The 68211-nt window shown below is 38.1% G+C and overlaps 4 protein-coding genes across 4 annotated transcripts; 2 read left to right on the top strand and 2 right to left on the bottom strand.

Annotated features, from left to right (window-relative positions):
* Positions 1-11162: 11162 nt before the first annotated feature.
* LOC139712349 (tubulin beta-4B chain-like) lies at positions 11163-17079 on the bottom strand. The gene is made up of 3 exons (XM_071624180.1): positions 17023-17079; positions 12696-13031; positions 11163-12123 (listed from the first exon to the last, which is right to left on the bottom strand). Exons 1-3 carry the CDS (start codon positions 17077-17079, stop codon positions 11173-11175), a joined length of 1344 nt encoding a protein of 447 aa, XP_071480281.1. The 3' UTR covers positions 11163-11172.
* Positions 17080-22178: 5099 nt separating this feature from the next.
* Positions 22179-30991, top strand: LOC139712344 (phospholipid scramblase 1-like). Its single transcript, XM_071624176.1, has 9 exons — positions 22179-22370; positions 23824-23962; positions 24567-24644; positions 25618-25694; positions 27809-27939; positions 28883-29003; positions 29578-29680; positions 29966-30024; positions 30950-30991. The coding sequence occupies exons 1-9, from the start codon at positions 22179-22181 to the stop codon at positions 30989-30991; spliced, it is 942 nt and encodes a 313-aa protein (XP_071480277.1).
* A 9396-nt stretch (positions 30992-40387) lies between these two features.
* LOC139712342 (phospholipid scramblase 3-like) lies at positions 40388-50645 on the top strand. The gene is made up of 6 exons (XM_071624175.1): positions 40388-40582; positions 41109-41247; positions 47888-47955; positions 48671-48773; positions 49255-49313; positions 50607-50645. The coding sequence occupies exons 1-6, from the start codon at positions 40388-40390 to the stop codon at positions 50643-50645; spliced, it is 603 nt and encodes a 200-aa protein (XP_071480276.1).
* A 2683-nt stretch (positions 50646-53328) lies between these two features.
* LOC139712341 (phospholipid scramblase 1-like) lies at positions 53329-67185 on the bottom strand. The gene is made up of 9 exons (XM_071624174.1): positions 67171-67185; positions 65543-65672; positions 64579-64656; positions 62937-63013; positions 62057-62187; positions 60885-61005; positions 59518-59608; positions 54042-54100; positions 53329-53364 (listed from the first exon to the last, which is right to left on the bottom strand). The coding sequence occupies exons 1-9, from the start codon at positions 67183-67185 to the stop codon at positions 53329-53331; spliced, it is 738 nt and encodes a 245-aa protein (XP_071480275.1).
* Positions 67186-68211: the final 1026 nt, after the last annotated feature.

Here is a 68211-nt window from a genome sequence, read left to right as displayed (position 1 = left end):
ACAAAAATACAAATATACACGAACACAATGTTTTGATGCTCGTAAGCTCCAGTGAGAGACACTTGAAAATCATTTTCGAAAGTAAAAATTTCTCTGCAGGCTTAACTTTCTCTGAGTACATTGATTAAATGAAAAGCTTGAAAAACACACACATTGCATAAAACAATTATATCGTTCTTACTCGTTAAAGCTCCCTGCTTGGGGAAGTACTTCATGAACCACTGTCTAATACGTCACACTTTTATCATGTTTGTACAACACTACAAAATGCTACATGATAAAACACTGTGTAAATCGCGTTCGTGTTTTTTTCTACATCACACATAGTAAAAGTACCGTATTGTTAGTTGAGGAAGCTTAGTAAAACTGACATAATAAATAACATCAAGTTCATCATCACAAGAACCAATACATTTCAGTACTATCATGCCCGATATCAGCTGTGAAAACAAACGTGACAAAAGAGGGCGACATTCCCCTTGCTTTTGTCGCAGTAGTATGATTATTTCATGCATTGTGAATGTATGGCAAGAGAAAGGGAATAAGACATAATTCAAAAAGAAAAAAGAAGGCTTACTAACGTCTTATTGGGATGGTCTGCGTCTTCGATATTTAAACAAACTGTATAGCGTCTTTTCCGCAGTAGGTGCCACGCAAAGTACGCAACTTTCTTCATTCTAGATTTGATACTTCGAAACATTTCTGTTCATTCATATTATGATATTATGAAAAGTTGACGCGTCTTTGTGAGGACCACCGAGGGGTGGTAAGTTTTAAAGCGAACCAGTGGATAATTAAGTTTGGTTTGAAAGGACAACTCACATGGTCAAACTAATAACGATTGTCGATTCGTGTTTGGTTCACATGATGAAGGAAACCTTATTGTCCTAAGTAGAATAGAAAACACAATTCTCAGAGATTATAGATTTTCTCTTTTCTCTCTGCTTAATCTGAACAGGTCAGGAGTTAAATCTGAAAGGCATAACTTTGTCTTGTTTTATTGATATCAAGAACGACCTCTACCGACGAATTTGATGGAGTGAATGCGGATTTAATATGGAAGAGTTTTACAGAACCATAAATAACTTACACTAATGTGTTCAAATGTTTACTCTTTTATCGACCAAGCAAGAAGCCGGCAAATGAATTTATAAAGACGCAATGCAATATGAATTATTTTATTGAAGAAAAAACTTACTGCGGAGATTTAAGCACACCTGCTGACTCCTGTGTTAATATAGTAATTATGCTATAAGATTATTTCGTCGTTAATCGTTGTTAATCGTTACTCGATATATATTATGCACAAGATTTAATAACCTGAATACTTGCATTTCTTGCACAATCTGTTACTTGTATAATTTGCAATACCTATGATAACAAAACAATTCTTTTTTAGCTTTTTATCATGAAAATCCGTAAATGGGAGTCAGTTTTACATTAGCTGTTAAAGACTTGAAACGCAGCTATGTGAGTAGACCGCTCAAGACAATTCTTTGCTGGATAATGTTCTTGAAGTCATAGCTTGTCTACTTGTTTATCCAATGCATGTTACAATATATAATTCAACGAGTGTAGAAAAATCCAAACGTTTTGTGGTCATAGACACTACTTGTTACCAATGTTACTTCCTGAATCAGCTGGACTCGGGCACAAAGCTCTGTCCTTTTCACCTATTTGACATGTTTAGCAGTCGAACTGGAATAGCTACCCCTCTTGGGTGATCGCATGACACCCAATGGTCTAGAGTGTATGATTACATCCCTGATGTTTTTTACGACCTGATGGAATTATTCCCGTTTTGGACGTGCACCGTCCTGAGGAAGTCGCGAGCACTCTCCGCTCTCTTCTTCTTCGACCATTCCCTCATTTTCTCCCTGTCAGCTGAGTCGTTGAGTTTCTTTTTCGGGCAGGCAAAGTTGATGATGGCTGCGATGATGACTCCTAGAGCAATGCCGCCAGCTGCAGCAAGGGCAGTGATGTTCATGGCGCTGAAGGGTTGGAAGTCAGTGACAACGGCGCTGCATTTATCGTTTCCGGTGGAAACAACCGTACTGTCGTCGTTGCAGCGATCTCCGCGATTGTCAAAGCGTACGATTCTGATGCAGCCCACATAGGACGTGTAGGGCTGCACGGAATTGAACGTGTGTTCCGTATCGTCCGTTTCGAGACACGCCGAGTCGATCTCGATCCCCAAGCCGGTTTCGAGCAACAGGTAGCTACGGAGCAGATCGTCATCGTCGACCGTGTCGTTGAGGTCTCCGACGACATCCCAATTGAACGTGACGCTCGTCGTGCCAATATCGGTGACATTGAGGTTTTCGATGCTAAGTGCGGACGATTGCGTCGCAAAGCTCAACATGACAAGAAGTAACACGCTGGGAAGGTGATGATCACGTGACATTAAATTGGCGTCCATCTTTAACATCTGGAAGTCTGATTTCCTGTGTAACAAAGAAAATGATAATGATAATGAATAACATTTATATAGCGCTTAATACTGATGTTTCTAAGCGCATCAAATCGGGGAAAAAATAATATACAATGTAAAAACAAAATACAACATTATGTACATATTATGATAACGACAGCAACAACAACAACAGCAAAATTAAGGTTGTGTAAACAGATGAGTTTTCAACAATGACTTAAACCTATCAACATTTTCAGCGTTACGAATATAAAAAGGGAGTTTATTCCAAAGAAGTGGGGAAATAACTGAAAAGGCCCTATCACCATAACGTGTACAGGTGCGGGGACCACGTGATAATTGGAGAGTGGAGGAAGAACGGAGAGAACGGGTTGAAGTGGAGGAGCGGAAGGAAATTAAATCTTTAAGATAAGATGGGGCAAGATTATTGCATATCTTGTAAACAATAAGGAGGATTTTAAAAGTGATACGTTGATGGATGGGGAGCCAGTGGAGGGATTGGAGAACTGGAGTAATGTGGTCAGATCTTTTTGTAAGGGTCACGAGCCTAGCAGCTGTATTTTAAATTCTTTGAAGTGGTGCAGTACTTGAAGCAGGGAGACCAACAAGAAGGGAATTGCAGTAGTCAAGATGAGAGGAAACAAATGCGTGAATGAGACGTTCCGTGGAAGAGTGATCCAATAATTTACGTATTTTACCAATTTTACAAATACCCCAAGCAGCTGAACGACATGAATTCCTAATATGTTGTTGAAAGTTCAGATGCTTATCTACAATAACTCCGAGATCTCTGACGGACTGAGAGATGGGGATAGTACTATCTTCAAGGGAAAATTCTGTTAGAGAGCTACCCCGCCTGAACTGAGAATGAACATATAAAAATTCCGATTTAACACAATTCAATTTCAAATAATTATCGTGAGACCATTGCTTGATATCATCAACGCATCTACTAAGTTTGCAGAGTGCTTCGACTTGGGTATTTGGTTGTATGATTATGTAGATTTGAGTATCGTCGGCATACATAACATGTAAAATATCGTTATGAGAGTTGATTACTGAAGACAGAGGGGCTGTGTATAGAAGAAATAGTAAAGGACCAACCACAGACCCCTGGGGGACACCATGTCTGAGAGGGAACGACTGGGAAAATGCACCGTTCACAGTAACCATCTGGTGGCGGTCGTGTAAGTAAGATGCAATCCATCTCAAGACTGTTCCCGTTAGACCAAAATTAGTCTCCAATCTGTTAAGGAGAATTTCATGATTGATAGTGTCAAACGCAGCAGAATAATCTAAAACCAGGAGAGCAACTTCATGGCCTTTGTCTACTGCTAAGAGGAGGTCATTGAGTACCTTCAATAAGGCGGTTTCGGTGGAGTGGAAGTGCCTGTAGGCAGACTGATTACTAGGAAACAACTGGTGTTCATCAAGATGAAAAAAAAAGAAAAAAAAAGAAGAAAATAGATGATCAACTTGATTCCTCAGGTGCTCAGTGCACTGTGCTGAATAACATTCCGGAGCGGTAGCAGGACGGAGTACCAGTGAAGCAATCATATAAATCGTATAACATCATCAAAATGCGTTTTGAATTGATTTCAATTGAAATAAAAGACTTTACCACAGTTATCTTGTGTAGACACGCATTGGGATGTAATCAAGTGTCGTTCTGACGTACCTTACTGGCCATAGCTCGATTTTCTAGCGATCTGGAAAATTCTAGGTTCTTGTATTTAATTGGTCATACGAAAATATTTCTTACTGTGCGCATGAAATAAGAAATCATTGTAAATTCTTGGAAATTGTAAATTCAGCGGGCGATGGAAATTCAACAATGATGGAACAATTTAGTCCCATAAAAAGATAACAATGAATAATATTAGTCGGCACTTGTCAAAGTTGTTATTACATTTCATTCTTGGCAGGAAAGAAAATGCACGATATCACGATAGATGAAACACCCAGTTCGGGGGAAAGTACCACTGAACGTTATGTTGCCATGGAATAAAATGGAGTGTGTTTCTTGCTAGTCGATCGTACTTGTGTTTCCGAACAAGACGCAACAGTTTATAAACAGCAAAGAGGATTTTCGTTCTAACAAGGTATTTCATTTGAGCAAAATGAGGCTCTATAACAAGTAATGGCTAAGTCGGTATTTCAGAGTCAGGAATACGTAAAATCCCTTTTTCTAAGTCTCTGATTCGCAACGCAGCAGGGTACTTTCCTCTCTTTCCTTTCCTTTTCTTTCTTTCACCATCTTTTTAAAACGATGATGGGCATCCTTTGCAAGGCTTCTTAAAGTCCAAGATAAATCACCTTTAACTATCACTTGGTGACAAGTGAACGAACATCTAAATAAGGCAAGGCACATGTGATTTTTGTAATCTCAAATTAAAGCTATTTGAACGACAGCCATAAAGATGAAGGCATCAATTCAAATACAATTAATGGTAAAGGAAACATGAATCTGTGAATCAGATGGTGAAAAAAGAGCGAGTGGAATGTTGATTACCACGAAGCTAGGTTAGATAGTACCAGAAAATTAGCGAAACAAATAGAAATGAAATCAATCAACCAACAGGAACGTTAGGTCGCTTAATTATCAAGAGGAACATCAATTAATGTGATATTTTGGCTAAGCTAGATGATTACAAATACGTCAACATAGGGTAGATGAATTTGAACAGTAACTAGAAATTGATGTGAAAAAAGTTATTGAAAATGCCAGGAACCTGTAAAAATAAAAACGAATATACTGCTTCGCTGTAGTGACTCTCATTTGCAAGCATTTTCAATTTCATGCATATAGAACTGACGTCACAATTAAAAGTAATCTGTTTGGTAATGGGAGTGAAAAGTACACTCTCCTCCAAATTCCTGTCATATCATTCAACTGTTTGTTGTGATCACGCCATCCGTTAGGTATCCAGTACCACATTATACTGATGTCATAATGCATCAAATGCTAGTATGCGTTATATGGGATTATGTAAATGTCAAATGAGCCGTTGATTCATTTAGCTGTTTAGCAGTGGGACCATCGACGGACCATCAATGTCTTTTGTTGATGATAGTGATTATGAAATGACTACCCATCATTATGTCATTTTTTTCCTATAAACCAAATGAGTCCTCATTTTCTCTCGCTCTCTCAAAGTGTAGTTTTCTTCCAGAGCCTACAGCGACCAAAGGGAGCGAGTTCTGCTTCCTTCTATGGGGGAAAAACACACCCTGGTAACGGACGGAGATCGAATGACACACAGGTCAAAGGGTGTACGTGCGTATATTCACACTTTTCGCATCTTGTAGCGGACCATCTTGATAACTACAGGTCTACAATTCCATATTTTGTAGATATCTTAAAGACACTGTATATCTACACACTTCCTGTCGATACTTAACAGTAGTATAGGCTGATATACTTACGAAGGACCGTACTACATTCAACCGTTCAAGAAGAAGACGACGACGAAGAATAAGAAGAAGAAGAAGGAAGAGGAGGAGGAGGAGGAGGAAGAGGAGGAGGAGGAGGAGGAGAAGGAGAAGAAGAAGAAGAAGAAGAAGGAGAAGAAGAAGAAATGAAAGAGGGGGATGAGGAGGAGAAAAAAAAAATCAGTCAGAACAAATTAGTTCCCTGTTTTCCGTATCGGCTGAATTTGTAGCTACCATTCTATCCACCCTTCTCGCCCCTCGTCTCTAGGTGTCTAGCTCATAACAAAAGCTTCAATGCGGTGTATAACAATAGAGCTTACAAGCTCTCGATGAAAAGGCGTAGGGGAGGACTTTGTATCAGAATTGTAATTAACACTCAGCCTGGGGTAAACAGTAAGAGGTAGGAGGCAAAAAGAGGGTAAAGTTCGCACATCAGACAATTTCACCTGTGACACATCACATCGACGCTTGGTAACTCTTCCGCCTTTATTGTGGCGGGCTAAGTTTGTCTTCATGAATGCGCCTTGGGTCACCTTAATTCTTTAGTTTGCTTGTCTGACAAAGCTATTTTCGTATGATGTCAAGTTTACAGCTATCTTATTGTTATGGCGCAGAACTATCAATCTAAGCTGAACATCAGCTGTTATTGTCATAATTATTTATCTAATTCCATATTGATTAAAACATGAAATATCAAATATCACATGCTTAATGCATTGTAGACATCATGTATAAAAATTGATAAAATTAACAAACATTTCCTGATACAAATTCCCTCCAATAAACGCTTTTGTTTTTTTCTTTGTCACTAACAGATGTAAGATGTAATGCAGATTTCTAGGGTAAGCATGTGTACAACCACGCTAGATATAGCATATCCACTTGTTTCAAATTCATTCTTTTCACAGCCAACCGATATTTGTACAGTTTTTTTTTTACCATTTCTTGGAGAAATGTATATTGATGTGATATAACATAACATAACGAGCAAATTTCTCTCGGGTATCATATATTCTCACATTCTCCTATTCATATTCTTCCTTTTTAAATCCATTGATTTAAGCAAAATCATGTATGTTATCTTGCTTCTATCACTGTAATTATGAATGACAAATTTGAACTGGCCTATTTTCTTTTCAACTCTAACTCGAGCAATCATGAAGTGAGCTGTGTGAAACGTGAAAAAATAATAGCCTGATTAAGCTTAGATGGAAATATGCCATTGCTCAAATAAGTACTAGCAATGAAGGGCAAACAATACAATAGTATTAATTGTTTGACTTCTTATAGTGCCACGATAGATAAGGGGCTAAATACCTGTTTTGTAATATAGCTTCTGATCTTTCACGGATTAACTCTATACTATACATAACTATGGTATACTAATACTAAAAGATCAAAGCAGAACCAAAACGAAGCGCGACCAGATAGCATATTTCGGCTCTATTGTCAATATAGATAACAATAGTGACAATTCATGAGATAACAACGTCAAACTAACTTACTTTCATGTGGTGGGACACTCCATAAAACGGTCTCTCTACCCCATGCAAAGTTGTCGACCTCAAAATAAGTTTCTGCAAATTGATGTGACTAGGCCAAGCTCTTCCATCCACGACTTACAGAAATGACGCCGACAATGTCATGCATGCAGTGCTGCATGGAAGACAATTCAGTTGGGTTCGCTAAACTTCCGGGTTTATCATGAACGCACTTGTAGATTCTCTAAGTCAAGTACGTAAAATTGACGAATGGTGTATTGTATTCCACTTGTCCTATATATACTCTGGGAGAGATTCAAGAAATGTATTGTATTGTGTGGCAGCCAAGTCGTCGTAGGCAGCAGGTTGTTGTGGCGATGTAGACCGAGTATTGCCGGTGGTAGATGTGACCGTCGCCAGACATTACCTGAGCTATAGTCAAAGCGATCAACTCACAAGCGCCGTGTCAGCCTGCACTTGATGAAGTAGCCATGAAACCCGTTTTATAGACACTCTTTATACTGCAAACAACAATGAACGTCCCATTATATCACCTGGGGAATAAAATAATCTGCGGTTCACTGTTGAGTGGAACTTTGAAAAAGCAGCAGACGATTTATGTTCACATGGTAACCGTGGTAAGCAAGCAAAGACTTGCGGGTTTTATTGCATTTGTTTGGCATCGTAAAACCAATTGACAATGCGTATGGAATGAGGAAGAGACAGGCGTAACGTGTTTCCAGGGGCGTGTAAGGGGATCATGGGACCTACATTATTTTCAAGGCTCCAAAGTAACACCACCCTAGCCCCATATATTTCGCGGTATAGACCCTAAACACATACAAGCACCAAATTAAGAAAGCAAAATGAATATAATTATTTCATACGAAAAAAAGAGAAACAAAATAAATTAGTGCTCCCAATCAGTCTTGAATTAGTGGTAGCATGACCTTTCCAAAAAACCGAATTGTAGACACTTGTTTTTGTTTCCTTCCCTTTCTTTGTAATGCCTATCTTTAGTTTGTTTTTCCACCTGTTTCGTCCCTGCTTTCGTTCTTGTTCTTGTCATAGTCCTTTCTTTCTGTTTGTTTCGCCTGACGTCATGATATCAAATTTTCATACATAGAGTCCTAGATGGATCCTGAGAGCCCTCATCTCCTATAGTAATTCAGGAAATTTGCAAGCAATGCTTCTCTTGTGAATTCCCCTTATTCATAAAGAGTCACAAAGTAAGATTGTATTGCTTACTTGTTTATTTATCTAAAACCCAATCAAGGCTGATATCATTATAATATTGTATCCATGTTTTGTTGAAACTCGTGTGATTCAAAGTTCCTGGAAATCGCATGTACTCATGTAAGCGTTACGTATATTACTTTTTATTACTTTAAACTCATGGAAATAAAATCATTTGAAATGAACTGAATTGAATTGAATTGAATGTAAAATTACTTTTGACAGTTGTTTTACTGTTCTCTGAATTCTGTCTAAAACATCCAGAAGAATCTTACATGTTGGTATCACGTAAGTATCTTTATGAATATTTTCATCATGTTGTGTACGCATGTAAGATTCATGTATGGTTACAGGTATTTATGCTTTCTTCTGATCATACTCTATGGTCTGTAGTTTGCACATTTTGCGCTCATATATAAAGCATATAGGTGTATTTTTTTTTCTATTTCCTGTCTTCTTTGTCTCCAGTCTCCACTATAATAATTGTCATAGTTTGCTGTGTGAATCTGTCCTTATTTTCTTGGTCCTATATAGAATAAGCATGTCAATCTGACATGCTATAGCCTAACACATGAATGTCATGTCCGTTCTTCTATGTCATACCCCATTCATCATACTTTACTATATAGGGTAATTGGTCATTTTGTTACCACCTTCGGATCATTATGACGTCAGAAAGATGACTACAATCTGAATTATTCATAAGTTAACATTGCACTCATTACCCTATAAAATGCATTAAGCTTAAGGTAAAAATGGGCAATAAAGACTTGTCACAAAGACCCTAATCATTTCCTGATCAAATAAACACTCATTTTTAATTGACACAATAATGAACTGTTGTTTGATATGAGGCCCGCCTTGGGTAAATATGGCACGATCGTCATATAAGTAAAACAAATTTTGCTTCCCCCTCTCTCTCTCTCTCTCCCTCCTTCCCTCCCTCTGCCCTTTCTCTTTCTCTCTCTCTGTCTTTCTCTCTCTCTCTCTCTCTCTCTCTCTATATATATATATATATATATGATAAAATATTTAAAAATATGTTATCAAGCGCAAATACACATACATATGTATATATATATGTTTACATACATATGTTTATATTTATATATTATTTGTGTGTATGTGTATGTGTGCTTGATGATATATTTGTATTATATCATAATATGCATACATATTACATACATACATGCACATAGATATAATAATACAATCATTAAAACCTCTATAAACGCGTGTGTGTGCGAAGTTGCTCTCATTTTGCGACAAACAATGAAGCTCGAATCACAGACTCTGAGGAGAAGAGGAGGTTTAAGGATAGTGTTTCTTTATTCCAGGTTTAAGAAATATGGCAAAGAAGATCATAAATTGTCAGAATACATCAAGGAAAGTTAACGTGAACAGATTATTAATGATTTTGCCGCTTACGTTCAATGATTATATCATTTTCCGTTTTGAATGTATACCTATGAAAGATTATATTCATTCAATGTCTTCTTCAACAGTTGCACAGAGTTGCTACTTACCAGCTCTTTGATTTTTAATCAAAATTTGCCTTCAGGTGGCATTTGGCATCAGAACGGTAAGTATACAAAATGTTTTTGGTTGAGTGACTGCTAGGCCTGATACAGGTAGTTAGAATGTACTTATTTGAAATTCTCTTTTTTTCTCTTTTCTTATTAGAATACTTAAGGTGTCTTCTAATCAATACCACGAAAGTAACAAACCCTTTCGACCGTCATGGTCATGTTCTATGATATTCATGCACGGACATCACAAGTTACAGACACTAGTTTGGCAAGGTACAGTTACATTTCATGATCAAGATCAAGTTGGAGACAGAAATGAAATGATTCCAACCCTAAAGTACTGATAATCCTGACACTGTCCTAGCTAAAATCCCTTAATTCATAGTTAGTTTCATGCGTATACCTTTCTCTTAAAGGCAGCTGGCATGGTAATGTACTACTTTGCGTGTATTCCTCCCCATTTTACCTTCTAACAGTGAAGACTGTTAAGAACGGTGTCCAAGAGTCCTCGTATTTCCCCTGAATACTTGAGCAGTCGTCCACGATAAGTTTAAACGGTTTAAATACTCATTAATATGATGATATAACAATACTTGACGAAGGCAGTGAGTATGATAGTCAGATGATTGGAATACTGTGAATTTCCCTCCGCTCGAGACCACGGTGATTTGCAGCTATAACTACTTTAATGGCAGTAATTCCTTGCCCAAATCCGTCAATCATCCTACCTGAATATCTCTTTCAAATCTAGCATTTACGAGTAAACATCAAATTAGACCAATGACATCACATTAACACAATTCACACAATTTATGTCATTACAGACGGACAAAAACCCGCTTTTCTTTAGTCAATAACGGCTCGATACAAACAGTACACAATTTGATGACATACGGCAGAACATCAACAACATCAACAACAACGAATGTACACAAACAAAGACAGTATATTCATAGCTACTGTGAATGGCTTAAAGGCAAGTGATCTTTAAAACATACGGATATTCAACAATAGAGCAGATGAATGAGAAATATGTTTGTATCGGAGTGAGCGCGTAGAAACCTCAAGCCTCTTCGGCTTCTTGCTCATCCTCTTCCTCGAACTCTCCCTCTTCCTCAGCGGTGGCGTCCTGGTACTGCTGGTACTCGGACACCAAGTCGTTCATGTTGCTCTCAGCCTCAGTGAACTCCATCTCATCCATGCCCTCACCGGTGTACCAGTGGAGGAAGGCCTTTCGTCGGAACATGGCGGTAAACTGCTCCGAGACTCGCTTGAAGAGTTCCTGGATGGCGGTGCTGTTGCCGATGAAGGTGGCTGCCATCTTGAGACCCCGTGGTGGGATGTCACAGACGGCGGTCTTGACGTTGTTAGGGATCCACTCGACGAAGTAGCTGCTGTTCTTGTTCTGGACGTTCAGCATCTGTTCGTCGACCTCCTTCATCGACATGCGACCACGGAACACGGAGGCAACGGTGAGGTAACGGCCATGGCGAGGGTCGCAGGCAGCCATCATGTTTTTGGCATCGAACATCTGCTGGGTCAGTTCGGGAACGGTGAGGGCGCGGTACTGTTGGCTACCACGGCTGGTTAGAGGAGCGAAGCCTGGGATGAAGAAATGGAGACGAGGGAAGGGAACCATGTTGACTGCCAGCTTGCGGAGATCTGCGTTGAGCTGTCCAGGGAACCTAAGGCAGGTGGTGATACCGCTCATAGTGGCGGATACCAGGTGGTTCAGGTCACCGTAGGTCGGTGTGGTTAGCTTCAGGGTGCGGAAACAGATATCATACAGGGCCTCGTTATCAATACAGAATGTCTCGTCGGTGTTTTCAACCAGCTGGTGGACGGACAAGGTGGCGTTGTACGGCTCGACCACCGTATCGGACACTTTCGGGGATGGAACGACGCTGAAAGTAGTCATGATGCGATCCGGGTACTCCTCACGGATTTTGCTGATCAGCAGGGTTCCCATACCGGAACCAGTACCGCCACCCAGAGAGTGGGTTAACTGGAAACCCTGGAGCAGAAAAAAAAATAGAAAGAAGGTGAGAGAGGGAAGGGGTACAGAATATCTTGAGTAATCTCTTTGCGTTACGTAATGAATATATCTCAGATTTTAAGGACAAAGGATCGAGCATTATCCTATAGAAATTTTTAAGGAACAACATCCCACTGCTATTCTTGTATTTGCAGAAGGAAGCAAAATATTGACATGTAAATTAAGATATAGAGCTCTATGGGGCAGAACATGGCGGTATCTCATATCATTTTTGAAGCTATCATTGCAAATAATGACAGCAGACTGCATGGCTGTATCTGTAGTTGATGATGTGGATATGTCTTAATGGTCCTGATCCAATATACAATAAAATAAAAATGGAAAACGTAAAACATTGCAAAATTGATCACAAATCGACAAAAGTGAGTTGGAAAATGTATCATGGCAGAGTTAACATTTAGACTTCAGTGTTCTGGAACAGTCCTAGCTAAAATGTGGCAAAAAAACCTCAACGATCTACATGTTGTCAATGTAAATCATGGATCACTCCAACACTTAATGACTGAACGACGACTTTCTCGTCAAATTACCTGTAGGCAGTCGCAGCTCTCTGCCTCTTTTCTCACGACGTCGAGCACGGAGTCGACCAGCTCGGCCCCCTCCGTATAGTGACCCTTGGCCCAGTTATTCCCTGCCCCGCTCTGGCCAAAGGTGAAGTTGTCCGGTCTGAAGATCTGACCGAAGGGCCCCGATCGGACCGAGTCCATAGTGCCGGGCTCCAGGTCGACGAGGACCGCCCTAGGGACGTACTTGCCTCCAGTGGCCTCATTGTAGTAGACGTTGATACGCTCTAGCTGGAGGTCGGAGTCGCCATGGTAGGTTCCGGTCGGATCGATGCCGTGCTCGTCAGAAATCACCTCCCAGAACTGAAATGAGAATATGTTGCATCAATAATAGTAGTCAAAATGATAGTATTTATCATTATCATTGTCACCATCTTTCGCACTATTGTCCATAACGTTAAGAGTATAATACTAATAATGTTTATAACAATCATCGTCTTATCGGTGTAATATAATTATCTCCATCATCATGTTGCGTTGCAATTGGCAGTAGTAACGCATTAATTTGGTTTCCCTTTTCTGGTATTTGATGAAAGATCTGCTGGGCAGCAAAAGACAGTGTATTTGTTGTAATGGACTGATTCTTAACAATTCCCTTTATGATTATACAGTATTTTATATCCCTAACGCGTCAACCGACGTTCATGGAACAAAGTCAATATCAGTGATATTGTATCCGATAAGTATCATGGTCACCACAGCTCTCAGAGACACAATTATCCACTAGAAGAAAATTGCTCAACAGAGCGCGAGGAAAACGAGCGAGTTCTATTGTTCAGCCGTTTCCATGACTGCAACATTCAGTACCTTTGTGCCAGTTTGACATCAGGAAGAAACTATATTTTTCTCTCTTTGCTTCCAATGATATATTCGTTCAATGTGGTATACATGAGTCCGTCTCATGTATAGAATGAACATGGTTTCAATAAGCATGTCATAATGGGTTGGTCGATTTGAGCAAACAGTCGCTCACCAGTCGAAGTATGTCTGATTTCTAGGCACAAATTAACAAAAGGCAGCTCGTTTTACCGTTGAATGCTTTCACGTCAGCACGAATGCGGCGGTAATCTAAAACCAACTCACTGCCACACGATTTTTTTCGCGATCTAGTTTTGTGTCATTAAATATAATTCCGATAAGAAGTCAGCAAATAGATTTGAAGGATATTTTATCGCAAAGAGGAAGGCGACTTTAAATGATAGCAGCGACTGATCAGAGAAGGAATCAGCAAAGCCACGCATTAAATGGAAAGCCAGAATGGTTGTCAACAAGCCACGTAAGACGGCAAAGGGTTGGCATTTCTTAGCTATGTGTGCAACCTTAATTAAGTGATTGATCTTACCTCGCCTGACCAGTACGCTGTTTTGTGAACTGATATCCCCACTCCCCCATGAAATACCGAATACCGATCTGATTATGGTTAAATGACATCAAGGACCCTGGGATGCTCCAATTCGCAAATTTGACTCCTAGATAGTGCAATTTCAATCGAACATCAAATCAAATGTGTACTTTTTTGTTTGTCGTATCCAAACAACTTGCAATTTTACACAAACCAATTCATATCATCCGACCCGTGGGACAGTTGATTTGAAATACCCATAAAAGAGGGAAATGTTGTACTGGGATATCTATACGGCCATGGTTGTCATCATCATTTGGAAAAATTCACTGGAATTACTTTGGATCTGTCAGCATTGTTGTACATGATGAGGTGAACGGGTGTGTGTGTGTGTGTGTGTGTGTGTGTGTATGCTTTAGTATGCGCTTTTTATTTAAGCCCCATGGTAACATTTGAAGATTTAAAAAAAACAGCTTGAGTGCTTTAAAATAATTCTAAAATGTGAGATAGCTAGGGATGAAAACAACCAACATGAAAGTATAATTAATGTTAAGTGGGCCTATTGTTAAATATACAAAATGTGAACAATAGTTTTATTAAAAATAGTTTCTAGAATGAACCGTCACCGTGACGGTTTATCGAAAAAATTAGCGATATCTCCTTATATTTCCGGCTTTATTGCAAAATTTGTGCACGTATAGGTGTTTTGTGATATAAGCTTGCAACTTAACTGTGGAGGCCTACATATATTATGCATCAAATTCTTCAAATTTTCTTTAATAACTGCTCCCAGTGTTAAATAGTGGCTGTATATAATAATGTCAAAACTATTGGGTCAAAGAAACCTGTCAGATTTCACCGACACGGACTGTCAGTTCACTTTCTATCCCTGACATGATTGTGTCTCTCGCCATCTTTGACAATACCAGCCGGGGTAATCAAGAGGCCATCCATCTAATCACAGTGTGAATAAACCCTCTTATCTCCCAGTCGGATGTCCTCCTCTCTCCTCCCATGGCAGAGGACACCTGCATCCTGTATATTGTATTCAGCTACTAGTTGATTTGAAATGTGGGTGAGGAAAAAAAAAACTGATTGGTGCGATCTTTTACCGCCATGTCATAAACTGCTCATCTCACTGGTCTAATCCTCAAAGCGCAGGTGGTTGATCATTATTCGTTCTGTGTTCATGGTGCACTGTACTTTGTCTGTTTTCATCGCTGGATGAAAAAGAAAAACAACAACTAAACTTACTTTGTGGCTTTTAGTGGCATGATTAATTGATGACACTAATATTCAAAGTTCGTATATGCTGTGGTGATGGTGTGCTTTTTATCGCGCCGACGCCAGGGAGAGTCAAGGTTATACGTCCCGTTTCCATGACAACGCATCATTGAACAGACGCTCTCCGTCAATGAGAATGGTGCGTGATAAGACGCCGCTCCGCATCAAGCTCCTCGATCCGTTCATGCACATCGATTAGTTTTCTCTTCATCAGATAACGCTTCATTAATGCTAGCTAGTACTCAAAATTGAATTTCTCTCTGAGCATAAAGTATATCACCATGGCAACCCTCGGTCTGAACCATTTGCCCGCAAACACAAATGAAACAGGGCACTTTTATTCAAGAGAGCACATCAATATTGCATTGAGTATAGTATCTGGCTGTCAACCCCCCTCCCCATCCCTTTTTGAAGGGGCGGCTATGACATGTTGAGCGCTATCATATCGTAACATGCACACATTTAAGTGTCGGGAAGGCTTGCTATATTATCACACGGATACCAAGGACATGAAACACCCTCATGGGCAACGTGAGAGATATTGTGGAGTTTGAGTATTTGATACGAGATCTTTCATCTCTCTATGGAAACTTGCACCACAAGTAAATTATCTAAAATAAATCAAAGTAAAAAAAGAAAGCTAAATAATTAACACACACATTCTTGAAGGAGAAGGAAGGAGGGGTATGAAAGAGTCTTTGATGTTTGCTCAAAATTTGCCTTAATCTTATTGCATGTCCTATTACAAACATCTTCGTCTATCAAAGATATGAAACTATTCGAGAATCGTTTTAGACACACCAATGATAACCCTGACCCAATTCATGACTCTGAATGGGTCATATCTGACCCCATTCCTTATCATTTCTGACCCGGAACGGTGTGTGACCCCAACGGACCCAGTTCCGGGTCAGTTCTGACTCGGATGTTTTAAGAGTGTGGTTGGAAATGCAATTACCTGGAGCAGTCGATTAAATCTGCTTCTCTCTCTCTCTTTTTAAATGTAAACGTTCTTATTTCATGGAGAGAAAGTATTACGCAGCGTTATTTTCAGTAAAGATATAGCAATAGTTTCCACTGTTGAGATTAGATAAAAACGTAGAAGCTTCAGAGAGCAGTGTCATCATTCGTGTATAACATAGTGTTGACTGATGAGTCTTTAAACCATGAAACATTCTTTACTATTGAACAGGCATCACGATAACTCAATACTGCTCTCAATAGATTGTGAATTGAATTGATCCATTTTTTTTAATCAACGACAAAAAGATATCTTCGCTAAAAGGGAAAATCTAAGGGACCAAAGAGTTCACACAGAGAGAAAAGGGGGAAAAAGAATATGGGATGATTTCGTAATTCATGTATAGAGACGAAATATAATTATGATATAATCATGAAACTTGTTATTGGAAGATTTGCATATAAAGTGTCAAATCGAGCTTATTGTCTGAGAGAATATTACAGAAGTGAAAAATATTCAGGAGTAAAGACAACTCCGCACATATGCAAACTTACACATGGCCTAAATCCTGAGCTTATAACAAGCCAAATACACCGTTGATGTTTGTACACCAGGGCGCTATCAACGAGCCCCCAGGACAACGTGTGCAACATTTCAAACATCACCTCCTCAGTAGCCATGTTTTATAATATCCCAAACACACTTACCTTGGCGCCAATCTGGTTGCCGCACTGCCCAGCTTGGATGTGCACGATTTCACGCATGTTTCTGGTTTATGAAATATACAAAAAAAGGTACTAAGAAGTTAACGGACGAGTACGAGGTCGATCACCGGTTGCAGATGATGCTATGTCTCCTGATGTGACTAAGAGTCAACGAGTGAGCGACGATGAGCCAACGCCTCTCCCAGCATCCATCTGCTGATGCTGAAAGCCGACAGCCCAGTCCGTAGTCATGGTAACGCTCGCTGAGGTCGCCCTGCGCGCTTATCAAGCGCCATCTGTTTCAGCTGTCATGGCTGTTCGGATCATCACATCGAGCTTGCCATATACCTTGGAGCAGAAAACAAAAGGAGGCACAACTTTACACACCTTGAGAGCACTATGAAATTCTAAGTTGATTTGTTTTCTCCTGAAAATAGGCCTATTCTTGGAAATCTTTCAAAATTGTAAAAGACTACTCCTTTCAAAATATCTCACCTGATTTTGACTATACCAAGTGTATACTTGTGTATTCCTTCTCAACATGCTGATTGAATTCGCTTCAACCATCTTTATATCACAACAACATAATACACTGAAAATAGCATAAGTACCGGTATCTATAGTTGACTGCCTATAATGTTTCTTTCTCACCATTTCGTCCATGTTGTTGAATTCGCTGTACAACACAAATAAAGTTAAGGGACTAAGATTACGTGGTTACCCATAATCTATTGATCAGCAATCCAGCAATACCTGTCATTTTAACCATACGACAATATTTACGCATCTCAATCCCGCGTGATTTTAACACCGCGCTGATGATTTATGTGCGTGAATAAGGCTATTGATACCGAGAAATCTAAACATTATGATGGTCTTCTTTCACATCATTTAAATCAACTACAAAGAGAACGTTCTTCCGAAAATTATAGCAATTTAAAAAGTCAGTAGAAGATTAAAGATTCTTGTTTTGTTTTTGTTTTTTTGCTTTGTTTTCCAATGCAGACCTTAGGATGAGAAGCTATTATGTCGCTCTTCAACGAACAGAACTAATGGGGGGGGGAGCTTTTTTGTTTTTCTGGACTTTTTTTTCCAACAACTGTGTTTGGAATTCAACTTTTAGTAGATTCACGCAAAAATCATCCGCAGAGAATATGAGACTCTACAGATTCAATGATGAAATATTGGTGAGATTTTGGATAATATACCACTGCTGTCAAATTGTCCCAACTTTCTTGATATATTTGCTTGACACAGAAGTCATCAAAATTCTAAAAGATGACATTGACTTTGTTCTATTGCATTAAAAGTTATCAAAACAAGACCGGGAAACATTTTATTCCAACACCGAGAAAATGGCAAAAACAGAATATCTTCAAACAGATAAAGAAGTCAGAAATGTTTATGAAAAGCTAGGTCCTCCCATACAACCGTAGGACACACAGCTGTTTCGTTTTCGCTTGTATCATGTCTACACAAGAGAGTCAAGTGTACATGTATGTATTTTTTCTTTCTCCCTTGACTATGTACATCAGCCTGCGTATGATACACACTGTAGTACCATTTGATTATACTACTACTGCTGCTACTACAAGACTACTACTACTACTACTACTACTACTACTACTACTACTACTACTACTACTACTACTACTATTACTACTACTACTACTACTACTACTACTAATGATAATAATAATAATAATAATAACAATAATGATATAATTATAACGATAATATATGTCTATAATCTCATAATTTTGCACACCAAAACTGAACATAACATGCTATATAATTATGATATATTTCCGATAAAACAAAAAATAAATGAAAGGAATCTTAATATGTGTGATAAGGCGTACACAACTGCCGTCTTTCACATGGCCTTGCATAAAGGATTCTAACACGAACGATACATATACGCAAACCCATGAGCGTCCAGAGTATAAAGAGTCGCCACTCTTCATAAAACCTTCACGTATTCGCACAGTAAACAGAGCTATGACGTAACAAAGAGCCCATCCCCATTCTTCGAGTCTCACCAAGCCTAAGCCTTTCGAACCCCACGTCAGACTGTGAGTGGAGAGCACCTTTTTGGTCTAAAGCCTGTCTACGTCTTGATAATAAAATCGGGTAAGTATTGCTTCTAGCTCACCAAACAACACTGCTGGTGGTGCTACATAAAGATATGATGTCGTGTTAATTGTATTGTGTTGTGTTGTGTTGTGATTCTGATTAACACTGCGTGAATAAGCGTGGTATAGGAGGCATAAGCGATCGAACCCAATTGTTATATAGATCAAAATGCAATATGGACAGTACAGTGTAAGTTGTACAGATTGTATATATAGGTCTAACCGTTACACCCTATCCTTATGATCGAGACCTGCGCTTATCACTCATGATAGCCCATCGTGACTGTGCATATATGTAGTGAATAGTAAGAAGAAGAAATAGAAGAAGAAACAGAAGAAGAGGAAACACAGAGACTCCAACTCTCCCGTTTTCGACGGGAGATCTCCCGCCGAAAACCCATTTTTGCTAAATCTCCCGTTCTCCCGTTTGAGATTTAATTTCTCCCGCCCTGGCTCTTTGTCTCCCGTTGGACAGGATTTCTTACATATTTCTATCGTATGTTGAAAAAATAAGCTTTAGATAGCACCAGAGAGCATCTACATCCCTGGGAATTTCGCGCTTCGCACACATCAACTTTGAGTCTCCCGTTTGCTAGGGGTTTCAGGCGGGAGAATCTCCAGATCAGAAGGTACTTTGGGTTGGAGTCTCTGGAAACAGCAGAGAGAAGAAGAAAGTAGAAGTATGAAGTGGCAGTCATAGGAATATTGGTTTGATTTTGAGTCTTATCGAACAGCTGTGGTGCCTGCGGTGGTAATTCTTTCTGTTACAGCTAGCTGCTTTCAGTCAAGCTGAATTGTGATTTAGGGCCTAATAATATGCTCACCTCTCAGATACTTAGTGACATTAATCAGAATAGAAGCATTCAACCCAAAATGATCCAAATTCAGTGAAAATCCACGAAAAAAAAACCCACACAACGTGCCTTTTCCCATTTTCCTTAAATTATTATGATGTTACTGTACTTGTTAGTGCTATATGATTACATTTTCACACGAAGGTACGTACAAAATGTACAATTGCAAATTGTGCTGGATTGCCACCTAGTACAGTAAACCCCATCAAACGAATCGTTACGCAATTTCCTCTGTATACAGCGTTTGTATTCGGGTACAAACTGTCGTTTATAGGTGTAATGCCAGCTAGGGAAGCTCTACGCCTTGACAATACTGTAACGAGAGGCTTCCGCCACTCGGTAGAATCGGACGGGATTTGCCTTATTGTTGCCGAATGTTGGGAGCTTATTTTCTGTGCATGGTACACTGCACACTTCATACCCTACGAGAAATGATTAAAGGGAACGTAGAGTTCTGGTTGAGACCTAATTTCAGGTTTCTAACATTTTTAGATGAGATAATGAGAAATCTCTTATGAACTTTATGAAAGAGCATGTAATTCTATGAGGAATTCAATGTTTATTTGATAAAAATTGTTTTTGAAATGGCTGAGATATCCAAAAAAGAGCGATTCTAATAAAGTGTGGGACCCACACTTTGTAACGATCGCTTTGTTTTACTAGTACTTTGTTTTTGGATGTTTCAGTTATTCCAAACCAAATTTTCATCAAATAAACTTTGAATTCCTCTTAAAATGGTATGCTCTGTGCTATATCAAAAGTGTTTTCTTGGTATCTCGCAAAAATTTAAAAGCCCAATTCTCATCTCCACCAATACTGTACTAGATCTCTACTATCCCTTTAACCCAATGAAGACTAGTCCCGAAGATACTCGGGTAGGTGTCTGTGGAAAATGTTTGTATGGAAAAGCGGGTATAGGGAAGCATTCATAATCACAGCTCGATCCATTGTGTGTCTGTGAGCGCACACGGTGGGAACGATCGAGTCCATAACAATGATTAGGTCAACGAGTCGCTGCACTACCACAATAATCAATTCTCCACTATTTTGACACGTCTAACGAGTACATGCTATCAGTACATTGTTAAAGCTTGTCTGCAACCAGCATATAGAGTAAACCCTGGTTCTATTTTTAACTACATCCTACAGAATTCGCTGTGGCGTAGAACATCAGAGACAGAGCGGCTGGTGCTATGCATTCCTTTCTATACATAGAAAATACCATCGACAAACAAAACATTGCAGGAGCCGGTGTTTACAGACACTCTTTCACAACCAGTTTACGATGTAGGTGGACAGAAAACTAGACGCAACGAATAGAAGAAAAGTTCGCCCTTACAGGAAGCACCGTCTGATTCAGATCAGGGAAATTTGAACGGGCGCAGTATTAGAAACAGGTTCATTTCATTTCATTTCATTTCATTTCATTTATTTTACATCGCGAAAGAAATTGCAAATGCATTGTAACGGTTTCGAGAGGCATTTTGATGTGAAATGAACCTCTGGCATTATCCATTAAAATGCAACTGGTAAATATTTTATGGATGACAATTTTACGTTGAATGTATATTGATTTTACTCACTAGATATGCGAGCCGAATATATCCTCGAAAATAGGCCAATGATTTACCTCAAAGCAACACAACAGTTAATCATAACGTAGCAACAGTATAATTCAGTCTCTTTCGTTGCTCGTAATGGAACGTATATATATATATATATATATATATATATATATATATATATATATATATATATATATTTCAATTCTCATGTTGACATGCGGCTCTGCCAGAACTTTGTGCAGGTCTGCTTTCTATAGAAGGTGTGACGAGCCAAACTTAATATATCGGTCAATTACCTTCTTGACAATTGTAACTGCATATGTCTTTTTTTTTCATTCATTCGTTTTACGTGTCATTACCAAGGCAAGAAATAACGGGTATTGTTCATTGTTGGAATTAAGGTTCGTTAAGGTACGTACCAACACACTAACAAACCTTTGTATTAACGAAACTTTCGGAATAACGAAGCTTATTACATTTTTCGGAATAACGAGCCTCGGGAATAACGAACACCATTACGAGCTCAAACTGAAATAGCTACAATATTCTCCAAGGAACAATGGATGTATGCATAATTAATTCATTGAATAGACCACAAGAGCAGCATGGAATTAGAACAAAGGGAAGGCGAAAGCGAGAAAGCCCCGCTGCCGCCCCCGGTGGATCAGGCACCGATCGCTACACCGCAGCCATGGATCGAAATCCAGCTAGCTGGTACGACAGAGACAGTCCAGATGCCAACCTCGGGCCCAGGAGCTGCTAACATGACGCACAAATACTCCTCCAATGTCCCTCAGGTATGGGAAGGAACTAATTCAGGCTCAGAAAGATAACAAAAGGGCTTTTTACACTTGTAAATTTTTGCTTAGCCCCGGACTATCGGTGGGGCTAAGGGGGGGGGGGGGGGGGGCCTTAGCCCCACCGTTGGTACGGGACTATCCTTAGCCCACTTTCTGTTTACACTCGTTTTTGCCAAAGTGGGCTAGCCCCACCGATAGTACGGTACTATCTGGCCCTGCAAAATAGCAGGGGTTAGCACCGCAATTGCGGTGCCAAGCAAGTGAGTGTAAACAGAACGAAAAAATAATCCTGGGCTAAGCGACGGACACGAAGTCCGACCCTCACTGACCAATCAGAAACGAGGCAATCAAGTGCTGCCGGTGCGTGCGTGTACGTGTACAGTACACAGCGTAATTATGAATATTCATGTGGTTTGGAAAGTCCGGGGCTAAGAAATACGAGTGTAAAAAGGTCAGTTTTCTCCTTAGCCCCGGACAAGAGATAGTACGGGACTAATTGGCCAGTGTAAAAAGCTGAAAAAATTGGTACGGGACTAACGATAGTCCTGGGTCAGAGAAAGTCCGGGGTTAAGAAACACAAGTGTAAAAAGCCCTAAATTGTAATTACGTACTCAGAATCTGTGTACAAAAGCTGTTTCATTTTGAAACTATCCCCTCTCGATAGTGTATATAAGGCACTCAATAGATCGGATGTGATAGATCAATCTTCATCAGTGAAAATAGATCATGGTCACGTGTCATGATAAAACGAAGAAAATACTGCTATCTTTCAACCTCTATCTTTCTACACCTTGCCAACTTAATTGTTATCTGCTCTGTCCCTACCTATAGGCAAAGACTGACCGATCACAAAGTGAGGAGATATTCATCCAGACGGCTTTAAATGATTATAATATCATTATTATTATTATCATTGATATTGTCATCGTTGATATTTTTTGCAGTCAGTGAAAAGAAATGAGCGATCAAGAATGGTACGAGTACGAGATGTGACGACTCGGCTTTTAGGATACAAACAGTCAGTTTGGTGTCAGTATCAATTATAGACCAGAAGGGGACATGGTTTATGAAGGCATATTATTGAGCATTTGGGTGAATGAAAAGGATCATACAATGACAAGACGAATGATTAGAATTCCTAGTGAGCAAAATGACTTTCACTGTGAACGGTCGAATTGTCTTCCTGCTATATAAATCATATAAAACTTTATATGACCTGGCAAGTTAAAAAAAAAAAAATGTCTCTTGCAGACTATTGATTAGTATTCATCTTGTCAACCCTTTGCCCAAGCTCATTCTTGTCTTACCATGCTTACTTTCGTACTTATTTCTCGTCACTATTTACAACCTTTGTGATATAAATAGGGTTATATTGAGTTTGCCGATATCTATCTTACCTATTCTCCCCTCCTTCCTCAATTCTTTCTGCTAAATTTGACAAACTGGACAGACTGTGAGTATGGGGCCACCAGCACCCCCTGTAGAGTGGATGGAGATGCCAGGTGGGGTCACCGGCTGTCCCTCTGGTCTCGAATATCTTGCCCTCGTCGATCAGGTTCTCATACACCAGGTCGTCGAGCTATTTGAAAGTAAGACGTTTCTCGTAAAGGCATTCTGTTTAATTCACAAGTTTATCGCAGCATTTTCATATCTTTCTGAATATTAAACAGATATCATTTGTATTTTAGGATATCTAAATATCAATACAGTCTACACATCAAGTGTTTGCATGGCCCTGCTTCAGTCAAATGACAAGATGTAAAAAAAATACAAAAAATACGCTGAGAAATAGGACATCAAAAGATGTATATCTTGCCATATTTTACCTCTTTTAATGAAATTAGTGGAATCAATCGAATTCAAAAGTTGTAAGAAATACTAATTCAATTTCAAATGATCTCTACAACTGGGAACCAAAAGGCCGTCTTAAGAGATGTTACACTGATACCTTAGAGAAACTATCAGCTCCATTTGCATACAGTTGACAAAGACAATTAACGAAGGTTACTTTTTTCTTTTCTTTTTTTCTCCAAGAGCTGTCGGACTGTACGTAAATCTCGCATGTGGCATGAACAGCGTCGAAATGCGATTTTTGCAGGTTATTAAAAATGCATGTATATCTCATGATTTTCAAACTCAAGTTTTACGGAAATAAAGCAAAATGATGGCCTGCGTCACCTTTTTCCACCACAGTCGTGACACCATTTGAGATGGAGAATAAGTACGTCATCAAAAACTCCATGGGACAACAGATATACTACGCTTTTGAAGGTAAGATGTCACAGTGTATAACTTTCAGGGATATACTATTCTGTGAGGGTATCTCACGCTCAGCTCAAAGTTGACAGATCTTGCAGATAGAAAATATCTTTGTTTTGTTTTTGTTGCAGAAATAGAAAATATAATCTCCATGTCGCTTTAAAGTTAAAATCTTCTAATCTATGTGGAACTTTATAAAAATAACATACATCATCTAACTGGGTAGTACAAGAAATGTACCGGATGTTACTTGTAGCAGTCCTGATGTTGAGGTGAACCTGTGTCTTTCTGAAAAGTTCTCGTTAGGAGGCCTTTTATCTTTAACCTGCTTTGATGTGGTCGCCTGACTCGGATAAAAGTCCGAGGGAGAGATCAACAAATAATGAAAAGTGGTATGTAGGCTGAATTACGCTACTGGAATGAACGATAATGTGCAACATTTTGTTGACTCAATCTGGAAAAGCTACCGATGGAGAATTAAAGGAGAAATAAGAAAAGATGATACAAAAAAGAGAGAAAAATACATGATGGAGGATATTGATGAAACGAGTGATAGATGGAAAAAAAAAGAACCCTCACACGTCATAGCGTTTGTCATCACTTGTTGCATTGTACGTAATCGGTATTACTGGGCGTGATCAAGCTATGAGCAATGATATGTAAATACATTCACGTCTCGACACAGCTTATGTTAACAGATAACCCTTACACACAGAGATCTTATTATATAAGAAAGAAGTCTTTCTCACCTTGAGGTGACGTAATCACACAACAAACTCTCGAAGTTTGCTGAATACACATTAATAGCAGTAAAACCTATCCCTATATGCCTGCATATACAAATATGATGTAATATACGTTGTAAATGTGATCGTAAATTGCTATAATAATACATGTATGACAGTATGAGTCTGTTAGGGGGAAGAGTTGTCCCAAGTCAGTGTGTTTTGTATTTTCCACCATTGAATCCTCTCTTTCACTGTAGAGTCTGAGCCGTGTCATAGGAATTGCTGTGGAAAAGAACGTGGATTCACGCTCAAATTTGTCGACTTCGCCCAACAGGTATGAAAAGTTCTCTTAAACCAGTAATTTCAGCAGACAAGCAAGCGCAGCACTCAAATACAGCACTTGACTCTCACGCCATGCACACATGAACACAGATACCTAAGTGGTTACTATACTCTCTATACCCCAAAATCACGCCCTAGTGTTCGTTATTTTGTCAAATTTCAATGCAATAGCCATCATCAACCGACAATGCTGAGACTGTAGACTGATATCTATCAAGGACTCGTCATGTTAGGATTTTCAGGTTTCGTGTCCTCGGTCGACAAACACGTCACGTCACTGGATCTGCAACAGAAACATTAAAGTGGCGAAGGGGTCAAATTGTACGAATAAAATTTCAATCAACTCTGCACTTTGCAAAAAATGATTAAAAATCTTACTCTATTGTCAAATATAAGTATTATACAGATAGGGAACGACAGTAAATATTGGGCAAAACACACTTATTTACTCCTAATGTTCTAATTATGTGGAAGCTGCAATACCTCAGACAACTCAGAGTTATCAAAACGAATATCATTTGTGCCTCACTTCTTTTGAGCACCAGGTCACGAGTAATGCAGTAATATTCAAAGATGTGAAAATTGCGTAATCTTGAATTTACTCTACTAGGATATAATATGATAACAATGAAAATGAGAATGATGATGACAATGTTGAAAATCATGGTGATGCATACTATCACTTTTTAGAAATAGAGTCGAACATCATTCTATCGCATTACATCTGTTTTATATGGTCATCTTTCTGTAATGTTCATCATTTTCATTGTCAGTGTTCATAAACTTGGTATCTCCAGTATAAGCACGTTTATCAAAAGATAGGTAATGATATGACTTAGAGTGAAAGAGCCCGCAAAACTGCACATCAGTTTTGTTATTGCGAAACATATGCACAAAAAGTAAATTAACATTCCTTACATCTTTATATCTATCGAAACCATTTCATAAAGGTTTATTTACAATCTGATTCATTCATCCAGGTATTCTTTTTTAAGTCTTTATTTCCAACTCTATTATCATCGTTGTCCTCATCTGCAAAACTGCTTGCGTCATTGTACATTTTATCATCACCAACACCATTTTTAATCATCGGCATTGTCATCCTATAGTAAAAAAAAATACATGTAACATCATCGGGTTTTCTTTATTATCATCATCATTATCACTATGGTTTCGAGCTCCGTCATCATCATGGTTAACATAATCAACATTCTCAACGCTATGACCATCACCATCATCACCACACCATCACCACCATCATCCCCACCACCATCATCATTATCATCACCACCACCATCATCATCACCATCATTGTCATCATCATCATCATCATCATAACCATCATCATCACCACCATCACCACCATCACCACAACCATCACCATCATTATCATCACTACCACCATCACCACCATCACCACCATCACCATCACCATCACCATCACCATCACCATCACCATCACCATCACCATCACCATCACCATCACCATCACCATCACCATCACCATCACCACCACCATCACCACCACCACCATCACCATCACCATCACTATCACCACCACCATCACCACCACCATGACCATGACCATGACCATGACCATGACCGTTGCCACCACCACCATCTCCATCACCATCACCATCGCCATCATCACCACCATCGTCACACCACGATCACCACCATCACCACCACCATCATCATCATCACCACCACCATCATCATGATCACCATCATTGTCATCATCATCACCATCATCATCATCATCATAACCATCATCATCACCACCATCACCACAACCATCACCATCATCATCATTACCACCACCACCACCACCATCAGCACCATCACCACCACCATCACCATCATCAACATCATTACCTCCACCACCACCATCAGCAACATCATCACCACCACCACCATCACCACCACCACCACCATCATCATCATCACGCCATCATCATCATAGCCATCATCCTCGTCATCACCATTCAACATCATTAAAGCTATCACTGCAGCCGTCATCATTAATCATTAATCGTTGCCATATAGCGACTATTGTTATCGTCATTACTGTAAACTTACTATGTTCTCTACTTTTGTGGCAACCAGGAGGTGATGCGGTTAGTTCGTCCTTTTAAGTGTTGTGCCGGTTGGCCATGCTGCGCCTGTATCAATTACTGCGCCTATACCATCGATGTGGAATCACCCCCAGGAACAGTGATCGGCTCAGTCAGACAGACGTAAGATCCTAAGTTTGATATTTCGACTTAGACCCACGCTCATTGGTCTACTACGGAGTATATATAGCAGCCTTACCACAAAACGAGAAATACTGTCAACCTGGACACAATTGTGGCTCACCAGCTCACCAGCTCACCAGCAGCTGGCCCCGTTTCATAAAAAGTTGATATGATAACAAGTCTTGCTGGAATGTCAATTGTCATGGTAACGACATGAATGCAGCTTCCTGATTGGCTGTTGCTATAGGAAGTTGTCATTCCAGCAAGAGTTGACATCCTAACATCTTTTATGAAACGGGGCCTGCCGATTCAAGTAACTGATTGTGAGCGCTCATAGTCTGGCGTCTGTTGTAGGAAGTGCGTATTGCATAAACGTTTGTCACATAATATTTTCATTATTCATTTGTTTTGTTTGCTTTTATTGACATTCATTTCCTTTAAAAATGCGACTGGAATTTGACAAAGCTTGGCAGAAACCACAAGTGGAAGAGGAGATTGTAGTTTGTATAAGTGGTGGTAGTGTCCCTATACGGGGTGCTGCCCAATAGACTCCCAATTAGAAAATTTTCGTTTGTTTTTTTTCTTTAATCTTCTTCTGGAAAACAAGGGATTAGATTTTGACTTATCTTGCCAGGAATCACCGATTCAGGAAGGGAATATAAAATAGTTTGTTCAGATGACGTTGATAATCCACAGGGCCCTTCAGGTTGTTTCCCAATACCCTAAATTATAAGGTTGTTGCCCAAGGCGTCTGCAGTAATCCCCAAATCTCAAGATTTTTTTTTTTTTTTTTAATAGTTTGCCTCAGTTAAAGTGTGATGACGGCAAAGTGCTCAGGTGAGCGCTAAATCTATGAGTCGTGTTGTTCTCCAATTTTAAAAGTAATAAGAAGCTCGTCGCATCATCGCATCTCATGCTTTATTTCAATCCGACCCGGATGTAGTATCAGCGCGTGGAAAGATCATCTGGACATCCTCGATCACCAGGGTAACACAGTTCTCAAAGTCCGCGGACCCTGCTGCCCGTGTCAGACCATATGTTGCACCGACGACGTGAACTTTGAGGTATTGGGATCTGTCACCTCTCTCTCTCCCCCCCCCTTTTTTTTTCTCTAGCTACATTTCTCTCTCTCTCTCTCTCTTAGGTTGCCTTAATTACACGTCAGTACACGCAGAAACACAAAGAAAGTTAATTGAATTCCTAATCATTCAAAAGGATATTACACAGATGTGACGATGAGTATTTCCTGATTATGGCTGTCGTGAACCTAGATGTATTTGTGATGGGTTGATAGACATACAATGTTGCTCTCAAATGATTGTGTTAACTGGAAAGCATTTGAGAAGGTGAAGAAACGATGAAAATGATTGACATCAAACGAGATGTGATGTCACGCGACGACATACTCAGGCCTGATCCTTCACCATTGTGACGTACTCATAATAGCTCTGTCCTGGGATGAACGGGCGTTTGAATGACGACAGAATTGGTCTGATTGCGCCGGATTTGAGCTGAACAATTACGTAAATAACAGTGCTTTCATCTAAAGTTAAGTGTCTTTTTTAGGCAAATTCCTTTCTTTAAACAAACTAATCTGATCTCTTAATCAACCTTGATGCTACATCCGCTTTTCTGAAGGTGAAAACGACTGACTTGAAGAATAATATCGGTGCGATCAGCAAGCAGTGGGGAGGCTGGGTCCGAGAGATGTATACCAAGGCAGATAACTTCAGCATGACCTGTGAGTATAATACCCAACTTCACTTTAACCATTTCTATAGTCCAAAGAGATATCAGCTTCTCTATTTTTGCTTCATGAGACGGAATTAATGAAGGAGGCAACAGGGGATCACATGGCTGTCTAGTAAAGGTTCACTCGTTTGTGGATTTGAGCGAAACAATTTAAGCTGAAGAGCATTGCTTTGTGGTAACGGTTGATCATACCACAGTTCTGGCTACGGACGAGATGATTTGATGAAATTTTGCTAAAAACGCATAAAATCTTTTGTTTCACTCTCCTTTGCAGTCCCAACAGATTTGGATGTGAGGACAAAGGCGACATTGATGGCCGCCATGTTTTTAATCGTGAGTATCATGGTACTTCTGTACGAGCTTTATTTGTCTGTACACTGCCTCTAATGAAAGCTAAGCTACTGAACATCGACAAGTTCTTTTCTCGTAATGCTTTCATTTAGCAAAGTGTAAAAAATGGGAACCCTAGTAATCATGGGAAAGAAATAATGGACTGAGTCCTCTGGCGTTTGGTAGAACAGGTGATATGTAAATACTGAAGGGACTATCCTGACTATAGATAAGACCTTTCCATCATACATTCTACTTACATACACACACTCACACAGACACATTTTCACATACTTGCCATGGAATGGTTTGAATGGTTTGTCTGCTTTATATAAGACAGTAACTGTGTAAATAAGTGCATATGACGACGTTGGTTAAACAATTCCTTATTCCGAAGATTCTTAATTACGAAAGTTCGTAATTCCGACAATGAAATAAGATTCGTTATTCCCAGGGTTTATTGATCTGAAAACAAAATAAGGTCTTAATTCCGAAGGCTCGTTAATAGGCATTTTTTTTTTCACTTTGTGATTAACGAACCTTATTCCATTGTCGCACTATCCAATCTTCGGAATTACGAACCTTACTTCATTTCCCGAGTAACGAACATTCGAAATAAGGAACATCACCCGACGACAATATCTTACTTTGTTTGTTTGTGAACTTCTGATGAAACTGAAGTAGAAAGGGGAATATGAAGAATAAACACGGTTTTTAGATCTTTCCAAAAGCAAGATAGGTTTTACCGATTAATTTCCTTTCAGGTAGCTCGATTTAAGTGAGTAATTGGATCCGCCTCCGCTCCTCCACCCAAATGTCACAAGCAGTTCTCATTTCCATTGCGCAGTCTCTTAAACTGTATAATTACTAAGATGTGTTTGTTTAGTTGTATGTCTTTATTTTATTATTCTCTTTTTTTTTAAATCAGGAATTTGCGTACTACGAGAGGAAGAAGAACCGCAAAAGCTAAAGCCGGATCCTAGCATGGAGGAAAATTCTACACTTCGCAATTTCTTATGACTCCGTAGAGGATGTTTCCTCACCATCAGCAAGAAACTTTCCGTTTCTTCTGTTTTTCGCACTTGGACTTTACAGTTGGAAAGTGAGCATCTGTCGAACACGGTCTCAACTAAGATATCGCCTGATTTCAGTATTGAGAGCTGTAAATAACAAACATTTCTTTGTACAATCAGATATAACTTGACTGTTGAATTCATCGGGAATAATCAGTTTCAGGTTTACTGAGTTAAATTTCTTACCATCACGTGACTATGGCAGATAGTGGCCTGAACATGCTGAACATGCCAAGGAGACGAAGTCACGTGTCAAGCTACTGTTTGACGTATAAGGTGTCCGACAATGGATGGGCGGATGTCGGCTCGTTATTATTCAAGCAACTTCCTAAAGATATCGAACAAAAAGCAGACAAAGCAAATACCAAAACAAACATGACATTGTCCAAGCTAGTTGTGTCAATGGCGATTATAATCGGCCCTTTTTTTGCATGATAACTCTCACAGTGTATTCTATATCAATTATATGATAATGATTATGTATGTAATCTTGATAACAGCAAACCATGTTATCAGTCAGTGTAAATGTAGACAACATCATCATGATTGATCTTATTTGCATCACAAAATGGTCCGTTGTATCAATTTCCTGCAAGTTGTTTGATCACAAAGATATTTTTGTTACCTCTAGTAACGTAGGTAGAATAGCTTTTGTGAATGTCTAGCGCACCCTGTCACATATATTTGCATGTATGTTATCAATATTATGTCTCTCTCTCTCTCTCTCCTCTCTCTTACTCAATTGCATTCTTTAAGAGGATCTTACGTAACTTAATACAGTCTAACAATTCACGCATTGCAATGGTTAGATGTTGAAATTAGGCCTACAAAATACCATCAAACTACACAACGTATTCTTCATTTTGAATTATTGTTGATATTACATTAGATGTTATTTACATGTTTATTTCAATTTGCCAACATACGAACGTATATACACTGTAATCATATTTCGTTTTATTATACTGTTTCTGCATGGTACAAATAATCAACTATGTTCACTTTCAGAAATATACACATGGTTCATAATAATTCATGGTTGATTTTACACATGAAAGGTAAGCAAATCATTGTGACAGAGAACGGAGACATAATAAAAGATAAAAAACCAAGGTACCATACAGGAGGATCCCCAGTAAGCCGGGTTAATGCTGTGGCCTCATTGGATGCACAAAGAAATAAATAAACAGTTTAAACAGCTATCGACTTACATAACTACAACAAAAAACAAATTATTTCACACAACAAAACATACACGGTCATGTACGCAGGTGATGCTAAGAAAGAAAAAACAAAGAAGAAAGGGATAGCGATAACGAAAGATGGTGAGAAAGAACAGGAGAGAATGAAAAAGAAAGACTCCTAGTTCAATGTTCAACAATACACTGTACAAACACAACACTATTTAAGGTGCATTAACCCTGTTGCCAGGTAACGGCTGGGTGAAGCAACGTACGTACCAGTTACTTACATCTGTACATGAAAATAGAGAAAACATTCCATGGCATGCCTAAATATGACAGAAGGCATAGTATAACATAGAATGGAGGTGCTTCAAGTAACAAAATAATTCATGTTCTTGATACGTAAACTAAGTCACTGATATTTGACAACAAGCATATGTTTAACGAATCTTTTCAAAGAACGAATTATATATATATATATATATATATATATATATATATATATATATATATATATATATATCGTTGCTGGGGTGACAAGACCTTGTATCTGCAATTTTGGTGAAAATGAATTTTTTGGAGTAATGGTCAGATAATCACTTAAGTGATGTCCTGTCCAAATCCTAGATGTCTTACCCCAAAAATGAAGCCACCACAGCATGTCAAAGGAATGTCTATCCCATTGGATACAGTACTTCGGCTGCCATTTTTCTTGCTCTCCTGAACATTTGACATTTTGTAGATACGAGGTCTTGTCGCCCCAGCAACTATATATGTATATATATATATATATATATATATATATATATATATATATATATATATATATGTCTCACATATATACAATTACATAATATACATATGAATGTATTGATGTATAATATGACTTTGTATTGTTATATTCTTACACTGAGGTACTGTATGTAATGTTCAAATAAAATGTTTTCTGTCCCTGATGATGAAGTCAGAATTTTTATAATTATTTTGCATAACATACCATGATACTAAAAGAAAGGGTTGTTCTTGCTCCCTTTGACTATATGCGTATTTCTGTGTATTAAAAGAAGAGACAATCTCTCTCTCTCTCTCTCTCTCTCTCTCTCACTCACTCGCCTTTTGTTTATGAGGATTATGAAGCTGTAGTTGTATTTCAGGGTTGGCATTATGATCGGTTCTTTTCAAAGAGACAGTCGAAGTCACTATAGGTATCATATGATATATATGAATTCACATATACATGTATATACATGTATATATATATATATATATATATATATATATATATATATATATATATATGTATGTATATATTCATATATTTAAAACTATTCTTCAGGCGCACGTGAACTATCATTCGCATCTTTTATTCATGCAATGGCATACACTATGTATACACCGCATCTCATCGTCTTAAAATTGGTTTATGATAAAGTTCTTTTCGTGAAACATCAGTGACGTATCGAAGTACCGTGAAAATCATTCATATATATGTCATTCTAATTTGAATTCCTTCAAGTAAAATGTCATTCAGTAGTGTTTTTGTTTCATTATTTCTATTAATATTCTTATCAGTTTTTAGAGCACTTTTTATATGTCGTTTTTTGTGTTTTTGGATGAAATCCTACTTGAAATATCCTGCACCACTTAAACCATTGCGTGATTTACATCAGTAACTAAAAAAGATAGAAGTCCGTAATAACAATTCCGCAGTGCAAACAATGTGTCCGTTTCAGATTTCATAATCCGATTTGTTGATGGGCAATCGTTGCCTCCCGTTTTGAGTGTTGTACGGGTTCTCTTATCTGATTTTGTCTTGCAGCCAATCCAGATCACACTCGACCCGGCTCACGACAAAACAGTGGCACTTTTCGGGCCTTTGCAAACTTTCGTGGTACAGCCTGAATTTAACTAAACACTCTTTCGAGCATTAGGAGTTCAGGTGTAAATACATGCCAGGGTGGTACTTGGGAGCACATTTTCTTTTTCTTACAAACGGTCGTCTACATTGACTTGATGCACCTCTTGCTAGTTCAGTCGCAGAACTTTGAGCCAATCACGTCCCAGCAGGTTTGGTCCCGCCCATTTGCTACCATTCAGCATCACGCCCAACATTATATCACCATGCTGTTCCTATAATATTATATATTATGGCGGTGGCAATTAATGCAGAGAGCCTTGTCGAAGTTAAGTGTGACTTCAGCCATTGATAATTTCTAAATTCGGTCGTTGCCATCGCGACACACCAATAGATCACGCAACATTTTCCTCAGCTTTGCTCCGATATTGATAAGTTTCACCCGAGTGATGAACTCTGCAAAATAGGTCGGAAACAGACTCATCAGATAGCAAAGACGATAGTTTGATTAAGCATGACCAAGGGTTTTATAAAGCCATGTGATTCATGATTGTTGCAACAGTATCCGAATACCTCTAAGGCCTTCTGCAGAACATGTAAGCTGGCCACAAGCCGACAAGTCCTCTAAAAACATGACAGACGATAAGTAAAAATGTCCGCTTCTTCCCCGCAGCCTAGATATCGATGGCTATATAGGAACGTACTTTCATGCTCCCAAATTGTGGCAGCTATACCTATTATCGTGATTACTAAATGGCTCGATGAAATTGTAACGCTATTGCTCATCATCACCAAGTAATGATAGTAATGATATCACGAACAACAAAGGCACACATACACGGGGATCATGTTTTCCATTACAATACAGAAAGTAACAATATTAACATCCAATGAGACTAATTTTGGCTTACGTTGATGGTATCATGGACCTACTACACATAATGGACCATGAACGGAGGTCTTTCTTTGATCCAATGTTCACCACCGCCACCTGATTTTGTGCATCTTAATGAGTACACTCAGACGTTTGGACAATGACGATTGTGTTATCTTGCATCATCACTGACAAAAGAACCCGGTTTCCCTCATTTCAGTCATATTTGCCTGAGGTGCCTTTTCATACTCAACTGCCTTTGAATAAACACCAATGATGGGGAGCACCAAACCTGAAACAAGGACAAATTTTGCGTCACAAAATTGGTAATTACTGAAGCGGCCACTTGCGGCCATGCATGTAACATCCCTGAATGGCAAGACAAGCATGTCGTCTACTGTCACTGCCCATGTTTACTCTGAAACAATGTGCGACAAATGGGGAAAAATAGATTACAAATCACAGTCAATCTGCTTGATTAGTTGCTTTTTCTTGTAAAGTACTTGCATTTCGCAAATGAAATTGCTTTAGCGATGATTTCGCAATATACACGGATATACACTACAACTGCACATGCATTTTTCTTGATTTAAGAGAGTTATTAGCTTCTGCGCATGTAGTTTTTAGATTTCTCAAAGCGCCGTCTTGTTTTTATCCAGGCTGGCTGTCGGTGGACAACACTGGATTAAAGCAGGAAAGCATGTTCAAAATGTTTTTGTGACGCTTTTGACAGAAACAGGTGCATGAATTAATTAACGAGTGATGAATGTCCATGTGTTGTATAGGTCCATGATGGTATTGACCCTTGTATTCTTTTTTTCCTTTGATCCATTTTCCCTTCGAAAGCTATATCTCGTGTGTGTGTGTGTGTGTGTGTGTATGTGTGTTTGTTTGTTTGTGTATATATGTGTGTGTGTGTGTGTGTGTTTGTGCTTGCGTGCACTTTTTCTTTTTTTTTCTTTGTCTTTTGTTGGGGGGGGGGGGCAATTTTCTTTAATTTTGTTCGTTCAGTAATTAGTTATAGTTCATGAAGGGATTGTGCTACAAACCCTGCATGCTTTTCAGCAGTCCCCTCCATTTCTTGCAACCTTGTTTTGGTACAGTTGCATACTTGTCACAATATGTAATTGTATGTCCGTTTACAATACTTTTTTATGTTAATTTTGCCCTGACTTTGTATGACCACGCATGTAAATGTTACGCTGTAATTGCATTTTACAGGAAATGAAATTAATGAAATGAATAAAATGAATGAATGGATGGATGGATGGATGGACGAAAAAGGTGCATTCCAATTTCTTCTGTCATTATTAGTGCTCTAGCATTGTTTAAAACTTTGGATGACAAATTATGCCATTGACATGATCTTGATTTGGAAGGAATTCATAGGGCGTATTCAAGCAATCTGAAACAAAACCCTTAATTAAAAAAATATAAGATATACGGGACGTATTTAGAATTTCATTAGTCGGCAATCTGTATGTGGCCAAATGAATGTCTTGATATGATGATGTTGAGGGTATCATTAATCAAGTTAACACAAGTCAACATGCATTTGCTTTGCATTTAAGTTAAGGTCCTTAAACAATGAAGAAAAGTTAAATCAATCATGTACTTTGATTCTTGGTTTAAATGATGTTGCAGTTGGGATTAGTCCTGATTTCTAATCGCACGTTATTTCACAGTTTTGATGCTCCATTTTTGATGCTCCATTCTTTGGAGAATTGGAATCAAGTGTAGCCCTCTCCGAAGAAGATTGATCCTTGCGAATTTGTGCCTATTTTTGAAGTCTAAAAGAGCTACACTCATCAATTGCATTTGAGCTTCGGGAATTCACGTTTCCTTTTGTTGTTGTTTTTGTTGTTGTTGTTCAAACGGATCCTCTCCCCCCCCCCCCCCCCCCCCCCATAATCCACCATATACTTATCTCAGTAGGGCCTATATGTGCACTGGATGGCACGATTTGAAAAAAGCCAAATCAAATCTCCTTACCGTGGAAGGGGCGCACACACCCTCCTACACCCTTTCCACTTATGGATTGTAATTTCGTATACACCCTCCTACACCCTTCCCCAAGGGTCGTACCCTCCTATACCCTTCGCGAAAGGTCGTGGCCTCCTTTTCCCGGCTCCCATAGAAACCTGTGTTAAATGCAGCATATTCCATAAATCATAAAAAATCAATCGAATCATAGAATTTTTTTGAATTGAAGCAGATGAAGGGAAATGTTCTCTGCTTTCAAGCAAACAACATATTTTGGGATGTTTTCCAGCTCTAAAAAAGTTAAGAGCCTCCATACTAGACTAGTCATCCAGTCACTCTCAAAAATGATAAAAATAGCAAATTACATGAACAAAAATTCATTAAAATACAAGAACCCTGATTCATTCAACTTCTTCATAGCCTGCAGAAGCTCCTGTCCTCAAGCAATGTCAAACATTACCAAAGGTGGCAATTTTCCACTTGACTGGTTTTTAATTATTTTTTTGGTAAAAAATAACACTACCTCATCCCTGTAGGCAATGCGCGAGTTGAATTAGGATCGTGAGACCTCGTACATACCCTCCTACACCCTTGTCATACTTCGCTCCCTCAGCGGTGCAGACGCATAATCTCACGCCTGACGAGCTACTTTGTGGCCTGAGTAACTCTGCCCTGGTTACGGGCCTTCAATGACACAGATTTGAACAATAACTCGACAAAAGGCCCAACGCCAAAGCACTGCAAGTCTCACTAATCTTTAGTTGCTAGGCCCTATTCCTCGCGATAGAACACTGAACGTCAGCCTGTGAGAGTTGGGTGTGTGCTGCACTCTTCAACTGAAGACTGCATTAGAAAGGGTAAGAAATTTTCCGGCTAAAAACACTCATGTTGATGACGATATTGAAACATCATTCTTGTGTTGTGTTTTGATCATGATGATTGCTACTTAGCCACTTACAGTATGTGCCAAGGTCACATAATGGGGTGATTTTGTTCAACGCCATGGGGATTGCTGTGCCAAATTATGGAATAAGTGTATCCTTCTTTATATTTATGAATAAGATAGATAAATTGCATTGAACTGTAACATTGCCAATCATTTTTTCTGTTATATAATTCCTATTTTTGTAATGTTAAATGATTTTGTATGTTTTGCCTTTGTGTGTGTGTGTGTGTTTGTTTGTTTGTTTATTTTTCTTTCGTTTCCTATACTATGTGTTGTGTAAATGTTGTATTATGTAAATAGTTTTTAAACTACACGGACTCATAGGAGAACAACCATTGGCTGAAGTGAGTGATACGTGGTGAAATAAAATAAAGTCAAACTCATACTCAAACTCAAACCTCGTTACATACTAGAGTGCAACTCATACTGGAAAATCACACATATCTTTTTTATCAAGTCCTTGTTTGCCAATGAGTCAATATATGTGTAAAAATTTCTCACACAAATCTAGGGACAGGTAATTAACGTGGAATGCAGAGGGTTAAAGAGTCGTGTCTATCACTCACAGTAACCCACTTCAGTGGCGGATCAAGGGGGGGGGGGGGAGGGGGAACTCCCCGGGCGAGCGTCCCCCCTTTATTTATTTATTTTTTTTTGGTTTTGATTTTTTTTTGTAAAGGCGCCCCTTCTTTACGGAATTTCTGGATCCGCACCTGCACTCCAAAGTGAGGAAGTATCTATATTAATAGAAACACATTATTATCACTATTTTCTGGTTGGCGTGATTCAGCTTCATTTGTATATAGTACTACATCTACTACTTTTATGTATGCGATCGAATCACAGAGCTTAAGATAAAAAATCAGTGGAATCGATTGAAAAATTCTCTCATAACATTTTCCCAGCATGCTTGGCAAACACAGCATGTAGGCCTTCCACATCTAAATAAGAAAGTTCAGTAGTAAATACGGCAGATTCTAGAGCTAATTATAACCCCATTTGCATGCCAATCATCAAACCATTATCTATATTCTGCTGAGGGCAGTGCACTATCCTGTGTTCTTGATGTGTGATACGCAAAGAGCATGCACATCTCTCAAAAGTGGAATTTTCTCTTTTGTGTTTTTCTTCCTGCATACTCCCAAACAATAGTTCAAAGGTCATAGAATGCACCGAACAGTGCATGTAAAAAGTCAAAGTCCCCTGTAACCTTTGTTCGCGGTGTTTTCTCGATCAAATTCCAAATAATGGTGACGTTAGCGAGCTTTCGCACCGTTACAATAAGGAACCCTCCGCTATTTGATGCACGTTTGGAAGTACGCGCCTTCTTCAAAACTAATGCCGCGTGAAAACTTCACACTGTCTGTAACCAGCCGTAACCAGATGGATAGCGAGGATGAAATACATGATTTCACAATAGTTTAACAATAATGGACTTGTGAAAATGTAAAGCTGATTTCAAACATGATTATCTCCCTGTACGCCCCATATTGAAGGACCGCGTAACTTGAAGGGCAAGGAGAATATCATTAAACTTATACATTGTCAGTAGTCCAGGAATTACTTATGCGTACTTTTCATGACGAATGAATAGATATTTTTTAATCTCTCTATATTGCGCTGCCGTGATCTAACGAACTTGTGCAGCTCTTCTGTCCAGCAGTCCATACATCAGTGATGGCACTTGGATTCAAAGAAAGTTGTCATAATTCATGATTTTGATGATTTTGATGATTGTATACTACGAATTTCTCAAATTTCTCTGTGTTGCGTTCTTCACACAGCTGTTGTCGCCACCAATATCCGTACCCCACACAGCAAAAGCCATCAATACGTGTTTACAAAAACTCTTTTTTGACCACTTTACCGTGAAGGTGGGCCAAAAACTGAAAGGGGCGAGATATGTCGGAAATGTAGCATGCCATACAGGACACCTCTGGACTAAAGTTCTGTAGACTATAAAGGGATTTAAAAATTGATCAGGTTATTTGTGTATGGCTTTAGATGGTGACAAGCGTTGTGACAGGCATCGCGTCTAATTAGCAAATAAAACGATGACTGGAATAGTATCCCAAACATGATTTAGGCTAAAGTAGTTCTTTATGGCGATACTGCAGTAGTTTTTCATCTAAATGACTGTCGCAAATATGCGATAAGCTCAGAGCAAAAGGAACATGTGAAACTAAACAGATTTCAACCTTATTCCATGCAATATACTAAAAGGTGACCTTCTATATCTACTCATATAACACTGGGTGATCATAGTTTTGTGAAAGGTTGAAAGATCCAAACTTAGTTACAATGAAATCCTAAGTGCAGGCAATTGTTTCTCCGGTCATTTCAGTGTGATTCTGAAGTTGTTGGTTTTTTTTTCAAAGCAAGGAACTCATTAACCTTCCGACAATTTTAATAGATATTGATATTTTGATTTGCAAGGATCCCAAGAGCAGCATGGACGAACAAGACGAAGGGCAGAGCGAGAAAGACCCGCTGCCACCCCCGGTGGATCAGGCACCGACCGCTGTGTCGCTTCTGCAGCCATGGATTGAAATTCCCCTTGCAGGAACAAATGAGGCTGTACATATGCCAACCTCAGGCAGAGGGGCTGCTAATATGACCTACAAATTCTCCTCCGATGCCCCAGAGGTACGTAAATTTACTACTTAAGGCCTCGATCCTTTGCTCTTTGTATTTTTCAATGTGTTTATGATAATATTTACTATTTCATTGCAACTGATTGACAAATTGCCCTACATCGACGTAAATGTATCTTGTCCGCCGACTATATAGGGAGAATTACTTTGTTCTTTTTGAAGTGCACGGTCATTCCCTTTCCCTATCTTATCTTACAAATCCATCACGGTATAAATGGAAAGACCACGATGGCGAGAGATTCACAATATCTAAGATATTTTGATGATTTCTTTTCAATAGCGAAAATCAATTTAGTATATCTGAGATATACTAAAGTGATTTTCGCTATTGAAAAGAAATCATCAAAATATCTTAGATATTATGAATCTCTCGCCATGTATGTACTCTTTTTTACGTGAACATTATTGCTATCTGCGCCATTATATACTTACATCATTTCTTGGACATTATTGGACATTCTTATTAATATCTCACCTATTTTTCTCCTTCTTTCTGATAAAATTGACAAACTTGATAGACGGTCACCATGGGGCTGTCAGCACCCCCTGTAGAGTGGATGGATAGGCCAGGTGGGGTCAGTGGATGTCCCTCTGGTCTCGAATATCTTGCCCTCGTCGATCAGGTTCTCGTACACCAGGTCGTCGAGCTTTTTGAACGTACGTTTGAGATGACCATTTATTGTGGGCATTGTGTTTAATTCATGAGTTTATAGTATACTTAGCATCTCCATCACTGCACATTGCAGACTATTAGCTGTATAATCTGCTATTTTAGAAACTGATTCCACATCCATACATGAATACTGTTAACAAAGTGTATGTTACTGATACTATCAAAAGAGATAAAGAAAAATATAAAAACTCTACCCTCAGTACGATACGCTACCCCCCCCCCCCCCCAAAAAAAAAGGCAGACTGTCGAGATGTCGATATTTTGCCATTATTTCGTTTATTTGGATTTGGTCACTTTACACCATTTTGAGAGGAAAGTTGAAAATTTAGCATTTCAAATCAGCTTAGATTATCTGTTGTTGTTGTTGTTGTTGTTGTTGTTGTTGTTGTTTTAAAGAAAGAAAGAAAGAAGAGAAAAAAAAATTGGGGCCCTATACAAATAATTTGCCCCAGACAATACTAACTTAAACAAACATTATAAATCTTAGAGATATTAAACAAGAATATTAATTATACCATGTCTCCACGTGGGAGCTCATATCGTCTCCACGAGGGAGCTCATAGATTATCTGAAGAAAAAAAATGTACTGTATAGTTTGTTGTACAAGCTATCATATGTTTTACCTAGGTATAGTGAGCAAGGATTTAAAGCTAGGGTGATTTTTTCTAATATCAACAATCGCATTGATCGTATAATCTATTTCCTTTGCTTGATATTATCTGGTTTCGAATATGACATAAAAGCTTTGATAGATAATATTAGAGCAATTCGATTCGTATAGACATGCGTGTATATACTACCCAGTATTCTGACTATTTTCATTGCCAAGACCAGTTTTATGACAACCAAATAAGAAGATGTTTGTATTGCAACTGATTGACAAATTGCCCCTCACCGTTGTAAATAAACACGAATTATTCGGTGTTTCAGTACTATAGCCATGATAAAAATCATGAGAATACGATTACATGGGATTCGAACCAACAACCTCATGAAACTTGTCAGACAGGACAGTGATGGTTCTGATTCCTTATAGCAGCGGGTACTGCGCACGTATTACATTCAGATTAATGCACCTATGAAGCTCAGTTTGTCAATGATACATGTAATAAAAACAACTCTGCGCAAGAATTATTGATTTGAAGTTTTCACTACTCATTTTCAATTCCAACCACAGTTGTGACTCCATACGAGCTGGAAAATAAATATGTCATCAAGAATTCTATGGGACAACAAATATACTACGCTTTTGAAGGTAGGCCTGATTTTCTTTTGTGTGCAACGTTTTATTGTATTGTATATTTATATTTATATGTACTTGTATCTTATCATTCTAAAGTTCATTATGCTTTTACGAATCAAATTTAATGATGATGTCCTCACTTCACAAATCATTTTCGGGTATCATCAAACAACTATTTATTACTGCTTGTCAGTATTTGTTTGGGGACAGAAAAAAAGAGGTCATTACTAATCTGTCTGCCGATGCCATTTGTTTTGTGTATCATCAAGTCGAATCCCATTTTCTCCCCACTGTAGAATCTGAAACGTGCCATAGGAATTTTTGTGGAAACCAACGTGGATTTACGCTCGGGTTTTTAGACAACACCCAAAAGGTACAGTAATCTATCATGGACACGTCATGCAAAGATTTTCTTGTCTTTCGTGTCCTCTTTCATGAAACACACGTCATGTCACATCTAGTAACAGAAATATATACGGCAAAGCGTTCAGAGTGGACCTATTAATTTCCAATAAACACTGCACTTTGCAAATTAGTACTCTCTAAAAGAAATCGAGTGAAAATTTTCACTCTTAAAGGAGTGAATACAGAAAAGAGTGAATTTAGAGTGAAATTGGAGTGAATTTCGAGTGAAAATGTTCATTATTCACTCATTTTGGAGTGACCTCAGGGATCACTCGAAGATTTTGGAGTGATCCCTGACGTCACTCTAAAACGAGTGAAAATGAACATTTTCACTTTAAATTCACTCCAATTTCACTCTAAATTCACTCTTTTTTGTATTCACTCCTTTAAGAGTGAAAATTTTCACTCGATTTTTTTTAGAGAGTAACTTTGGAATTTATCTTTTGTGAGATATACAGGTAAAAAACAGTAGAGAATGTCTATTGATACTGCGCTAAAATGCCTTTCTAATTTTCGAATCAAATAATGTGAAAAACCTCTGGCTAATTGAGCAAACTTAATGATGTGAAAGACCTTTGGCTAATTAAGCAAACGATGTAAAAGACATTTGCTTTTGATCATATACTGTCTTTTTATTGTAAATGCATAGCAATATTACAAGACAATGATGTTGGTCACATGATGATAATGACAATGTTTAATATAATATGATTGTAGAAAAATTATTGCGATAGTGATGATAAAATTTATAATTATCACTTTTCTGGAATAGCATTACGATATAGTTTCTTAATGTCTATAATATATATATATATATATATATATATATATATATAGGCGTAAGACAATATAATTAGTATTCCACGGGAGACATAACTTCTTCTTCCTATTTCCTTTAGTTTGTGTTCGAGCTTTCGGCCATGTCGGCCTTCATCAGGATCTATACAGGCAGCTGACAGGCAAACAAAATGACAAATGTGCCACTGCCAGTGATATTTATAACATGACTTACATGTATGTGCTGTCATGTTATAAATATCACTGGTAGTGGCACAATAAATGACATTTTGTTTGCATAGATCCTGATGAAGGCCGACACGGCCGAAAGCTCGAACACAAAATAAAGGAAATAAGAAGAAGAAGCTACGGCTCCCGTGGAATACTAATTATACTGTCTTACGCCTACATAATATCTCCAGTGCACGACCTGGAAGTTTAAGCGTTGGCACAAAATGTTTTGCATATATATATATATATATATATATATATATATATATATAGTGCGATGATGCTGATACTCGAACCGTACGCCTCTGTCATCTTAGGAAGAATTATAGTCGAGACAATGTAATGATGACAAAAGATGTTGCAGGAAGCCGGCTAGCTTTTGTCATCATTACATTGTCTCGACTATATATATATATAATTTTTTTCCACAATGACCATTATGACCAATACTTCTCTCCTTACTTTGATTCGTACATCTGCGACCATGTATACAGGAGGTTATGCGGTTAGTTCGCCCTTTTAAGTGTTGTTCCGGCTGGCCGTGCTGCGCCTGCTTCAATCACTGCGCCTATACCATCGATGTGGAATCACCTCCGGGAACAGTGATCGGCTCAGTCAGACAGACGTAAGATCCGAAGTTTGATCTTTCGACTTAGACCCCGTTTACACCAACCGAAAGGCCGGCCTTTCGGTTGGTGTAAACGCACAAAAGTCGAAATGCGGTACCAAATGGGGTACCAAATTGCGATACCAAATGGCGGCCCGAGAGTACATCGAGGAGGTAGTCTCGGGCCGGCCTCTAATTGGTGTAAACGCAAGCGGACCCAAATGCGCGACTTGCCCTTAATAGTTGTTTACCATGACCCACACTCATTGGTAGTAGCAGCTGAGATTGAGGAATATATCAGAAACTGAATAGATAGGAAGACCAATAATTATGAATACATTAGTAAGTAAATGCAAGGTGCAAAGTCAGACTGATAAATACATACCCACATACATAGGCCTACATATTGATATCTATATGAACAAAGGTGTATATAAATTGATATAGATATCTATGCATGAATGTATCTATCTATAGAAGTATGTACACATAATAAATCAATCTTTTTATACTGTCCTGTAAGCACGTAAGCACATGAGGATATAAAATCTTATGAACAAAGAAAAAAAAGAAATTTCATATATCTATATGCATATTATAATACGTTAATCAATTTTCGATTTCAGTATTTTCACACACACACACACACAAATAATAATAAGTGTAGCGAGCGTTCCCGTACTTACTATAGGTGTCCAAATACGTGAAAATACGTGAAAATACGTGAAATTCTTAAGGCTTGGTGTGAATATACCTTTCCCCCCAAGTTATCCGTAGAACAAGTGAAAAACCAGGTAATTTGGTTTAATTCATTAATTCGTATAAATAATGAGATTGTTTTTAAAAAACTATGTTTCAAAGGGATATGTTAAAGATTAAACAATAATTGAGTGATGACGGTTCATCCTTTTTAAAGTTTGAACAGTTTCGAGCTAAATACGTAGTTTGTTGTAATTTTTTAGAGTATTTTTCAGTTATTCATGCAATCCCCTTAGAGTGGACAAAATATATTGAAAGGTAATCAGTAAATGATAATGAAATAAAGACGCAACAAGAAGATACGATATATAATTTGTTTAAAAGAATTAAGATATGTCGATATATACATCGAATGTTATGTGATAGGATATTTCAACCATCTAAATCAGAAAGAAAATGGGAAGAAATTTTTAACCAAAAACTTAGATTGGACTAAAATATATAATGTTCCTGATCTTGTACTTTGAATCAAAGACTTCGTTATTTTCAGTATAAAATTTTGCATAGAAATATTGGTGTTAACAAATTACTTTTTGCAATGGGGCTATGTGACGCACACCTCTGTACGTTTTGTTCGAGCTCCAGAAACAATCATGCACATCTGTTTTGGGAATGTGACGCTACCCAAAGGCTTATTGCTCAAATACAAGAAATTATGTTACAGAAGAAAATTTTGATTATTAAAAGTTCCTTTATACTTGGTTCGACAGAAAATCCAAAATATTACAACGTAGTTTATTTGTACGCAAAAATACTTCATATTTTCTGTAAGAAATAAAAAGAAATGGTTACATTTTAGCCAATTTTGTCAATTTCTAAAGCAAGCAAAGAAAGTATAGACGAATATATGTCTGAGAAAACTGAAGGTTTTGTATCTAATATCAATTGGAATCGCATTTACAATATTTGTTTCGCAGTTGCCTGTCAAATTTCGATCATTTGTCTTTATGTACTGTATGTGACATTTATTTTGTACCTGAATGTTTGTATGAATAAAATTTCTTTGTGAAAAAACAAACAACTTAGGTGTCCAAATCGATTCAGCATTTTTAAGTGGAGATTTGGACCCTCCTCAAACCTTAGATCAAAACTTGAAGCGATGTTTTACTCTTACAAATATCGTAGGCCTATTTATATACAGTCTGTATACATAATTATATATTGTATTTGCATGCTCGTTTAAATGTCAATAGTAGACATGGTAGACGTACATTATAACGTGTTCTCATAGTATTATACTCTAAAGCCCGCCGCACACTACACGATTTTGCCCCGATTCACCGGTCTTAAGACCTTAAGACTAGAAGTGTGACGTCACAGTCTTGCCATTTTCTAGTCGTACGACTGGGTCTTAGCGCCAGTCGTAGAGATTTGACATGTTGAATCTCTACGACCAGTCGTGAGCTTTCAGCAATTCACAATGCAGTAAAATGCAAGCGCACGCAGTGCGCACTGCGCGCGCTTTACAGTCGGGTCGTATAGTGTGCGGTGTCCGGTCGTACGACTGGTCTTAAGACCCAGCTTGGCTTAAAGGACAAGTTCACCTTCATAAACATAAGGATTGAGAAAATGCAACAATATTAGTAAAACACATCAGTGAAAGTTTGAGGAAAATTGGACAATCGATGCAAAAGTTATGAATTTTTTGAATTTTTGTGTTGGAACCGCTGGATGAGGAGACTACTACAGCTTGTGAGTCATATGCGTACAACAGTATAAAGAAAATGTAAAAGAAAATTCAACTTATTTTCACTTTTTTCGCATAATAATTGAGCACTTGACTTGCCTCTTTCTAAAGGCAGGGGGAATAATATTACCCATAACATTTGTCGGTAACTAGTCAGGGGAATGTGTACTTTTTTCAATAGATGGAATTTTGTGAAATTCTCTTTATATTTTCCTTATATTGTTGTACGCATGTGACATCTAAGTTATTCATACACTGCAGTAGTCTTCTCATCCAGCGGGTACTGCACAAAAACTTCAAAAATTCATAACTTTTGAACGGATTGTCTGATTTTCCTCAAACTTTCAATGATGTGTTCTACTAATATTGCTACATTCTCTCAATCCTTATGTTTATGAAGGTGAACTTGTCCTTTAAGACTTTAAGACCAGTCTGATCGTGTAGTGTGCGGTGGCCTTTAAGACGGTGTTGCAAAAAAGGTCGAGCTGCTATCGATTGCAAATATCTATTGCAAATCTTGCATTTGATAGATCAATTGCAACTTGGAATCAATCGTAAGTAACCGTTGCATGAGCTTGCAATCAATTGCAAGTTAGAATTGATTTGCAATCACCTGCATCTTTCTTCTATAACATAATAATTGTAGCTTGCATTTGATTGCAAATTTGTGATCGCTGCAAGACTTGCAATTGATTTTGAGGATTTGCAATTGACGTGATTGATAGCAACTTTCTTGCAACGCTCTCTAAGAGGTCAAAACACTTTGAAAGAAGGCTGTCGAATCTCAGCAAATTCATTGTTTCTCATATTCCTCATTACGAATCCTGCTGTCAAGTTTACTTTACATATGTCCCGGATGTAGTCTCAGCCCTTGGAAGGTTCACCTGGACATCCTCGATCACCATGGTAACACAGTTCTCAAAGTTCGGGGACCCTGTTGCCTCTGCCAGGAGGTCTGCTGCACGGGAGACGTGAACTTTGAGGTGTCAATTAATTTTTAATATCTTCATGTCCTAGAGTCAGCTAGCTCCCTCTACCTCGCATCCTCCCTCCCCCTCCTCTCCCTCTTTCCCTCTTCATTAACTGTCTGTCTGTCTATTTGTCTGTCTGTATGCCTGTCTGTCTCTTTCTCTGAGTAACAGTAAGTTGCGTTGTGTGTGTGTGTGTGTGTGTGTGTGTGCGTCTGTGTGTATATTAGCAAACACTTAGCAGATGAGTTCAGTACCACTGAAATCTCAATCAGGCATGCACGTTATTTCGCAGTGACATCAAGCTTATTTCTCATTGGGCCAGTTGTGAATAACTTTGTGCTAAGGAAGAGTAGTGGATAAGTAGACACGTGTAATGTTACTCTATACATACAGGTAAATAACTGTGTACCTCATGAAGTGTTCGTTCATATAAAGCAACTGTGTAGGCTGCATGTCGTAATCAATCGAAATGTGATGTGCAAGTGGAGTCACAATCAGGTCGACTGTTTAACACTGCTGACCGCTATACCCATAGTTTGCTGTGTCCTCGTAGATTCGCGAACATTGATTGAAAGGACAACAGAGTATTTTTTTCTTCTAGTGATTTCACTGGATTTGAGTTGAACAGTTACACAGATATCACTGCTTTCATTAAGAAATAAGTATATCTGTAATAATCTGGTCTCTTAATTAAACTAAGCTTGATGCTCAATCCGCTTTTCTGAAGGTGAAAACCACCGACTTGAAACATAACATCGGTGTGATCAGCAAGCAGTGGGGAGGATGGGTCCGAGAAGTTTACACCAAGGCAGATAACTTCGGCTTGACCTGTGAGTATCTGTCTTTATTTTAGCTGTTTATATTGTCAAAAGAGATACAATTGATTACTTTCTTTGTTTTGTTTCATGTGACGGAATTAATGTAGGAAGCTGCAAACAGGTTGTCATTACACAAAAATGATTACTGTCCACGTGTGTGTAGACTTAAGTGAGACAACATTTAACTCCGAAAAAGCATCGCACAATTTGTAATTACTGCACCAAGTCTTGGTTTACCACAGTTTTGATGACGGACGAGGCTATTTTTGATGATAATTTGCTAGTCAGTAAATACTTCATTGCTTGAACAGAATTCGAACAGAATAATATTTAAATAATGTGTTTATAAACTATATAAGAGAACATTGTGTAGCATGGTAATTATCTGACGTATAAGTATACAGTTTTGATAAGCTACGATGAGATACATTATGGATGAAAATTTGCTAAAATTCTGAAAGCAGGGTTATTTCATTTTCACTCTCCTTTGCAGTCCCACAAGATCTGGATGTGAGGACAAAGGCGACGTTAATGGCCGCCATGTTTTTAATCGTGAGTATAAAATATTATCATAACTTCTGAAGATTTGTTTATACATGCACTGCCGCTGCATACCTTTGAAAGAATTATTCGCAATTATGCGAAAAGGGTATAATAAGCTAAAAATGAATAGTAAAAATCTATAAGCACACCCGTGAAGATTTGGTAAGAAAACAAAAACACATAAAGACTATAAGGGGAGTATGAAATTGTGAAGTTCTCTACACTTTGCCAAAACAATTCTCTAATAGTTTATACGAATGAGTGAGCCGAAAAGACAATGTTATTCCTGGCTGAATGACTTCAGAAAATGATCAGTCAGGTATCAGTATTGTAAGGATTTGAGACTTGGGCATAAATGCGATTGAAAAAAAAAGACTTCAAGAGTTTGTGTACAAACAAAATGGCATGTCATGAATGTATTACTACACGTTTTACAGCATCAAGCGTATCTCCAGTACTAAAAAGAATGTACAGGGTCACACTCAGCAAAAGAGCGGCAGGGGAGCAGCAAGGTGGAGTAGCGGGGTGGGGGTGGGGGAAGCAGGGGGTTGCAAAGGGGAAGTTAGTGAGGGCAGTGCCTATATATCAGGGGAAGTTGACCCTTAGCCCTGTTTTGATGGTAACGCCTATATCATATTATGATAATACTCTTTAAGAAATGATTTTGTTGATGAATAACAAACCTTTAAAAGTTTGAGGTAGAAAAACGCGTAGGAATGAAAATACTCATTATTTCGATATCTTTGAAGAGATATCTATGAAGAAATATGAAGAGATATATATGAAGAGATATGCGTAAAAGAGTATTACACAGTGCAATTTACAATGAATTTGGTTGTTGATGATGTGCCTTTTTTGGTTGTTCGTTGGCGTTTGTAACAATTCTTCACTAATTTAATCTTCCTTTATTGATATGATATTCTTTGCATTGTATAAGGTATCTTCGTGTATCTATGTGTAATTTTTATTTTGTAAACGGGAATTATAAGTCTTCGGACTTTTCACCCGTCTGTGTGTTTTTGATGGCAATAAAGCTGATCAATTTCAATTTCAATTTCAATTTCACAGAGCAGATTTGGTTTTGCTTATAGGGTTTTGCTAAGGAATTTATTTTGGGATAGATTAATTTAAATGGGTCATTAGATTCATCTCCATTCCCTCTACAGTCATTCAACTCTGTGTTGCGTCCGTTTTGGCATTTCATGTGGCAATTCTTATTTCGCATTACTGCAGGCCCAAAATGCATCGTCAATATTTGCTCGTTTGTATTATCATCATCATCTCAATACTCACTTTGTATAGGAGTTTGCCTACTTTGAGAGAAAGAACCGCCGTCGCTAAGGAAGAAGTCATTCTTTGCTACGTCAAAGGACTCCATGTTTTCCTCGCCAGCTGCAAGAATGTATCCGCACTTTCAATTGTATGTTCTTGAGATTAAGCTATGCTACATAATTATCATTGATCTATGATTATTATTGTCAGCTTACTGATGGAGATTATCTATATTGGTTAATAATGTCAGCTTGTTGTGCCGGCTTATGTAACCGAGTACCTCTACAGGCAACTCCCGTTATAACGAAGTCGTCTGGACCGACAGTTTTCTTTCGTTATAGCCGAAAAAAATAATAAAGTGTATAAAGATGTCTAATTGATATTTTGGGAGCCTGAATCATACTACGTCGTATCCGAAATTTTGTTATAACCGTGTTCGTTATAACGGGAGTGCACTGTACTATCATTCGCGATTCATTGAAGCATCAGTGGCCACAGTTGTCGGGCTTGTTGACGGACCGCACTTGATTACTAAGTGACGTGTGTGTGTGTGTGTGTGTGTGTGTGCGCGCGCGCGTGTGTGAATGCTATTATGATTATTTCTGTTTCTATATCAAAATAGTTCTCTACTGAACCAATCATTAGTACTGGTAAGCTTGTTGTAGGTTCGATGATGGCATATGCTTGATTGCTGAGTATCGGTGACGACGATTTCGTGTGTTTTTATGTGTGGTAGGCCTGTATAGACAATATTAAAATGTCCCTGCGATCCAAATGCATGTGGTAAGAATGATAATGACGTTAAGTTGTCACTGAAGTCATAGTGTTCTCATTCTCAGCCGATTGTTATTATGTTGACCTCTATTGATGCCTTTTGGTCTGTACATTAAACCAATGCACTAAACTCTTCGTGAAAATATGCAGCATATGTTTTTAAACGTTTTTTCTTAATGTTTTCTGCCCACTTCTAAAAAGAAAGAAAAACAAAAAGAAAACAAATCCTCCAGATCATCTATATTCATATTCCAGCGTTGACATCCTTCTCCTGTATCACTTGAGCTGAAGAGTGGTAGTTCATTGCAAAAATTTGTCAGACGAATTTGCATAAAAAAGTATATACTTGTACCGCTGACGTACTGAAGTGCAAGTAGTATATAGTAAGGCACATAAAAAACATGCACACTTGATGATCCTAGGTCCTTGATACGGCAAGAATATCTATTTATGTCATCCTTCTCTAATGGTTTTGTAAACATACTAATTGATTGTGAATCAAATACAGTGTATGGTATACGTGTCGGAATATCCACTTTGTATTTTTTTTTCAATGAAGCATAGGATGGGCTGATAGTCATCAAGCTGTGTACAGGTTCATTCCGTTCATATTTGCGATTTCTCTTCTCCAGCCAAATGTCAATTGTCACTGACTGTTATAATCCTCGTGCTATCACCACCCGTCCCGCTATCAGCTGCTACAGCCGACACAGTGACACAAATACGTCAATAATGAGTCCGAGATGAGAAAGTAGACACTTTAAACAAACGAATATGGCTTTATTTAAACACTTCAGATGGCGATATCTTGTAATTCTCTATAATTCTTTTAAGCATGTTGTAGTGTTATGCTTTCCAAAAATATTGGCAAGTTTATGATAAACTTCGTTACAACTTGCCGGTCAAAAACGATACGTTGACCATTTTTTGTTTGTTGTATGTGCTTGTGTATGTTAGGGATGGGTGCGTGTATGAATTTGTCTTAGTGCCGGATGGAATACATTACTTATGGTGCGATTCTGTATACAAATGAAAATGTTTGAGTTCTATATACCTAAAAGCGGCCTTTAAAGTGGCCACTAAATCTTCCCACCATTCCAGTTATTGACTATAGACTCTAACTGCTTGTTATATTTTGTACGACATATGAATTGAGCATTGCATGATGATAATGATATAATAGTGAATGAAATAGAATCACTTCATCCCTCTTTTCATCTTGATTTTGAACTGATGTCCAGGAACATTAAAGTAATTGATGAGGACTTTGAGAAAATATAGATGAATCTGATTGTGATTTATTTAGTAATTCAATGATTTTAACAACAAAATTATGAATGCTTCAGAGTGAACAATACCATATGAAAATTGAAAGAGAAAAATATATAATACAACCCTGTTTTACTTCATTTTTTATACAAATATAAAGATGTTATCGACTTAGGAAAGACACGCTTGCTACTGTATCTAATGATATGTTTACTTTTTTCAAACATAGGTCACACAATGCATTTCGTTGAGATAATCAACTTTCATGTAAAAGACTTGTCCATGACGGATATAGGAAAGGTTCGTTTACTCACAGGGTAAACAGATGTGTGCGCGATCTCGTTTTTACTATAGTACTGTTCCTAACTGTTACTGTTTCTGTTACTATAGTAATGTTCCTAACTATAAGATGACTATATGTTGTTCATTACATTAGCGTCTAAAGGTCATGAATATTTGAATAAAATGTATTTTTATATGAAACATGTTTGTCTGTCTTAACAATTGTCACATTTTGGTTTCAATTCCGTGTTGAGCCCCTCGGAAGGAGAGTGGTTAATAGAATTACGTTAAGAGAATGATTTGACCCTTATAATAGTTATCAGTGAGTGAGTCCAAAGGTTTGACTCCTTTCGTAGTCTGGCAACGAGTCAAAAGGAGGCGCTGTTCGTGGGAAACGTTTCTCTCGTATCCTTGGAGGCACTGGGTCTTAGCTCTGGTTTTCTTGCTCGAAGAACATGAATTCCTGCAGTTTGGGTGAGAAAGCACATTAGGGGTTCAAAATGAAATGGTTTACAAACAAACATGGTATGAGAGAATAAGGTCTGCGCGTTTATAAACGAGGGTTTTATGAACTTTAACCGTCTACAGTAACATAAAGTATGAATATAACAAGAACTTTTCACTCGAAACACAGCCATCCAGGCTTGCAAAATGTTGTCTTGACATGCTTGAAGTTATATTGACACACAGCAGCAGCTTTCTGGAAAAGAATAATCATCATGTTTTCCTCGAAATATAGCTTCTGAGATGATTCGTTGCTGTTCAGTTCTAAGTCGACTGACAAAGGATTTACCTTCGAAGGAGACAAACAAATTTTCAATACGGGAACAATTCTAATTTCAACCATGACCTAAAACCACCACTTATCAAATCGGTGGAATTACCCACGGAAATGAAATCGCCATGCATATTTCGGCAGGACGCGAACATGGTGAAATTGAAAACTTCGACTGATTCGTCGGAAATCATTAACACACGTGATCCCATAGTGGATGGTATAACAGCACTCTGCACCACTTATAAGAAAGTAGGCCTATATAGAACTTTGCGCGCACCAAGAATTATCATAACGTTGCACTGAAATCTAGCAGCAGATTGATATGGTCAAAAGGCATCAATCGCGATATTAGCGGTACTCACGAGCAAAAACATGGCTCCCAAGACAGTTGCCTTTGCCTTCACGTCAAGGTCCAATGGGACTAGGAACAACAAAACAAAATAAAACGGAAGTGAAGAAAAACAGACGGATACTTAACAGCGGAAACGGCAGCAATCCTGGAAAGAATTAATAGTCATATCGTATGGGTACACAATCATAGTGTAAAATTATGTTCATAGTGTGATCATTGTCACGATCATTATGATTATCGCCTTGATCAACATCACCACCATTCAAATACACTGTATTGCATTCTGATCAATTGATCCTTGGATAGTGTATCGCTGTCTGTTTTTGTGTGTTTATTTTTGTGTTTTATTCGTATGTGTGTGTTGGTGCTTTTATGCGTGTCTTTAATCCGCCAGACCAAAGCTTTGAAAAATTAATGCAGGCATAACATATCAGGAGCGGATCCAGGAATTCCGTAAAGGGGAAGCGTCTTTACAAAATTAAAGGGGGGCACACGCTCCCCCTCCATTCATTTCTCTTTATTTCTATTGTTTTAACAAAAAATAAAGGGGGGGGCGTGCGCCTGGTGCGCCTCCCCACCCCCACCCCCACCCCCCCCCCACCCCACCCCCCGGATCCGCCACCGGATATTATACATGCAAAAACGCGGGAGGAGGAAAGGGTGCACGGTTCGTCGTTGACACCACGAAGTGGCACTTTGGCCAAAATCGCGTAGAAAATCAATTTTCTGTTTTCTTCATTTTTGTTATGTATTAGTTATTCTCTATCATTTCACAGAATCTCAGGTCAGAATTATGCTTATTTATGCAAAAACTGGTATTTCTACAAGTGGCACAAGGCACAAAAACGCAGATCAGTAATTTCACAAAGGTGGCACTATCGAATGTGCCGCTTCGTGGAATTAATTGCTCTGTGTGTTGGTTAGTTCACGAAGCGGCACATTACATAGACGCCCTGTGTTAAGACGTGCTACGCGCATCGTACGCGGACCACTTCCAGCCAAGCTACGATAATAATACGTCAATATCCAATGAAATACCAAGTACCATGTCATAAGAAGGTAAGAACTCTGGGTAGATTTTAGTCATCTATGATAATGGTGTTTATTTTGTCATACTTGAAATATTTGACTTGACATTGCAACGCTATCAGAAACGTAAGATTAGAGACGTTCAAGACAAGTGTCTGATGTTCCTACTGTACAACGCAACTTTCAAGTTAACCTGGGCCCACGTACTGTGATCCCTGTATGCTATGAGTTATCAACACCCCCCCCCCCCCCGAAAACATATAGGTCTACATGTATTAAATTCACGCTTTGCCAGCATTACCATTTTTTCCCCCTGGACAAACGTCTGTCCATTTAGACTTTCCCCTTTTTATTTGCTTGTCAGTTGCGTAGAAGTAAATGTGTATGATGTTCGTGCCTGTAGAAACGTCTAGTTTGTAGGCCGAGATGAAGTATTAATACCTGTACGGGCTGTACGCTGTTATTAAGAAGGGCTCAGAGCTAGAGGGGTCCGTTTTATGGAGTCATTACATATTTGAATCTCTCATAGATGTGTCTTATGAGCGAAAAGTCTCTCCTTAATAGGCTTTCATGAAACGGATCACAACCTTGTAATTTACATAGACATGAAACTAATATGCCAGGGAACAAAACATAATGTGATTATCTAGGCCTACACCCTCATTTGACCTAGTATCAAGATGTAGATAGACCCTAAAGCACGATGAAAGAAAACTCTAGACACCCATTTAAAATGAAGCAAAAAAAAAAAAAATCATAGGGCTGTCTCCCGGAAAAAAAAAATGGATTCCTAGCGTTCAGAGAATTATGCATTCAGGTTTTCAGGGAAACATCTTCACAATCTTGTGCTACTTCATCGTTGAATACATATTGTGCCATTCTGGCAATGCATTTACCAATTTGAAACGTAACAGAGCAATTCAGAGTAATCTTGAAATTGTGTTTATTATTTTTTTTGATAGAAAAGGCCCTGGATGTGTTAAGATTTCCAAGGTCACCAAGTCACATTATTCATGTAATAATTTACATGTCTGTGTTTCTGCAATTTAATTAATCCAGATACCAACAGTGCAGGGCACTTCATCTCCAGAATCACACCTCTACAGAAAGCAGTTCGGATTCAGAGGACAATGTTTCACCGCCAGTACTGTGTAACAAAAGTGTACTTCAGCAACAAGTGGAGAAATTATACATGCCAATCGTTGCAATGTTTTTCTTTTTTTTTTCTCAAGACTCTCAAGCATAAACACCCCTCCCTAACATCTTTACCACCAATATTTGACAGTGATGTCAGGCCTTACTTAAACTCATGTGTCCATGTAATTATTTCAAATGGTCTTTAGGTTTTAGTTATCCTCTGGTCGTAAGATTGATGATGAGTGACATGTTTAGCAAACAAAAGCACATGCCTGGAGCAATGTGGTTTTCTTATTTAATTAAAAATATTCGAAGAACTATGAATCAAACAAAATTTGGTACTATGTTTCACCACTGTAAATGTGACCGTGCATCACAAAGCGAACTAAAAGTCGCACCCCTTTATTTTACGCGAGGACTCAAAAAAAGTAAAATGGGTCAACCGAGTCAGTCTTGAGTTTTTCATATTTTCTGAAAGAGCAATCCTTGTACATTATTCTTCAGTTTTGGATCATAACATGAATGGGAGAGTGTGTTTTCAGCAGTTTTTCTACAACCATTTTTTTTTTTTTTGGGGGGGGGGGTAACAGAATGATCAGGTATGTCTTCAGGTCCTCTTTTCATTTCCTGAAATCCTTTACTCACTATTCACTTTCAAGTTTAATAACTTTTGAAAGGATAATTGTACTGCTTTGAAAATCGACATTAATTGAGGGCAGAATGTGTTAATAGAACATGCGCAATTTCAGTTCAATCTGATAATTCCTTCATTGTTGTCCCGGTGGTTTACATCCTGCGTTTGTCCCTTTCATTGCATAGCTAGCACGACTTGGTAAAGATTAATTGCTTGAATAGACCCTGTTCTTCAAAGCCTCTTTTCTCAGTTCAATCTTTTTCAGAGTGTGTGCTTTCTTTCTAGTATTTAGATAGGTTAGGGGAGACCATTTGAATTTAGTTATACATCATTTTAAAGCTCAGAGTCTGCTCTAAAAGAATCTGTCCTCAACTGAAAATCAATGTCTGGCGACTTTTTGTCGGTTTTGTGATGCAGGGTCACAATGTAATATAGAATGCGCAACACATTACTGTTAACTCCATATTTTCAATCAGTTAGCTTAATGATAGTATCCATAATATTTATTATATATGATATACATTGTATATTATCTCTTGTGTATTTCAGTCAGTTAAAAAATCATTCCTTGAATAATTTCTTTTTGCCTTTATTTCCACATTGAAAAATAATTCATTTGTTAAAAAAAAAGAAATGAAAATTCGTAAAGTTCGAATTTACTTATGCCATTCGATATACCGTTCCGTACCATTCTTATTGATTTAGTGCTTATCGATTCATATTTTGACAAACATTCTGAAACAGGCATAATGAATAATTACATATCCAAGTGCACGAAGAGGGTCCAACTGATATACTGGAAAAAAAAATAGAATATTTGCTAGGTAATAAGGGGCATGGTCAGTTTCTTGGAATTGTTCTGGTTTTGAGGTTGTCGTTTATATTTGACATTCAAAAAAAAAGGGTGTATTCATTTAATTATTTCACCTCCTGAGCCGTTATATACCGCTCAAAGTCAGTGATCTAATTAAACGTAGAATTAGTGATCGTTGGTGCGTTTTAAAGTGCTGATATGCAGGGTAATGGACGTTGGTGTTAATTAAGGGGACGCAGGTATATGTTCCACAGAATTATTAATTTTCTTCCGCTTATCTGAATCTTAATCTGGCAGAGAAAAAAAGAAAGAAACTACACTGTATTGTTATTTTAACCCGTTCCGCAGCTAGCCTTTCCTGCAACGTGTGTATAGAAATACAATTATCTATTCTGTCAAATACCTTCAGAATATGATTATGTTATAACAATAAGCGGACAATGTAGTTTTCAAATGAACTGTCAATTTTGTAATACTAAATTTCGATTACATGTTTGAAATGTAAGCGCTTATTCAAGTCTGAAGTGGTATAAAAGATAGTTTTCATTGCTTTATCAACTGACCATTTTTCTTTGTCAGTGAAGAACGAAATAAAATATGAAGTGTTTCAGCACTAACAAAAAAATTGTGGGGATCGATTTTATCATTTCTTTCGTACATTCTTTATTCAACCTTTATCATGTGGATTTGGTTTTGTTTTGCTAGTTTTTTTTTCTTGTATAGACGAATGAAAGTAGTGAGTATTCTATTAGAATAATAAGTATGATAAAAAGAGACTGAATACGGGCAGTTGATGGGGTATGAGGAGGGCATGAGATTGTTTCCAGGAGAGAGAGAGCCGGAGAGAGAGAGAGAGAGAAATGTGAGAGAGAGAAAGTAGACTTAACTGTAAAATAAAGTCTGCATGTGAAGTTATGAGACGTTAATCATAACTGTGAGCATCGTGAAACATAGAATTAAGCAAGAAAAAAGATCAGTATACATTAGAGTAAATGTACAGAAGTGAATAATTCTGATTAGGAATCAACCCCTTGTCATTATATAAAAACAGAAAGCCCTGAACATAACAGCAACACTACTTGTTTTTTATTACATGCAATTGTTCTTGTGATATATAGCCAAGAAGACATTTGGGGTTTATAATGAAATGGCGAAACTGTCTACATTTTTACTGTAAAGGCTGCACAAATGATTGCAAGTAATTTCGGAAATTGCAACACGCGCGAATACCTCATTGTTGTGAACAAGGCGCACGTACGGTACGTCGTGCGCGCGTGCAATGTGCCACTTCGTGGAATTAATGAAACCTCGATTTGGGCGTGTGATTTCGTTCACGAAGCGGCACATTATGTTTGCAACTTTATGGTGCTAATATATTTTCTCCTCGATTTGAAAAAATCATAGTAGCCGGTGAGAAAAATACCCTTCTTGCTTTTCTGGTCAATAAACCATACATATATCCCCTAAAACCGATCGTAAGAGCAATTTCAAGGTCGCATCTCAGAAAACCTCGTATTGTACTCGATAATACACAGGACACAATGGGGCGCGGCCCAATGTGCCACTTCGTGGAAACAATCGGACCGCGGTTTACGCGTATGATTTATTCCACGAACCGGCACAATTGTTTCCTGCCTCGCCGTCGCAATATTTCACCTTCATTATTTAAAATTGGTATGTGACTGTAAAGAAGAAGTTCTCCTCTTTCCGTTCATGTACAATTTATCATGTTTAGTTACAGAAATCCACTCGATTTGACGATTTCAAAAATTGTAAAACTTTAATTGCGTTTTTCTCGAAACGCGGTATTCGTGAACCCCGCGCCAAAGTGCCACTTCGTGGTGTCAACGACGGGTTGAGAGTGAGACTTACACGTGATGGCAAAGTTGCAACACTCCTTGAAGCAGCCCGGCCACTGCTTGGCGATCACTCCTAGATCTGTCTGGAGGTCGTTACTCTTCAACTGCGGCATGAAATCATCAAAAGGTAAACATAATATATCTTGCTTTTATTGAAATAAGAAATCTATAAAGATAAACACAAAACATTGTCGACGGTCATTATGAATTAATGCATAGTTGACTATACTGTAAATATTTATTATCTACCATCTACGAAATAAAAAAACAAACAAACAAGTAATTGACATGACTGAACAAAGTGAAACGAAACATTCAGGCATTCAGGGTCATATTTTCTTTCTTTGTATCATACTTATTGAAGGAAGTGTATCATAATATTTACGACTTTTTTTTTTTTTATAAAAAAGGCATCTGGCTAAGAATTGCTATCCATGAAATACCGATTTCTTTGTGAGCAAAGGATTGTACGTCTTGTGCTATTTAAAGCCCTGCGACAAGATATTTTTGTTATTGTGCTTATTCTAACCTTCCAACACATCCTTATCACAAAAGTCGTGTTTTTCTCCAGAAAATGATTAAGCTGCGGGAAGTCCTCGAGTGGGATGCACAATACTGAAATAACCTTCCAGCTTCCATTGGAATTTTTACTACCAGTGAAGACCTATATACTTATTTTGTTTCAGTTTCCACAGTTCCTTCGGTAAATATTACTTAAATTCCTGAGAATATACCCTTAATCTCAGCCCGATATTTGCATTACAGAGCTTAAAGGGATGGTACAGTATTGGTGGAGATGAGGATCGGGGTTTTAATTTTGAGCGAGATACCAAGAATAATTATAGAGCATATCAAATTTCATTAGATGAAAAATTGGTTTTGGATTGGATGAGACATCAAAAAACAAAGTAAAACAAAGCGACCGTAATAAAAGGTTGGTGATCATACCACCCGGTTAATAGGGAAAAAAGAAAACAAAACTAAACTAAACAAAGAAAAAACTGTTGCTCTGCACATGCGCAAGACATGCAGCTGTTTCCATTGTCAAACCCGGGAGGAGGCGCGTCATAACCATATAGGGCCCTGTTTTATCAAGCGAGATTTATGATTGATCCTAAAATCAATTATAAATCTGACCCACTTATCGATTATTACTTTCGATCAATTATCAAAAGTCTCTTTCATGAAGAGACGTATAATTGAATTCAACTTATAATTGATTGAAAGTTATGGTTGATGTATGGCATCATATAATTCTTTGGGGGACTTAAAATTTATTTCTGGGACTGATAATAAATTTTCATAAGTTTTGATAAACCGAGGCCTAGATCTGAAGGTAAACGAGAGGTGGAAAGGAGGTACCAGTTAGCTGATCCTTACCCTGAAGTCGAGATCACCTTGGCAACAGATCGCCTGACAGAAGCAGCATGGTCCACGGACCTTTAGAACAGGGTTCATGTCGGCGTCCATTATGTCCATGTGTGGATACCACCAGCTCCGACTGGATATTTCATGAGTAAACGGTATAACCTTACAGTCTGTTAGGGAGTCCGATTGGGTGTAATCCCCCCCCCCTTCAACTAAAATGAAGATCTTGATGGAAAAATTTAATTTTAAGCGCTATGAATTCTTAAACATTTCGTTACCATCATTAGATATAAAGAGCAATAGAATATTTCCAAGGACACCTCACTTGTTGCAAAACAAGATATTCTTGAAGTTATGATTTTATATATATATATATATATATATATATATATATATATATATATAGCAAGTTTAATCGACAATAGAAAATTGAGTTAACTCATTTAGCGATTAAACACGTTTGAAAAAGGAGGGACTGTGATCGCGGATTGATTCTAGTTAAACTGTAAGACATGTTGATTTATTATAGTGGACATGGGACGACTCTTTTATAGGGGCTAAAGAATCATGCAGCATATGTATACTCCAATATAATGGAGAGAGTATAGCTTAAGATCATATCACATATGCTATATTGCTGGTATCATAATCATGATCGTGCCCATCTATGATATTCAACACTCAACGTTAGCACTGATCTTACAGGAGGTATACTGCCATCATGATCCCCTCAGCATCGCCATACCAGGTACTCATATTTTGTACACTGGAGTAAAGGATCATAAATTATATAGCGACATAACGAATAAAGCACTCCGTCCTAAGGACGGACGCACAAGGTAGACTCCAGATTATAATATCCCCAGTTGGCCTATCCCACATCAGCAGTGCTTTCGTAATTATGAAACACAATCAAAAGCCTTTATTGCTTAGCTTAGATTAACTGATTTGTCCCTCCTTTTCCCAGATGTTCGAATGAGTACCGGGGAGGGAGAATGAAACATACTGAGAGACGATAAGTTGAAAGAAGATAATGCTAAAGAGAGTGAGAGAGAGAGAGAGAGAGAGAGAGAGAAGAAGGGTGCAAAGAAAGCCAAGAAGGTACAAGAAAAGAGAAAGGAGAGGTAGGAGGAGGAGGAGGAGGAGGAGGAGGAGGAGGATGGAAATGGGGAACGAGTCTTCACCTCTGTCTGGCGTATCCAATGACGTTTCCCGGTGGTGCCTCCACCTGGATCCGGTAGGCACAAACATCCGAATTGGCGCACCAGCAGCAACCAGCGCAGCACTGAAACGGACGCGTAATCTTGATCACCTCCTTTGCAGACAAGGTGGACCAATGGAATCAGCCAACACAGATAATTTGGTAAGCAAAATCAATGGAATCATTTGCATGACACGCAATACAAACCTGAAACAATTAAGTTTCATAGCCATTTGCTGTACGCTCATGATAACTAATGTTTCAAAAGAACCACTTACATTATGACACCATCATGGATTGAACTTGCTAGAAAACTTTTATGGACCCATTTCACAAGAGTTTAGTCAAGAAAGATCCGCATCGAGGGAAGCCCCAAGGGCATCGACCAGGCCAAGAAGGAGCTTCTTGAGATTGCCCAGCGACTGGTGAGATCATATTATGTGCTTGGATACTCAGGAGGGGAGGCTATGAATATGCATATGCTTTTTTGTTGAATATTCATAAAGGTAATTCTTTCAGCATGCATTTCCTTTGCAGTTGAATATTCATTTTCGTAATTGTTCATGATAAATGGGGAGATAAAGAAATCTGAATCTGGATACGAATTTACATTTTCCTTTGTAAAGAGCCGGGATAATTTAGAAAAACATCCAGCTCCATGATGATGTATGTTCAAGCTATCAGTATGCACGCCTAGCCTTAGAAGCATATATATTAATGATGAATAATTCAGTGTAATAAAATTTAAAAACTGTAAAATGTCTCAGCACAAGTGATGTAATGGTTGTTTGCCCTATGATAAAGTGAACTCACACCATAGTGCTCGTATACGCACTTTTACGAAAATGCAGTTAAAGACATACCTTCCCCATGTTGTCGACGATGTGTAGCACAAAACCACGAAATGCACCGCAGCAGCACCGATGGCAAAAACTCGATTCTTTAACAAAAAAAAAAGAAAAGAGAAAAAGATATTCCGTTTCCAAGATTAATTCAAAGCTATGGAAAATTTAGAAATTGTTCTATTTGTTTATAATGCTTATAGCTAAGAAACTGTAGTATGGTAATCGAGTGATATTCCAAACATGCCAAAGGTCCGATATTCCCCAACACACAAATTCTGGTTATAGCTGTTCGTTTTCAACGTCGGAAAATGAAGTAGGGTTAATAGTCAAAGGTTCGTTAATTCAAAAATGAAATAAGTTTCGTTATTCCGAAGGTTCGCCTATCAAAAAATGAAATAAGGTTCGTTATACCAAAGGTTCGTTTATCCAATGAAATAAGGTTCGTTATACCAAAGGTTTGATTGTCCAGAAATGAAATTAGGTTCGAAATGACAAACATTTGGAAATTTTCAGAGTATATTTTTGGGTTGAAATTGTGTAATGAGTTATTCATTATACTTCACCCCCCCCCCCCCCACATAGTCAGCGTCAGTGTGATAAAAGATGAATATATTCAGGGCTGTTCTAATTATATCTTCTGACCTATGTTAAATCAATGATTACATGCTAAAGCTTTGGAGGGGTAAAATTAAGGGCTTTTTACACTTGTAAATTTTTGCTTAGCCCCGGACTATCGGTGGGGCTAAGGGGGGCCTTAGCCCCACCGTTGGTACGGGACTATCCTTAGCCCACTTTCTGTTTACACTCGTTTTTGCCAAAGTGGGCTAGCCCCACCGATAGTACGGTACTATCTGGCCCTGCAAAATAGCAGGGGTTAGCACCGCAATTGCGGTGCTAGCACCGCAATTGCGGTGCCAAGCAAGTGAGTGTAAACAGAACGAAAAAATAATCCTGGGCTAAGCGACGGAGACGAAGTCCGACCCTCACTGACCAATCAGAAACGAGGCAATCAAGTGCTGCCGGTGCGTGCGTGTACGTGTACAGTACACAGCGTAATTATGAATATTCATGTGGTTTGGAAAGTCCGGGGCTAAGAAATACGAGTGTAAAAAGGTCAGTTTTCTCCTTAGCCCCGGACAAGAGATAGTACGGGACTAATTGGCGAGTGTAAAAAGCTGAAAAAATTGGTACGGGACTAACGATAGTCCTGGGTCAGAGAAAGTCCGGGGTTAAGAAACACAAGTGTAAAAAGCCCTCTATTGGATTTTTATTTCATGCAGAAAGATTTAAAAATCGTGCACGTAAGTACCTCACCTGTGATTGCCAAAGATACGACGAATTATGATCACGCAAGGAGCATATTGCTTATTGATATCTTCCCGAAGAGGTTTTTGGTTTGTCGTCTTGTGTGTGTGTTTTCTCCTTCTCAGAATTACTTTCCAAGTAGCTCGAACAAAAGTGCTGACTACAGTTGATCGAAATAATATGTTGAACTGAACCGAATAAAACTGAATCAATTCATCCGAATGTACACAATGTCACACACACACACGCACACACACACACACACACACACACACATATATATATATATATATATATATATATTTCTCATAAAATTCACACCATATATACCACTGAATATATACAAAACGTTTACCTTCAAAAGCAAAATAGATTTGCTGACCCAGTGAGTTCTTCACGGCGTATTTATTTTTCATTTGAATGCCAGTTATAGCTGTGAGGAAGGAGATAAGAATTAGAAGAAAAAATTGGTGTAAGGTGACTCAGGAACATTGACATAGACATCATACTGGACAACTGAAATGATTAAAAGATATTAATTTTTGAAAGAGCGAGACAATTGAATACGTGAATATAAGAACGGCCCAAGTCCAAATTTAGCTATCATCTTTGGAGACCCTTAGTAATGGCAATGCAGATAATCAATCAAAGGATTCAATCAAATCTTTTATTTGAATTTTGTATGCATAACATTCCCATAAAGTGAAATATGAAATTGAGAAGTTATTTGTTGGTGTTTTCTCCCTCTCGAAATTCTCTCTACTGGATTTGTGTTTTTCTTACATTCAGGTATTCAAATATAAGATATCTTGTATATTTCTTTGTGCCCTTGAAATTAAAAATCAATGTAAAAACTATAATCATAATACCAAAAGAGCAACTGAAATATGCGTGGTCAAACAAAACGCCAGTATCAAACAGTAACAATGGTGAAAGAAAAGAAGAAGTGAAGCTACTTGATGATCCGTTTGTCGCAACAAAATATATAGATAACTCTAGTAAATTAAACGCCCTATAACATGCATACAATGATCTCCATCATTGGGGTGGTCTTCGAATTCATTCCTGGCATTAATGGTATACAGCATACTCTTGATCCGATAGGTGCAATATAATCTCCTAAAAGCCAACATCATTGTCTGTAGTCGAGCGTAATATGGGTAATATGAGTGTTGTTGTTTTTTTTCATCTAGAAATAATCATCAATGCATTTTGTATGATTTTGGAATATACTGTACCATGCAGCATGTGATCAGCAAAAACACGTGATAAACAATGATTATGGTCGCAACTACATTGAGTTCTCTATATTAATCTACCTTCAAAGACTTCGACCAGCTGATGAACAAGAAGCTGATCAATCTGTAGAAGGTATTCCAAACCCGGTGGACAGCTGTCCGCGCCTTCTGGTCGATCCATCCAGCGGGACTTCTCTGGCTGCATCTCAACCTGCCATTTTGTTTTCAATGTCACGTGCACAGAAGACAAAATTACTTGTACAATTTTTATCATGTGCGTGTACGTTAACATGACTGATATCAGATAAGCAGATTTTTATTTTTCCCCATAAAGAGCTTGCAAGTATTTTAAAGGGATCGTATAGTTTTGGTTGAGACCTAATTTCAGGTTTCTAACATTTTTTTGGTGAGATAATGAGAAACCACTTATCAAATATGAAAGAGCATGTAATTCCATGAGGAATTCAACATTTATTTGATGAAAATTGGTTTTGAAATGGCTGAGATATCAAAAACAGAGTGATTCTAATAAGTGTGGGACCCACAATTTATCATGATCGCTTTGTTTTACTTTGTTTTTAGGATGTTTCAGTCATTCCAAACCCGATTTTCATCAAATAAACTTTGAATTCCTCTTAAGATGGTATGCTCTGAACTATTTCATACGTGTTTTCTTGGTATCTCGCAAAAAGTTAAAAGTCCACTTCTCATCTCCACCAATACTGTACTATCCCTTGAAGAGGAAATCCACCTAAAAATATTAATAGATAAACCTCAAAAAAACGAAAAAAATATTCCCTATAATAGAACGATAAAAAAATGACAAAAATCGGATAAGAAATAAGGAAAATATGACATTTTAAAATTTCACATTTTTTTCGGAAAATGTTTCTTGACTAGTCCACATGAATATTCAAGTCAGCAAGTTGACGATGTCATGCTCTCAACATTTCTTATTCATTTCATACAGAAATGACCAAAAACTCATATTTCAGCTGTATAAATATAAAACTTGTCTTAAAACCACCCAAAATAAAAAAAGGACAAATGTTAACTGTGATATATCTCGATACGGGAACGTGTTTTTACTTGTATTAGCTAAGAATAACAACTTTTCCGAATTTCTTAAATAACATACATGAAAAATTGTGAGAGTATGACATCATCAAGTCATTCATTTCAATATTCATAAGGACTGGTCAAGAAATGTTTTCCGAAAAATATGAAATTTCAAAATGTCATATCTATCTTATTTCTTATCCGATTTTTGCCATTTTTGCATCATTCTGTAAGGAATATTTTTCTCTTTCTTTAGAAGTTTATTTATTTTGGGGTGGATGTCTTTTGTAAGCACTGAAAAGCTGGTTCTGCAGATGGGCATTCAGCTGCTCTGTGTCAAAACTTCGGTAGTACTCTTATCTCATTACAGAAATGAACTGTTATCAAACCACTTGTTCACGCGCTGTTTCTTTCAAATTACCTGTTAGCATCACTAGGTTTACATGATATGCAGAATAATGTTATATGTAATCATTTGATACGTTCGATTAACACACATCCACTCACAAACAAACGCGGAAATTCATGACCAAATTAAACCCTGAATGGACTGCCCTTATAGTCCTCAAATCAAAACACATGAAAGACTAAAAGTCCCGTTTTGTGGCTTTCGAGAGTAGTCCACGTAATCACGCAATGAGCATACATACCACTCCCGATGCCATCTTGTTTGGGTTGTGCAATCCTCCTGGTCAGAAACTAAGCAGAGAAGAAGACCACTATCAACAGAGAAGAGAGATAATGAAGATTAGTTATATAGTGACCAGATGAACTCTGGCACATAGTCCGTAAGCCTATATGACATGTCTGAGGAGTTGTGTCTACAAAAGTCCCCTTCGGGCGTTTGGCGGGACTCAAAGACGATTATGGGCGTATGTATATAGGGCCTAATTATCTCCATGACGATTTATGACGAAAGGGGAATTCACTCTGAGCGCATTTTCATTATGTGAACAAATGACAGTGAAGTTTGAGAAAATTTGAAAACGCCGATTAAAAGTGATGAATCTTTGAACTTTTATTTAAATCCACGTGCCGCTATCGCTTGATGGGTAGGCTGTAACACAATTACAAAGCAAATATAGAATGAATTGAACAAAATATAATTTCTATGAAAAACACATGGGTATAATAATACAAATTATGAAGGGTAGTATTACTCCCCTGCCGTCTGATGGATGAAAAGGCAATAATGCTCTTCATCTATATACCAGAACAAATCAAAAATTTAACACCTCAACATTCAAATGAGTTTTGTGCGTATCATTGTTCATGTCAGCATTAATTTTGTGCGTTCTCATTCTTCGAACGTAATTGATAAATATTATCATATCTGTTCGAACGTAATTGATATATAATAATTATCATATCTGTAAGATCAAAAAAGGTTCGAATCATACGCACAATCATTATATTGTTTTCGGGCGAACTATATGCGCCATAACATACAAGATTAATAAGGGATAATGTAATCAGAGAATAACTATGTACATAGAGTCCAGGATGTTTGGAATAAGAAACTTTGATGTCATGCTAACCCATCACACCACAGTGACAGATACAGAGGGGGCGCACCGACCCCGCGTCCCTCTTTATTTTTTGAAAAAAAAAAACAAAAGAAATAAAAAGAAAAAATGGGGGCGCCTCCCCTTTGCGGAATTCCTGGGTCAGCCCCTGTACCACAGGATGGT

The sequence above is a fragment of the Diadema antillarum genome, unplaced genomic scaffold (assembly GCF_040938485.1).
Source record: "Diadema antillarum isolate AM-2024a unplaced genomic scaffold, OU_Dant_1.0 seq00001794_RagTag, whole genome shotgun sequence".
Lineage (NCBI taxonomy): Eukaryota > Metazoa > Echinodermata > Echinoidea > Diadematoida > Diadematidae > Diadema > Diadema antillarum.
The sequence above is the reverse complement of the archived record's forward strand: the minus strand, read 5'-3'. Positions and strand labels throughout refer to the sequence as shown.

What these genes read in the sequence shown, in the direction of transcription:
- LOC139712349 (XM_071624180.1), bottom strand. Translation starts at nt 17,079, where the DNA reads ATGCGTGAAATCGTGCACATCCAAGCTGGGCAGTGCGGCAACCAGATT. An exon ending in GCAACCAGATTGGCGCCAAG is followed by an intron (nt 13,032 to 17,022) that starts GTAAGTGTGTTT and finishes TTCTCATTTCAG; the next exon opens with TTCTGGGAGGTGATTTCTGA. An exon ending in AGAGCTGCGACTGCCTACAG is followed by an intron (nt 12,124 to 12,695) that starts GTAATTTGACGA and finishes TTTCTGCTCCAG; the next exon opens with GGTTTCCAGTTAACCCACTC.
- LOC139712344 (XM_071624176.1), top strand. Translation starts at nt 22,179, where the DNA reads ATGGAATTAGAACAAAGGGAAGGCGAAAGCGAGAAAGCCCCGCTGCCG. An exon ending in ACTCCTCCAATGTCCCTCAG is followed by an intron (nt 22,371 to 23,823) that starts GTATGGGAAGGA and finishes CAAACTGGACAG; the next exon opens with ACTGTGAGTATGGGGCCACC. An exon ending in CCGACGACGTGAACTTTGAG is followed by an intron (nt 29,004 to 29,577) that starts GTATTGGGATCT and finishes GCTTTTCTGAAG; the next exon opens with GTGAAAACGACTGACTTGAA.
- LOC139712341 (XM_071624174.1), bottom strand. An exon ending in GCTGGTCGAAGTCTTTGAAG is followed by an intron (nt 64,657 to 65,542) that starts GTAGATTAATAT and finishes CCTTCCTCACAG; the next exon opens with CTATAACTGGCATTCAAATG. An exon ending in TGGGAGCCATGTTTTTGCTC is followed by an intron (nt 53,365 to 54,041) that starts GTGAGTACCGCT and finishes CCCAAACTGCAG; the next exon opens with GAATTCATGTTCTTCGAGCA.
- LOC139712342 (XM_071624175.1), top strand. Translation starts at nt 40,388, where the DNA reads ATGGACGAACAAGACGAAGGGCAGAGCGAGAAAGACCCGCTGCCACCC. An exon ending in GGTCGTCGAGCTTTTTGAAC is followed by an intron (nt 41,248 to 47,887) that starts GTACGTTTGAGA and finishes ATGGTAACACAG; the next exon opens with TTCTCAAAGTTCGGGGACCC. An exon ending in AGATAACTTCGGCTTGACCT is followed by an intron (nt 48,774 to 49,254) that starts GTGAGTATCTGT and finishes TCTCCTTTGCAG; the next exon opens with TCCCACAAGATCTGGATGTG.